Genomic DNA, 72,089 nt, shown 5'->3' on the forward strand with positions numbered 1-72,089 from the left:
CTGGAATCCGATGACTTTCTCTCTCCTCTCTCAAACCAATAGGGAAAAAAGAAGTTCTGGGCTATTTTTAAAAAAAAAAAAAAAAAAAACTTTAAAAATTAGAAGGATTCAATTGTTATAATTAGTAAAGAATGGGAACTAAAATGAACATTTTGCAAAAAAATATCCTAAAACACCACTCATCTTCCATGTGTGTTTCATTTTAATTATTTGTTTTTTAATTTTACCCTGTATTAAGTCAAATTAACATCCAATGAAGCTCTCATACAGAAAGATAAAAAAAAACAACTATATGGAATAAATAAAGATTGAATAAATGGATGCTTTAAATTAAAAAAACAATAGAAATTTACTTATGATGCATATATAATCCATAACCAATAAATATATCTATCTGTATTGGACATGACCTCAACCTTTTTCCTCAAACAATAAATATATGGGTAAATGTTGAAGCATAATAATAAATCGAATAAGGATAGAGGAAATATCATTTCAAATTTGCAGATTGTTTGGACGATATTCATTTCAAACTTCTCCATGTGTTGGGCATACAACTTGTTAGAGCATGTATCTCTAAAAAATTACTAATCTTTGTGAGTGCATTCCATGTTTTTTTTTGCAATAAATCCATATAAGCAATTGGAATGAGTATTTGCATAAATGCATGGTAATCATGACTCTTCATTGCATACAATTTGTTATCCTTTAAATTCACAAATCTACATACTTTCTAAGCATATTCATTAGAAAAGCACAAACTCTTAAAGCATTATTAGATAAGTGACTGTCCATTCTTGTCTAAGGCGAAACTAGCTTTAGGAGTTGCGACCTGTGGTCCATCATAAATCAACTCTATATTCTTACGGTGACAAAATAAAGGTATATCAATTCTAGCCTTTATGTTGTCCTTTATTTTTCCTTTCATGTCCATCACCATGCTAAAATATTTTCCAAACACATTCTTTTTTATATGCATGACATCCAAATTTCAACAAAAGAGATTAGTCTTTCAATAATGAAACTTTAAAAAAAAAAAAACTTCACTTTACCTAGTTGTGGATCACACCAAAACCAAGAAACTTCTGCATACCGAATTGAAAACCAAACACAATACTCTTGTACTAAGAGATCATATCATACAATCCATCACCTGACAGTACTAGCAGTGCAATATTTTTTTCAACTCTACCTATAAAGAAGTTATTTTTGTACTTATGATTAGTTGGAAAGAAACTTCAATAGCAAAAAAAAAAAAAAAGGACTCTTTACCACCATTTGTTAAAGTGAGGGACTTGTTATTTTCCATACAGTATGGTCAAACTAATTTTTCATGCGTGCTCTAACCATAAATCATTTCATACACAGAAAAATCAAAAAAATCTTCTTTTAAAAATTATATTTCCTCAAGACATTATAGTCTTTTAAAAAAAGCTATAAAACAAGTAAACACACAAACAAACTACATATACTACATAAAAATATCAGAACATTAACATTAAAAAAAATATGTTACAAACAAAAAAATAGGTAGGTTTGCTTACTTGATGTGGTGAATCTTAAAAAAAATGAACCAGGATAAGGATACTGACAGACTGAGTGTTAAGGTGGCCGGATTTGTGATGATGAGATTTAGATTTGTAACAAATTAAGGAGAATGATTTTTTTCTTTTTTTTTTGCAAAAAGGAAGAAGAAGAAGAAGAAATGAGGGGAAGAAAGGGGGTGATATTGTTGGCTATAAATTTAATATTTTCGATGGTTTTCCTAATGAAAATTAGTGACGGTGAATTATCATCAGTAATTTAATCACACGACAATATAATAATTTGATTAAATCAAACGACAATAGAAATAGACACATATGAAATTGATTAAATACAAAAACATATTATGTAAGGTTGCGCATATTAAATATATTAATATATATATATATATATATTTTTTTTTCTATCCATATAAAACATTAAAAAAATTATAGGTGAATTAGAATAATTTGTTCAAAAAATTAAATATTTCAAAATAATTAAAAAAATTACTGCTATTTAAAAAGTCTAAAAAAAAATAAAAGAGAGAATGATTATTAATTTAAATCTAAATGAAGAATTTATTTTAAAAAAAGACATATATAAAAAATAGAGAAAAGGGAAAAGGTCAAACCAACACTTATGGTCCATTTAGTAAGGGTCCACGAGTGCATGGGCCCTTATATATTTTTATTGGCAGATATCGTCCGCCCTATATATTTTTGAAAAAAAAAATAGGTGACATCATTTGATTATGCCTAGATTTTAACCACTATGGCGATTGGAAAATTGGGTCTGAAGTTTTTCTAAATCCAAACACTCATTCCCAACCTATTTTTTACCTAAACCACCTAAAAAAAAGCCTTGAAACATGAAATCAATCGAAAATAAAAATATTCTCAAGCTCATGTTTGTTACTTTGGCACTTTCAATGTAAAACAAAACCTAAGTGGAACTCCCATCATCGTATGAAACCATTAGATATAAAGATTGATTATTTTGGTGGCCAGAATCAATATCAATATTATTTTTATCTCTCTATTTTTGGAATTCAATGAATTTCTCTCTCTTCTCTCAAACTAGTGGAAAAAAAATGAAGTTTTGAGCCAATTGTTTTTTCTCTTTTGAAACTTCAAAAATTAGAGGGATTCAATTGTTATAATTAGTAAATAATAGGGACTAAGGTGAACATCCTAAAACACCACTCATCTTCCATGTGTTTTATTTTAATTTTTCCATGTGTTTTATTTTAATCATTTAATTTTTAATTTTATCTATTATTAAATAAAATTAACCTCGAATCAAACTCTCAAACAATAATAATAATAAAAAAACTTAAGGGCAGAATAAAAAAACCTTGTGATCCACAATATCCGGAAGAACTCCACCAGGGGGGACATTATTTCCCCACACTTTATAAAGTCTTTGTAATAATCAACTTGACTTGGACCCGCAATAATTGATCTCATAAAATTATTGCTATTTGTATTAATGTTTTCTAGAAATATATTTTGTCTTGAAGAAATATTAAATTTAATTTTTTTAAATATTTTTTAATAATTGTAATATGCTAACATCCAAAATAAAAAAAAATATTACATACCTAAATGTGTTAGCTTTCCAGCCACCCCCCCCCCCCCCACCCCAAAAGCTTTCTTTTATTATTCATATTATTCGAGTGGTGGTTTGTAGATGCTGCCTTTTTTGCGTTCCTTGATTTCTTCCGGTGCTCTCTAGTCTCTTCTTCCTTGCCTTCTTGTAGCTAATTACAAGTCAAGGCTAGAATACTGTCACGAGCTACGTTGTGCATAGGATTAATTTATTTTTTTAATGTACAAAAAACAATTTAGGCATTGCTAATATTATTTTCATAAAAATATAAATTTAAAACATGTGAAAATTGATTCAATGTAAAGTGATTGTTTTGACGAGTTTAAATATAACTCAAATGACCAATAAAAATATACTTTGATTAAAAATAAATATTTAAAATGAGATTGACAACATATTAAATAAATTCAGATCAATCTAAATTAACATGTTAATTCACATACCAAGATTATAGGATCATGATAATCATATAAAAAACAAATTAGAATAAATTATGAAATCCAATCTCCAATAAATTCAATGTTGAATGATAAAAGTGAAAAAAATCAATTAAAAAAAAAACCTATGTCAACCCGACTTGCCAAATTCGTGACGGGGTTATGAGACCAGAATAACCATGTAGAAAGAAAATTAAAACAAATTATGAAATTCAATTCTCAATTAATTTAATGTTGAAAGGTGAAATTAAAAAGAAATGATGATTAAAAAAATTCAAGTTAATTAGAGTTAACTTGTCAAATTTATGATCTAAGTTATGAGATGAAAATAACTTCATAGAAAATAGTCTGAAACACATTATAAAATCTAATTCTCAATCATACTAATATTGAAAAGCGAAATTGAAAAAAAATCAATAAATAAAAGAAAAAAAAAACTTGGTAGGGGTCCTTTAGTTTTTTTTTTTTTTTTGGTTAATAAGGTATTTTACGAATTATATATATACTGCCCACCCAAAAAACTTGAACAACAAATTAAGATCGGGTAGAGACTGAATTGATCTCGGTAAAAGCTAGTTTAAGAATTGGTGGATGTTCAGTATTGTGTAACTTTTTATAGTTATACTTTGAAAAGGTAAATTAAAAAAAAAAGTTATAAATTATAATTTTTTTCATAATAAAGAGATATAGAGTAGATACATTTATAATTTATATTAATTAATTAAATATTTTCAAATCTAATACAGTAATAAAAACACAATATAAAAAATAACTCAATACAATACTAACTAGAAATAAGCTATAAATTAATTTTAAGGATAACTTAATTAGTTAGATCTTGAATTTATTTTTTAATAATTATAAGTTTGAATTTTCTTAGAATCATTAAAAACTTATATAGTTATTAACTTCAAGAATTATAAAAATAATGCAAGTATACATAAATTAGTTTTAAAATTATTATATTAATAAAAAAAAAAAAAAAAAGAAGAAGAAGAAAAAAGTCCCAACGTCATGTTAATAAAAAAAGAGAGAGAAAAAGCTATAAAGCTAGCATCTCTACCTCCGGTCCCGCACAGTATTTAAATAATAATAGAAGAACACATCCCCGTTTCTCAAATATTCTTGCTCTGTTGTTTCTTATCTGAAATAATGGATTCGTCAAACTCCAACGAAATTGTTCATGAGTTCTCCCCCTTCTTTCGCATTTACAAAAATGGCAAGGTGGAGAGAATCACAGCTGACAGAGAAACTGTACCACCATCCAATGACCCTCTAACAGGAGTCCAAACCAAAGACACCGTAGTCTCACAAGAAAACAGCCTGTCTGTCCGTCTTTTTATCCCCAAAATCACAGATCCAACCCAGAAGCTTCCTCTCCTGATATACATCCATGGCGGTGCATTTTGCATTGAGTCTCCTTTCTCTTCTCTATACCATAACTACCTCACCGATTTAGTCCACAACGCTAATGTTATAGCCGTGTCCGTCCAATATAGAAGAGCCCCAGAGCACCCTCTCCCTGCAGCATATGATGATTCATGGGCTGCAATCCAGTGGGTTGCTTCACATGTAAATGGTGAAGGGTCTGAGTCCTGGCTTAATGAGCACGCAGATTTTGATAGAACCTTTTTGGCTGGTGATAGTGCTGGTGCTAATATTGCTCATAACATGGCTGTGAGAGCTGGATCTACGAAAGGCCTAAACGGGGTTAAAATTGTTGGTGTGGTTTTGGTGCACCCATTTTTTGTTAACAATGAACCGGATACTTTTAGTCCGGTGATAGAGTTTATCTTTCCTTCTGTTAGAATCTATGATGATCCCAGGATTAACCCGGCCGGCGCAGGTGGGGCGGAGCTGGCTAGCTTGGGGTGCGCTAGGGTGCTAATTTTTGTTGCTGGCAAGGATAGGCTAAGAGACAGGGGAGTCCGTTACTACGAGGCACTGAAGAGGAGTGGGTGGGGTGGCATGGTGGAAATTGTGGAGACGGAAGGAGAAGATCATGTTTTCCATCTGATGAACCCTAATTGTGCCAAGGCTAGGGTCATGATGGAGAAGGTTGTTTCCTTCATTAATCACGGTCGTTAGGTCCTTTCCTTTTCTTCCATGCTTTCCGTGCTGTATCTTTGAATTTTCTTCAGTAATTTGTATTTCATGTTAGAGTGCTATTGTTCCAGAGACATATTTGTGTAGATGATTAATCTACTGTACTAAGTCACCAATCAACTTTCTTTTTCTTTTTCTTTTTTCTTTTTTTAATGAAGCGTTAATTAATATTGATTTGAAGTTCTTAATATCTTATGATTAATCTAGTGGAATTAATTACATCGGGTTAAATTAGGTAATTAAGTTCTTACTGCATCCATTGGATTTGACTGAATTAATTACTTTATTAATTAAGTTTTTGCTGCATCCTTTGGAAATTGATGAAATGTAAAGAGTAGAGTAAAATACATTGTCTCATAAAATGAAATGACATAAATACAAGGCGAATTTTGAGGAATTTTTTTGTAATGTTTAATCTAGATGGAAATGGTAAAATAAGGAACTAAAACTAGAAGTAGAAACTAGAAATAGTGCTCATAATTTTTTTTAATTTTTTTAATTATGTGATTTTCAGATTAGTTTACATGTATCTTAAATAATCTCCTAAGATCTTGAAGTTAATAACTATATAAGTTTTTAATGACCCTAAGATTTATAACAAACACAAAACCTCAATAGCTAAATTATACCTTTTAAAAAAAAAATTTATTATTTGTTTTTATTAATATGGATATCCGAGCTAACTTGCATGTATCTCGATTAATTTCATGGGTCATGAAGTTAATGCAATCATAAAAAAAAAAAATTAATTTCAATTTTTTATCATTAGACCATTGTTATTATTTTTTTTCATTATTGATCTCACAAGAGAGTGATATTCGTCTTTTGACTAAACAATAAAAACAATAGGAAAGCAAAGCAACTGACAGTCCGATGCGAAGAAGAAAAATAACGATTGCTGGCGATGTTTTTTTCAAGATATTTTTTTAAAATATATATATTAAAATAATATTTTAAAAAAAATTTATTTAAAACACAAATATATTAAAAAAAAATTAAAAAAAAAATAAAACCTAGTCAATGATCGATAGCAGTCCGTCCAGGAGGGATTAGTAAATTGAAAAGGTAAGCGGTCTCATTCTACGTGAACGGTTGATCACATTCATAATTCTATGGATTGAAATAATAAAAATGTCAAAATAATCACAAAAAAATATATAAAAAAGACCTAGCGAGCGCGGTTCACTACTATTCCAATTCAAGAACACTTTGAAAAACGCACATACACACAGATTCAATTATAAACTAGTTATGTGAACTGATGCGGTGGGTCATTTTTTTTTATATAAAAAATATAAAAAAAATTAAAATTTAAAAGTGTTAGGTTTTTGTATAAAATTATACTAAAAAGTCTTGAGTTTGGCTGCAACGCCAGACCTAAGAGTAATATTTATAATATTAATAATAACATTAAACTTGCATGACCAAGTTTAAGTGAGCCTAGCTGCAACACCGGATCCAAGAATATTGGATGTAGATCTGGCTATAAGGTCGTGTTATAAAAATGTGATAATTAAAAAAAGAAAAAAAACAAAGAAAAAAAACCAACAGGAAGAAAAAAACTAATGAAGAAAAAGAAAAAGAAAAAGAAATATGAATTAATTGGGTTAACCCTTCAAACCAGGCTAACCCGTAAAACCTGAAATTCGCGTCATGAAAGTTTGATAACTAAATAGAAAAAAAAAATTTGACAGGTTTACCCAGAATTAACTGGGTTAATCCATCAAATCAAGTTAACCCGTCAAGCCTAGGATACGTATCATGAAAGTCTGATAATTAAATAGAAAGAAATTTAACATTAACAAATTAAACTAAACGAAAAAAAATTAATTAAAAAGAAAAAAAATACAGGTTAACTCATCAAACCAAGTTAAGTTGTCAAAACCTGGAATTCACGTCATGAAAGTTTGATAACTAAATAGAAAAAAAAAATTGACAAGTTTACCCAAAATTAACTGGGTTAATCCATCAAACCAAGTTAATCCGTCAAGTCTAGGATCCGTATCATGAAAATCTGATAACTAAATAAAAAAAAAATTAACATTAACAAACTAAATCAAACAAAAAAATTCATTAAAAAAAAGACACTTCTATAAATAATATATATAATTATAATTATAATATATATAATAATAATTATAATAATTATTATTATAATATAAATATATTAATAAGTGAAAGGCATGGTGAACCTACCGTGCTTTCTCCACTCTTTTTAAAATATTATTTAATAATTTAAATTGTTGACTTTGTAGCCATTGGATATTCATTCTTATGTGATTCAAATTATGTACCAAGAATGATTGTTTATGGGGAGGTTTTTAAAATATAGTAATGATTATTTTTTAAAATATATTAAAAATAATATATTTTTATTTTTTTTTAAAATTTATTTTTAATATGAGTATGAAAAAATATTAATTTAAAATAAAAAAAATAAAAAAGTTATCTCTCGGAAAAAAAACAAATAGATGAATTTAAGACACTGTTTCTCGTAATTTCAATTCCCGCCCTTCTATCGTTGTTTTCACCCTATAATTTTGTGCACGTACCAAAGTGACTCCTTTGATTTTCTTTTCGATCATAACCTCCATGCCATTGAATGTTGTAAAAAAAATATATAGATGTAAGAGAAAATAGAACAAAATAAATTCTGATAAAAAAAAAAAACAGACACCACGGTTTTTTATGTGAAGAGGAATTGAATTCGAGATGAGTTGCCGGTCAATTTATTATCAATTCTTTTGAATAAAATATTATTTTATTTAATACGTATTACAAGACGATACTCGTTACTTACATTATTATAAAGAACAAGTCAACAACAACCTACCCCAGCATTAAAAAAATCCAAAAATCAACCCAGCTGTATGCATTTTTGTAATGTTTAATCTAAATGAAAATTATAAAATAAGGAACTATAGAAGAATCGTCAACCGAGTAGAAAGTAGTGTATATAATTTTTTTCATTATTGTTTTTAGAGTTAGACTATATTATACTTTGATTAATTTTATGGGTCATAAAATTAATGATTATATAAGATTTTAGTGATGTTAAAAAAACTCAAACTTAAAATTATTAAAAAACAAACCCAAAATTTAACAAGTTTAAAATACTCTCTAAGGTTAATCTTTTTTATTAACGTAGATATTTGGATCAGTTTACATATATTTTAACTAATCTTTTTAAATTCTAAAAATTAACAATTATAATAAAACTTTAACTATAACTTTTTAAAAAATAAAATCTACAAATTAAACTGCACCATGTTTAAACTTTTCATTATTGATCTCAAAAGAGAGTGCCCATTCGTACTTTTGCTTGAACAATAGGAAAGCAACAGATGCAAGGAAAGCAACTCAACAGTCCGATGCAAAAAAGAAAAAATAACGATGCCTAGCGAGGTTTTTTTCCAAGATATTTTTTAAGAAATATATATTAAAATAATATTTTTTTATTTTTTAAAATTTATTTATAACACTAATATATTAAAATAATAAAAATAATAAAATAAAAATTAATTTCAAACCCTAGTCAATGATGATTAGCAGTCCGTCCAGGAGGGATTAGTAGATTGAAAAGGTAACAGGTCTCATTCCGCGTGAGCTGTTGATCACATTAAAAGGGTGTGTTTGTTTTCATAGCTGTTTACGTGTTTGAACCAAACCACAAAAAATAAATGTTTGGTAATATATAAATAATTGTTTATTGTTTGTGGATCCTAATTAAATTTTTGTTGAAAAGTGAAAACACAAGTAAAGAAAAAGCTACTTCCAGCTGCTTCTCAACTACTGTAGCGGGAATTGCAGAGTGAAATTTACTTTACATGTCCCGTGAATATTCTTCAATGTTAATAATCTGAACCTCAATGTATTAAACCGGTTTTGATCCAGAAAAAATAAATTTAATTTTTTTAATTATGTTTTTATTTTAAACAATAGTATTTTAATATTATAAAATATTATTTATTTCAAGATGTAATAGCAGTAATTAAATCTATAATATTTAAATTAAAAAGTTATCAAAATATATATATATATATATATAAATATTAGTTATTATAATCTCAGTTTGAAAAACATTTTTGACTAAATATATTAATTATTTTTTATTTAACATTAATTTTAACTATAATTTTAACTAAATATTAAACCAACCTTAACTAAAATTATTTTTTTTCAAATTATAACTACAAAAACTACTATAATACCAAACACACTTAAAAAATATTATTTTTATTTAACACGTATTACAAGACGATACTCATTACTTACATTATTAGAAAGAGCAAGTCAACAACAACTTACCTTACCCCAGCAAAAAAAAAAAAAAAAATCCAAAAATCAATCCAGCTGTATGAAATCAACGATTCTTTTCACGAGGGGCCTAGAATTCTCTGCCAGGACGGAATAAATGGAAGCAAAGGTCGTCTCCTTTAAACTCCGTTTATTGGCAGAAAAATGGTTTTTTTTTTTTAAAAGTTAATTTTAAAAAAAATAAATTTCAGGAAAATATTTTTTGATGTTTGGTAGTGTTATGGAAAATGAACTGGAAAATACTTTCCAGTGTTTAGTTGTGTTATGAAAAATGAACTGGAAAACAATTTATTAATGAATTAATTTTTTTTTCAAGTTTAACTAATATATATATAAAATATTTAATTACTTACAATAAAAAAAATGAAATCTAAAAAGTATAATGATGAATTTTTTTTATTATTTGGGGTTTTTTTTTAGTATAAAGAATTTTTTAAAAGATAAATACATACAAAAATATTTTTATGGGTTTTTTGGATAAATATTTTTTTTTGTACGGGTAAAGACAATTATCTCTTTAATATCCATTTAATATATATATATCAAATAAACATTAAGATATAAATATAAATATCTAACATCAAACATAATCCTGCATAAATATTACTTAAGTTTTTAATTTTTTTAATTTTTTCTTAAACTTGGCCGATTTTAATTCTAAGTCAGTCAAATTCAAAATCAGTCTGTTATTAATAGCACTTTAAAACAATATCTACGATTGTTTTGCTGGTGGGAGAATCAAAATCCATTGATTAATTTTTTTACTAACTTAACGAGTTTAGAGTAGCTGTAAGAAAAATACAATATAAACAAGAAACCATGTAAGGAAGACAAAATCTATAAATAAAAAAGAAAAAAATACCATGTAAAGAAAACAAAATTCATAAAGAGATTGTGAGAAACAACAATTAACTGACTTTTTTATTTTTTCTCCATGGCAACACTAATGGAAGAGAGTGAAAAATATCTTAAATAGAAAGATCAAAGGCACCTTTTATGGACTGATAAAATTGGTCTTAAAAGATTTGATGGACACAACACACCACCGAGAAGCTTAAATTAATATAATTTTGTAGAAGTGATGGAGAGAATAAGTATTTTCTTGACTTAAAATATTTTTTAATTTTTATTTAAATCTTGTATTAAATTTTTATTGTGTTAGATTTGAAGTCTATGATAAACTTTAGCTCTTTTATGTTTATAAAAAAGATAATTTTTTATAGATTTTTTAAAGATAAATATCACAAAATATATCTAGAAAATATCTAAAATATTTAATATAAATATTTTATAAATATGTACACATTTTTCATGTATCATCAAAATATACATACAAGGTTTGCCATTAAAAGAAAAAAACAGATTGACCCAAGAGAAATAAAAATATGTTTTTTGCATTTCTTTTTTCACACACACACCACTTATCTCTGTGAGAAAAATATCTTTCAGGAGAAAACAAGAGTCCATAGAGCTAAATCTGCAATTGAAAAGGATGTTTAACAAAATGTTCCCTAATTATTGTTCTCATCTCCCGCGAATTGATGATATATTCTTAAAGCTCGCCGCTATCCACAAAAACCACCAGCTGGTCCACCGTCCTCCAAGGCTCATCCAAGTAAAAGACTTGAAATCATCTTGATATCTGGTCCATCCAAAAAAAAAAACAGAGAGAGAGAGAGAAATAAAGCATTTCATGCAACAGCGACCACGGATACCCAATATTGCGTGGAAGATTTTGTGAAGAATTATCAATTTACTTTTAATTGCTGCTATATATTCCTTGATCCAATGATCCCAGAAAAAGCGAAAGACAGCTAAAATGAAATAAAGCAATTTGCATTCTAGCAAGAGTAATGAAGGCTGCTAGGAAGTCCATAGGAGCTCCCTTCACCCCAAGACCAAAAAGATCAAGGCAACCACATCTCCTAGCACATGCAGACCCATAGCCTGCGCAACTCACCATGGCTACGCGCACACCCATGGGTATTTATGAAGTAGCAAAAGTGGTTTAGTATCACCTCGTTTCAGATCTGGAGTGAGCAAGCTCCTATTTAATGGTACCCAAAAGTCTCTTATCTGAAAATGAGATGCTTGCAACTGCGTAACTTATTTGGGAGAGAAAGAGAATTTAGGGATTTGGTTTTTTGAGATAGACAGCAGTTTTTGTTAGTAAAGAAAAGGAAAGTGTTTTCCTTACCTCCTTTAAGGTTTTAATTTTTCTATTGACTGGAATTGAGTTTCCTTTGATCAATTTTCCAAATGCTTGCCAAACATGAGAAAGTGGAGAAAGTGGTTTCCAGGAAAATAAATTCCTAGAAACAAACAAGGCATTAGTTTCCTAAAATCCCACCGTGCCACTCCTCCCGCATTTCCTCGTAGTGTCATTGTAAGCCATCCTTGCCAATTACGTCATGTTTATTTTAGTATTTTAAAAATATTTTTAAAAAAAATTTAAGTTATTTATTTATTTAAAATTAATATATATTTTTTTCAGATTATTTTAATATGATGATGTCATAAATAATTTTTTAAAAATAAAAAAATATATTATTTTGATGTATTTTTGAGAAAAAAACACTTTAAAAAACAACTGCTACTATATTCTCAAACATTCCCAAGAAATTGGGTTCAATTTTAGGTCATCATATGGGCCTAAACTTGTTGGGCACTAATATTTATAGACAACATATATGTATCAACCTGCTTCAATTTAAATTAATCTTTCAAATCAGTAACCTAAGTCATAAGTGTTAATTTAATATGCTCTATAGCTAATCGGTTGGTTGCACATGACATAATTATATTTATGTAAATACATATTTATTATTAATAAATGCTTCATTCATCTTTAATATTCATATAATATTAGATTAATAAATCTAGAGTAAAGATAAAGTTCATGGGATAAAAATACTTTGTAAAGAAAATTATAAAGTTGTTATAATTATGAGATTTCTATTGCATCAAAGCATTGTTTCTAAAATGTTCATCTTCGATGCTCTTTATGAAAAGAAGGAGTTGTTCTCATAAGTTAAGAGGTATAAGAGATACTTAAAACTAATATGTAGGTATTTGTTATAAGATATATACATTGAACTAACCAGCATAAAAATCCCATATAGAATAAGGTAAATTATCAAACTTCAAGTCCAAGTTATTATGTTGATTAAAATTTTAAATTGCTAATTTATTTTTATTGTCTTTTATATAGTTATCAAAATCTTAGAAAGCATCTCATTCTCGAGGTTGGTACTAGTTTCATAAAAATAAGATTTGTTTTGATTGCTTGCTAGAAATTAAAAGTGAGGGAACTTTAATTGAAGGAAGTGAAAGGAAAAATACCTTTTCTTTTATTTTCTATGAAAAAAGAGTCAATTCTAGCCTTTTTTTTATTTTTTTGCAATCTTCAATTATTATTTTTTGTTTTTTCTCAATTCAATCCTTTAATGTTGTGTTCATTAGGACTAGGACTTGAAGTTTGATAATTTACATTATTCTATTTCTTATGGTAATCTCCATCACAAAAAATCATGTTGCTATTTTGTTTGTGCTCGGTTTCACAAAAAATAATCCATTTTTATTGTATGAAAATGATTGAAAGTGATATGACCCAAATTATATGAGTTAAAATTTAGAGGTCTTTCTTAAAAATAAAAATCAATGTGTTGGCACCTTTTTCAAATTTTTTGACTTCGAGTTTTGTCAAAAATTATTTTTGATCTCTTTAGTTTTGGAATTACATGGTTAGATTCAAAACTTCATTTTTCTTTTATTCGAGTCCTTGATTTTGAAAAACAAGAGAGCAAGTCATTGTATTATGATAAAGAAGAGAGAAAGTTAACAAACGCTCACTTTTCAACAACAAAACATGTTGTTCTTGGAGTCAATGAGCTCCATTTGCTTTAGAGAGTTCCATTTAAGTCTTTTTCCCGTTAATCTTGCCTAAAAAAATAGATTGAGTTGCAAAATTTTATTTTGATTCGGGTTAAATTTTTATTTTTTAACTGATAAAATTGTGATTTGTGACCAAAAATGATTTTTTTTCGAGGTCCCTAGGGTATATCTATTATGAACTTTGTAATTTAAGAAAAAAAATACTGGAATTTTATTATAGCTTTTCTTGAACCTAAGCTTACAGGTAAAAGTTGGGAAAATTGAAATAACAATTAAAGATAATTAACTTTAAAGAAACTGAATTGAAAGAACAATGCAATGTTGATAAACCCTAACTAATTTTCTGGGCAGTTTCAAGGTAGCTTAGGCCTCCTAGGTGAATGAGATTTGCTTTAAAGCAATTTCCTGCCTCTCTACAGCCCTTCCTCCTCTTTTTATTCTAATTCTCGGTTAGTTGAGATTTTTTATTAATATGATAGACTCGCCAGCTGTGTTATTAATCTGAATTGTATTTGGACTCTATCTCCTCTCTTAAAACGGTGTCGTTGCCTTTGAATTTAATCCCTTGCTAACTGTCAGCCGCAGGGGCTTCATTATCTCAGCCTTCCACGTAAGTACTTCTTGTCCAATCTTTGACCATACACGTCCTCACCTTCTCCCTTTACTACAGGTAAGTCTTTTCCAACCCGCCTCCTTCTTTTCTCCCCGACTTCAGTTTGAGAATGGTTCTTGTTGTGCTGCTGGACTGTTACAACTCCCTCTTCCTTAAAAAAACCTTGCCCTCAAGGTGAGGGTAAGAACCTTTTAACCATTCTTCTTCGACCCACACGACATCTTCTTTAGGTTGTCCTTCCCATCTTAACAGCACTTCTTCCCTCGTTTTCCTCCTTGAGATTTGACTTCTTTGGTCCAATATCTTTACCAGTTCTGGTTGTGAATTTAGCTTGGGTTCAAGAGTGGGTAGTTTCGGTTCAGGAACGGTTCCTTTTCCAACCCATTTCTTCAACAGCGAAACGTGGAACGTGCTGTGGATTCGAGCTTCCTTGGGAAGATCTAACTGGTAAGCCACTTCTCCCACCTTTTTTAAGATTTTGAACGGCCCGAAGTATTTATAAGCTAACTTTCCATTTTTATTTCTTGGCATGTTGGACTGTCTGAATGGCTGGAGCCGCAGGTAAACTCATTCCCCCTTTTGAACTGGATCTCTTTTCTGCCTTTTTCTACTTATTTCTTTTGTCTCTCCTAAGCTCGAGCTAAGTTGTGTTTAATTTCTGCAATCTATTCTGTCCTATGTTGTAATTGTTCCTCTGCTGCTTAATTTTTTGTTAACCCAGGAGTATTATCTATGAGGCTTGGGGGTGGGTAGCCGTAGGTTGCTTCAAATGGGGTAGTTTTGAGGGATGTGTGGTAGCTGATATTGTAACAATATTCGGCCATTGTCAGCCAATTAGACTAGCCCTTCGGGTTATCACCTACATAGCATCTCAAATACCCTTTCAATGTTTTCTTGGTTGCCTTTGTCTGACCATTGGTTTAGGGGTGGTATGCTATAGACATCAGCAGGTCAACCCCTTGAATTTGGAATAACTCTCCCCAAAACTTGTTAATAAAAGTAGGATTCTTGTTTGAATGAAATAAATGAAGAATGAATTAAAATTTGGGTTAAGGGCAACATAATTAATTTAATTAAAATAGCTTAAATTAATTAATTAATCCATCAAGAGTTTCTTGGAATTAATTTAATTTTAATCCAATTAAGGGTTTAATTGGAGAATTGATAAGTTTTGAGACTTAATTAAGCTTGGAATTAATTTAATTAATCCAATTAAGGGTTTAATTGGAGAATTGATAAGTTTTGAGACTTAATTGAACTTGGATTTAATTGAATTAATGAAATCAGGGACTTAATTGAAGAAATATTAACATTTGGGGTCCAAATTGCGAAATTAAAATCCAAGGATTACATTGAAAATGACGCGCAAATGCAGGGGCCAATTACAGTTTAAACCAAGGGCTTAATTACAAGATTTTTAAAACTACATGGGTCAAAACGTAAAATGGCCGATTTTTATCTCCAAACGGCGTCGTTTTGAAGACGCTATCGACTGTTCATCTTCTCCTTTAAGCAGTGACTGTTGCTGCAGTAATGGAGGAAGAAACATTGCAGCAGTAATCGTCGTCCGTTGGCCTCAGTTATGAGCTCCTTAATGGTGGCCGATCCTCAGCCTACCATCCGTTACCAACCCACCAAGTTCTATATAAACCGAGCTGCACCAAAGAGCAGGGGCTGGTTGGAGAGTCAGAGAGAGAGAGGGACGAACGAAAACCAGAAGAGAGAAACACACATATACCAGCCGAATTTTTAAGCTTTTTTAGAACCCCACACCACACACCAGAAGTAAACCTTTCCCTCACCAATATCAGCCTAAAACAGCAAACACAGTAGAGAGGGAACCAGTGGGGATTTTTGGACTGAAACCAGAGAAAAAAAAAAAGAAGAAAAACTGAGAAAAAAACCGAAACCAGGGGGACCGAGGTTGGAAAACAGAGACGAAAAAATAAGAAGAAGCAGGAGGAGCCCAGACAGACACAGACGGACAGGGGAAAAAGAGCGAAGACAGTGAAAAAACAAGAGGGTACGTTCTCGACCTCTTCTTCGGTGGCTCCAATTTCAGCAACCATTGTTGTTATTTCTTGAGAAGGAACGAACAAAAAACCACAAGAGCATACAGCAGAGACAAAAACAGAGAAGGAGAGAGGTTAGCTTTGGCCAATCAACACATCATTGTCTTCGTCATCAATCTCCAGCACCAGGCAGACATTGAGAGAGACAAGGAGAACAAGAGAAGCAAAAAAGACTGGAGGCAGGGAAAGCAAGAAAGAGGCAGGTTGATCAGCAGCCGCACGCGTTCGCCTCCAGCAGACCAGGTAAGTGGCTTCTCTCATCTTCATTTCGTTGCAGCTAATTAGCATTTACACTGTGCAAGTGAATTTTAATTCACTTGCACAGTGTAGCAACACGCGTGCGTTAACGCACGGTGTTGCTCAGGTCAGCCAGGCCACTGGCTTGGGCCAGTGGCCGGGCTGACTGGGCCCAGCCCAGCCCCTATGGGCTGAGCTCGGCCCAGCCCCAAAAAAATAAAAAAAATAAAAAACAGAAAATAAAAAAATAAAAAAATATGTATGCATGAATAAAAATAATGTAAATTTAGTGGTTTATTCACTAGCGCCAGAGTCAGGAATAAAAATACCGATTTAAATTTATATTATTTTTATTCGTTGTATTTTATTTTATTTAGCTAGAAAAATAGAAAATATTTGCATTCAATAAATAATAAATTTATTATTATTTATTTATTCACTTGCGCCAGAGTCAGGAATAAAATAAAATATTGATTTAATTTATTTTATAGCTACGTAATATTTACCAACGCCAGAGTTGGAAATATTCGTAGTTATGTATTCACTGGCGCCAGAGTCAGGAATATTATAAGCAAATTTTCATAGCATAAACTAATACATATTTAGCAATTTAAGACAAAACCAACAATGCAGTCTGCCTTAGGCAGAATGTTTAAGGGGTGATAATATCATTCCTTTTATGTAACCAATCCCGAGCCATAGAATCTATGTTGACCAGTTAGGGTTCCTAGTGACCATAATACTAGGTGACGACTCCTCAAACAAGACTTTTTTCCTAAAAGAACCGGATGCCAGAAATCTGTTCTTTTTCCATAAATAATTTAAGAGAAATTATTTTTAGGGTCGCCGCGATGTCGGGTGCGACAATCATAATTACCGAGTATTGATTAGATTTTAGTAGCCCCTTTATAAAATCCTAGATATGGATGACCATGGTCTGGTGGGTATAGGTAAAGGCTGTAAAAGTCCTGAGGGTTTTGTGTTTTCTCCTTTTGATCTTTGACAGACTTCACACTGTTTTATACAGGTTTATATATCTGATTTCATCTCTACCCAAAAGAAATCTCTCCTTGCCCTTTTTAGTGTTCTCTCAAAACCCGTGTGCCCTAAAGATAGGCTATCATGAATATAATTCCGGATGATAGTTTTTATAGGGCTAGATTGACTTATGTAGACTCTCTGTTTGTAGTATAGTATCCCTCCTCTAAGATGATATTTCAAGGAACCTATGTTTTCTTGGTCTAGTTGTTGCATGATAGCTTGAATTTCTGGATCAGTTGTATAACTATCTTTTAATTGATTAGCCCAGTTGACAATTGGGGAAGAGATAACCCATAGTGTACCTTTTTCTATGGTGTCCTCATGTCTTAAAAGTACATCAGCTACTAGGTTCTCCTTTCTTGCTCGAAACTTAACCACAAAGTCATATCCAATCAGTTTAGATAACCATTTTTGCTATGTGGATGTTCCAACCCGCTGCTCCAATAAATACTTGAGGCTCTATTGATCCGTCTTAACCTTAAAGGCTGGGCGCAAAAGGTAAGGCCTCTACTTCTGAACAACAGTGACTAGTGCCAAGAATTTCTTCTCATAAGTGGATAGTGATAGTTCCCTCCCCTTTAGACTTTTGATAAAATAAGAAATGGGTCTGCCTCCTTGTATTTGCACAACACCGAATCTTATACCTGAGGCATCACACTCCACTATAAAACTTTGGTTGAAATATGGTAGTGCTAGGACTGAAGGGGTTGATACGACCTATTTTAATTGTTTAAAGACTTGTTCTGCTTTCGAATCCCATTTGAAAGACCCCTTTTTCAATAGTCTAGTCAATGGGCCAACAATTACCGCATAACCTCTGATGAATCTACGGTAGTAGCCTGTTAACCCTAAAAAACCCCTTTAGTGATTTAAGTGTGTTTGGCTTAGGCCACTTGATCATTGACTCCACTTTGCTAGGGTCAACATGCACTCCCTGACCTGATACGATATGCCCCAAATATTCAATTTCACTACTTGTAGATTTATATTTAGACTATTTGGCAAATAACTTATGCCATACCAGAGTCTCAAATACCATCCTTAGATGTCTCTCATGCTCTTCCATATTATGATTGTAGAATAGAATGTCGTCGAAGAAAACCAGCATAAATTTTCTGAGATAGGGTTGAAAAATGTCATTCATCAAACCTTGAAAGGTGGAAGGGGCATTTGTAAGGCCGAAAAGCATCACCAAAAATTCATAATGCCCTTCATAAGTCCTAAAGGCTGTTTTGGGGACATCTTTTTCCTTCATTCTGATCTAGTGAAAGCCTGACCTAAGGTCTAGCTTGGAAAAAATCTGAGAACCACGAAGCTTATCTAGTAGTTCTTCCACAATTGGTATGGGAAATTTTTCTTTCATAGTTTCCTTGTTGAGGGCACGATAGTCATCACACATTCTTTATGACTCATCAGCCTTCCTAACTAGTAGGACTGTCGATGAAAAAGGGCTTTGACTGGTTTTTATGGTACCCATTGCCAACAACTCTTTAATAAGTTTTTCTATCTCAGATTTCTGGTAATAGGGGTACCTGTAAGGATGTACACTTATTGGGAAGATACCCTTCTTCAATACCATAGAGGTATCATGTGATCTACTGGGTGAAATTCCTTTTGGCTCTTAAAAAACTTCCACGAATTCTAGCAACAGATTCTCAATCTATTTCGAAACTTCATTCTAGACTAATCCCAACTTCCAGATTTGCAAAATCAGGCCTTCCTCAACTCTTCTCAATTCTTGTAAAAAGGTTGGGCTGCAATCTACTTTTGATTTCTCCACTCCCATTCCATAGATCAAAACCCTCTTCCCCTCCTTTTAGAATTCCATTTTTAAGGTTGATAAGTCCCAAAGAATGGGCCCTAGACTTTTAAGCCACTGAATTCCTAACACCATATCGCATCCTCCCAGCTGAATGACATAAGCCTAAGTGACAAACTGATCTTCTTGAATCATCAGTTTGATATCTGAGCAGCTCCCCTCACTCTACAGCCTGGAGCCATCTACAATATTGACCCCAATAGGCTTGTGTTTTAAAAATTTCATCCCTACCCTTCTTGTTGCCTTTGGATGTATGAAATTATACTTCCTGTATCAATTAAGGCCATGAAATTATGGCCACTTAGCTTAATTTCCACCCTCATAGTTTTAGGATTGGGACTCCCTATGATTGTATAAAGGGATATGTCGATTCCCTTCTTGCCTTCTTCCTGAGGTTCCCCCAATTCAATTAGATCTTTAGGGATAATTTTTCTCCTTCATCTCCTCCTCTGCTTCCTGTATCAAGAATATCTTTGGTCCTCTACATCTATGGCCAGGTCCCCACTTACTGTCACATTTAAAAGCAAAACCCTTGTCTCTTTTTTCCTTCATCTGTGCTGGAGTGAGTCTTTGTATCAGGACTGGTTTATTTTTAGCCCTGGGCTAAGTTGGTGTTTGGTTTCGTCCTTGAAACCTCATAGCACTAGGCCTCCAGGATTTTCTCATAATTGTTAGATTTTCCTCCTGCATCCTTGCTAGTCTATAAGTAGCCACTAAATTCTAGGGGTTTAGCATCCTGACTCCCATTTTTATCTCCTCCTTCAGTCCTCCTAAGAAACAGCTAAGCTTGTGAGAGTCAGACAACTCTCTGACCCGGTTTGAAAGCATCTTGAATTGGGTTTTGTAGAGCTCTACTTTTGATGTTTGTTTGATACTTATAAGGGCTTCCATGGGGTCATCATAAGATGATGTTCCAAAATGAATTTGAAAGGCCTTAACGAAAGCCTTCAACTGGTGAGAATTCCGGTCTCTTTTAGTTCTTGATACCATGTTATGGTCTTTCCTTCCATGCGAAAACTGGCTATAAACAACTTGTGTTGAGTTGGAGTGTTATGAAAGTTAAAGAATTGATTAGCCTTGTATACCAACCAATAGGATCATCTCCATTAAACCGGGGAAAATCTTACCGGATTGACTTGAGCTGAACCTGTTGAATTCCTTCTTGTGGTGCTACTTCATGCCTTTTCCCTTGGGCCTTAGTCATCTTATCTATCCTGGCAGACATTTTTCTCAATTGCTGCACTATTTCTTCTAATATTTGCTTTTGATTCTGTTGGTTTTGTTACTGTGTCTCATGTTGTTGTTTCATTCCTAACACAGTTTCTATCAACTGTGAAACTCTTGTTCCTTCAGCCATCTGAGAATTGAGACTCTAAAACCACTTGTAATGAACTTTGTAATTTAAGGGAAAACTACTGGAATTTTATTATAGTTTTTCTTGAACCCAAGCTTACAGGTAAAGTTGGGAAAATGAAATAACAATTAAAGATAAATAACTTTAAAGAAACTGAATTGAAAGAACAATACAATGTTGATAAACCCTAACTAATTTTCTGGACAGTTTCGAGGTAGCCCGAGCCTCCAGGGTGAATGAGATTTGCTTTACAGCAATTTTTTGCCTCTCTACAGCCCTTCCTCCCCCTTTTATTCTAATTCTTGGTTAGTTGAGATTTTTGATTAATTTGATAGACTTGCCAGCTGTGTTATTAATCTAAATTGTATTTGGACTCTATCTCCTCTCTTAAAACGGTGTCGTTGCCTTTGAATTTAATCCCTTGCCAGCTGTCAGCCGCAGGGGCTTCATTATCTCATCCTTCCACGTAAGTACTTCTTGTCCAATCTTTGACCATACACGTGCTCACCTTCTCCCTTTGCTGTAGGTAAGTCTTCTCTGAAATTTGTGACAATAGACGACAAGTCGCCTGCTATTTTTTAAAATGAGATGCAATGAATGATATGTCGTATGTCCCTACAAAAAAATAACAAGCCCAAGCTTTTGTGGTGACCATGCCTGCACCCTTAGGTTTTTAATTTTTTTTTTTTTGTTTTTTCATTTGGTTTTTTCCACCTTTGTTTATGTTTCTCACTTACTTTTTTTTCTTCTTCCCAATTACATCATTCAATAAAGTTTTTAAACAAAGTTAGGTCTATCACTCAACACGTGTACTATATAATTAAGGAAAAATAGTAAAAAAAAATAAACACATTGGGATCCATGACTTGGATTATGAGTTTGATAGGTTAAGCTATAAAACACAGGTCAATTCAGTATTTTATCGTCTCAGTATTAAAAAAATATATATAACATCTTTGGATGTTGGTTCAGTTTTTTAGATAATTTTTTTTTTATGCATATGGACATTCTTGTTTTTTGATGATTTTGTTTAATGAGACAGTCTATGAAACTCAACTAAACCTTTTATTTTAGTTAAAAAAAATATTTATTTTATTCTTAGCTTCAATTTTTTATGTGTTTTTTTTATATCATTTTAATATAATAATATCAAAAATAATTTTTAAAAAATAAAAAATTATTTCAATAATTTTTTTTTTAAAAAAACATCTATTTAAGAGTTTAACCAGCATGTATTATAAAATGCATTGGCGGAGTCAAGATATCTAATTTGTGTCTAAATTTTAATGCATGCTTAAACATCCTTTGAATAATTGGTTTTAGTAAATTTAAAATAAGAAATGCATTGTAAAAAATTACTAATAGAGTAATTATTAGTCTTTATTATTAATATTACATGTAGATCGGAAATGGAAAACTTACTTGTGAGAATTCACTTTTTAATTCCTGGATCAATTATTTCAGTACCACTTCAATTACTAGAACCAAAGTAATAATCCACAGTACGAATGTCTTTGTAAATCTTGTCAAGTTAATATAGAGAGTTGAGATGAGAGAAAAGAAAAAAAGAACTATGTTCTTTCAATAATGAAAAATTACTATTTTATATGGATTATGTCCCTTTATATATAATTAGAAAAGACGGTTACTTTTTTTAGCATTCTGACCAGAGAGCGGACAGCCCATCTTTTCCAATTTAATTATTTTTCTATAAATAAGTTATTGTTCTCGCGGGGAACATTTTTGTCACGAGATGAAAAACTCCACTGGCAAGTGTTCGAGTCAGTACCAATGACAAAAAAAAAATAAAAAAATTGTAAGAAACCAACTCCCAAACAAAGCATCAAATTGTAAATGCTTCAAGTGAAATAACATATACTTCCAGCAAGACATGTGAACGTGCAATAATTATTCAAAACGCTTGTATAAGAAACGGTTCCGTTTTGTAGGGCCATAAATTACTATTACTCACTCCACAGTCACGAAATCAACGACCTTCTTGTTTAGGGCATCTGTCTCTCCACACTGTTTGAACGCGTTAAAGCAATGATCCTCTCCTTTGGTCTCATAAAACTCCACTTTTCCAGGCCACCCACTCGTAGCCAAGGTCTTGTAATAAGCCTCCCCTCTATCCCTCAAGAAATCTTTCTCCGCCACACAAACGAGGGCTTTCTCGCATCCCATTTTTGACAAGTTGGGATCCACCGCTGGATTCAGTCTTGGGTCGTCATCGCCCCCGGAACTTGTAGGACACAAATATTTGTGCATTTCATCTACCTTTTTATACCCGAAGAACGGGTGCACGATGATCACACCGGCAAGTTTCAAGCCCGCCCAGCCATTAGCGCCTACTTGAACCGCTAAGTAATGAGCTATATTTGCCCCAGCACTCTCGCCCGTTAAGAAAACCTTCCCGAAATCCACATGGTTGTTGAGCCATGGCTCGGGTCCGAGCCCGTTAGAATGACCAGCAATCCACTCCAGCCCATCCCATGAATCATTGTAAGCAATCGGGAGGAGGTGTTCAGGGGCCAATCTGTAGTCGATAGAGATGGCAATAACGTTGCCTTGGCTCACTATTGGAGCGAGAACGTTTTTTGTTAGAATGTGAAACGCTGATCCAACACAAAAGCCACCACCATGATAGTGGACTAGGAGGGGCAACTTTTGATCTGACCCCACAATTTCTGGGATAAAAATTCTGGCCTTGACGCCACTGTCTGGTGAGATCACAACATCTTTGGAAAGGACCCCAGTTTCCGGGTCCCGGCCAGCAGGAAGATCGTCCAGGACCAGAGACCTCTCTATTCTGCCATCTTTGTAAACTTTGAAGAAGGGTGAAAAATCATGAGTTATTTCATTGCTGTTATCCATATCAAGTTTGAGAGAGAGAAAAGAGAGAGGAAGTTTTGACAAGTATTTTAGGTATGGCGGGGAGGAAGAGCAAAACTAAAAGTGCGGGCAGAGGCATATATGGTAAGATAAAATTTATCAAGCCACAAGTAAAGTGATTAATTAAGCTGGAACTGTAGGTAACAACTCAGGCATACAACATGTCAACCGATATTAGGTGGGGAGTGGATATGAAAATAATGTTTTTGGATACCTGCAGATGGATTTATTAGTCTATTTAAGATCCTATAAATTAAAATATAAGATTTTTTCATGTGTTCATTCCATCTGCTACAGCCATGGTTGGATGCAAAATATTTTTTTTCTTTATTGATGTGAGTGATGAGTCGGTGGCGAATTAAATGAATGATGATGACAGGTCAACGAGAAAAAAAAATCAATTATTCTGCAAAATAAGGTATTTTTTACGAAGGAAGAAGGACACCTACCGCCGACCGACCACCATCTTCTCTTCTTATTTTATTTTTTTTCATGTTTTTTGGTTTAGCTACATGCACCGATGCCCGGAATCCCATGCTCTGACCTAAAAAATATTCTGGTAGTAGATAAAAAATTTGCGAATTGTAATGGTCACTTTAAACTTCTATTTCATGAACTTGTGTTGTTGTATTTTTATAAAAATCAATATTGACCAAATTTTAGATGTTTTGGAATGTATTTCGCTATTGCCTAGAGCTTATTTGGTCCCTTCATAAAACTAAGGGATGATTACAAGCTCTAGGGCTGGCCATGAGAAACATGTAGGGGAAGTTATGAGTTGAGCTTAATTTTAAGAAATGGAAATTTATTTTGATGTGTATGTGTTGCATGAATGTTGTGGGAGAGATATTTGGTTTAGAATTGTAATGGGTGTTATATGATTTTTGTAAGGATGTTTTTCAAAGTTAATGGAGAAAGTGTTGAGTTGTGTAAAGGGTGAAATTACATAGAATAAAAGTAGTGGAATTGGATTAAAAATGGAAGAAAAATAATTATGAAATGTGTCATGCTGTGTAGAGCGTTGGATGGCGGGGAGGGGGTGTGCTCATGCTTTTTGGATTGAAGGAGTTTTGAATGTATTGGGATAAATCATAAAATTATGATTTGAAAAGATTCATGAATCGTCACCTAATATTATAGTCACAATAAAAGTTAATGGTCTACAAAAGTCTGAATAAATAGACTGGTTGTGCAAGAAAAAGACATATTACCCCCAGTGCACTTTATCTATGATAAGCTACATTGTTGAAGGTTCAAAGTCATGTTTTTATTTTTTAGTCAGTCTAAGGTTTTTTTAAAAAAATCCTTTTTGGTAAGGATATACTTATCTCATCAAGTTAAAACCTAATTATTCTAAAATCCAAAACAAAAATTGTGTAAGGTTAAAAAAAAAATCCTTCTTAGTGATGAGATTTTTTTTCTCATCAGGTTAAAACCTAACAATCCTAAAGCCTAAATAAATAATAAAAAAAGTTTTTTATTTGAAATTTTGGTCAAATTCTAATGCATAATCGCAAACTTGTTATGATACCTATTAAAGATTTTTTTTTTTTCAAAGTATGATCAAATGCAATTTATATATTTTTTATGAAATATGCATGGAAATTTTATAATTTGGCAACATGCACACAAAATAAAATATATTTTTGTATTTTTGAAATGATAATTTAAAAAAATGGATTTTTTTGAAATATTGGAGGAAAACATGTAGTTTTAATACTCAGTTAGTATCTTACAGTAAAAGTCTACGACCCCGATATTTAAGTGAAATGGTTGGAAAAAGATGCGAGAAACCCATAAATAATTTTAAAATGATCCCTGAATCTTTTTAGAACTTTTAGAAATTGTTTTACGGTTTGTTTGGCAAAAGCACAAAAAATAAGAATATAAGCATTGTTGGAAAATTAGTAAGGCGTGTTTAGCAAACACGCTCTTAACAAAAGAGTTAAAGGCTTTAAAAAATACTTTAAGACTGCGTTTGATAGATGCAATTTAAGGACAAAACATTGTGTTTTTTCTTTGATAAAAATTGGTCATGCCAAACATTGCTTTATTAAAAAATAGGTTAAGCCTAACCACATGGGTTGGGCTTCCTAGACCAAAGACCCAAGCCTATAAACACAACCTGAAACCAAAAAAAGAAGAAAACAAAGATCAAAGGAAAAAAAAACATTTGAATTTGCTCAAGAACAGTAAGAACTTGAACAAAGATTACAAAATAGGTTAGATCGAATCGAAATGAAGGCATAGAGACATGTAAACACACTATTCAAACAAAAATCTAAGGTTGAATCATCATGATAACCAAACAAATATCACGATTATTTGATTCTATGCAAAAAAAAAAAAGATAAAAAAACTTTTAAATCAGTATTTTTAAGTCATAAAAGTCTTAGATTAAAAATCAACATACATGGACACATACAAAAATTGTTAATCGATCAAAATGACTTAGAAAACAACGACCTAAGACAAAGTTCAATGGATGAATGGTAACCTAGAAAAGTTAGCAAACCCAAAAACCTAACAAAAGGTCTAAACCCATAAAAAAATAAAATAAAACTAAAAAAAGCAGCCTAAACCTAGCAACCTAAGCTTAAACATGCTTACTATGAATTGTTGGAATCATTAAAATAATAAGAAACAAAAGATTAAAGGAAAAAACAATAAGCAAGAACCATAATGACAATAAGCAAAAAAAGGCATCTCTCTATGCATAAATGTTACTCCATCAATCATAAATATTATATTGAATCTTAAACAACATGCTTATAACTTCAGCAAACTAAACCACAACATTATCGAAAACCTAAAATATATTGTCCTAACTTCAAAGCATGCAAAAACAACATTCTATACTAATATTTTTCATTCTATAATCATATTATAACACATCAAAATAAGGCAATATACAAAACTTAAGCATATACAAGCTATAATTAAAGCATGTTTAAACATTCCAAATAATAAGCATGGTCTTAAAGGTAATAAATGACTTTAAAGAATGCATAATAAACAATAATTTAAAAGACAAAAATAAAGAGGGAGGAGGTGTGCTCATTGAGTTCCACCCTCTTATCAAAGTTTGAAGGTTTACCTAGCAATGAGAAAGTTGATTCCTTCTTTGGATTATTTGCTTCTTTCCCTTGATTTTCAGCTTCTTTTCAATCTCAAATTGATCTAGATTTCCTCCTTCATTTTTAAAACACAATCTTTGTTATCTTTCTTTTCTTTATATTCTAAGTATTTTATTGAGTTTTTGTATTTTCTTTCTTTTTTTCTTTATGATTTTCTTTGTAATTTTTTTTTTCCAAATCTTTCCTTTTGGTATACTCAAGAACAACCTTTTATAAGCTGAACCAAGCCAAAAATGGCAAAACCATGGTGGTTTTTCCAAGAGTATGTTGGAGAAGATTCTTGTTTATTCTCTCCTTTAACCTCCATAAAAATATGTATTCTAGTTTATTTTTTCATTTAATGAGCTTAAACCTATGAAGAGAAGGTAGCCATGAAGTTTAAACAATCATGGTGGTTTTCTTCTTTAATCATGGCTAAATAAGATGGTACTTTGAAGAGATCATCATGACAAACTGGATGTAAACATGGGACAAAAGTGGTTGATCCTTAAAGAGAGAATGTATATCTACCATGAAAGGGAGCTCTCGATCAACTTAAAAGCTGATACTTATAGATGAGGTGTTTCTTACTTCATTGGTGGTGGTTTGAGTCTCTGAGGTGGTTGGAGATGTTATGTTATTTTGTTTGAAGGTGACAACCTGATTAGCCTTCTTGTTTGAAAGCAATGACAAACAAGGACTAGACCACATGTCACTCATTCTTTTTATTAAATATGAGTGACATGTCGTTTAGATTAAAACTTAGAAATTACAGTTTTCTAATTTGGATTTTGCAAACTTCAATTTGATTCCTATTGTTTTAATTCTGGCATATGCATCCTCATTAGCCCTGAAACTTCTTAATTGTTGCAATCACACCCCTGAAAACTTTGATTTCCCTCCTCTAATTTCAGTGTCTTTTTCAAATTTGTTCTTGGTTTTTAATTTGTTCAATTTGACCCCTATCAGTCATCAAACTTTTAATTTTTTTCAAATCAACCCCTGATTTTGATTGATTGAAGTTCCCAAACTTTCATGCTTTTTGCATCTTGGTCCCTTTTTTAGATTCTTTAATTTGGCTCTTAATTGACCCTTGAACTTTGATTTTATTGTAATCTCACCCTTGATTTCAATCAATTAAGCTTGTAAAAACTAAAACTAGTCCTCCAAAACTCCAATTTTATCAATTAAGCTTACAAACTTAATTTTTCACCAATTAACTCCTTGCACTTAATTAATTCTTTTAATTTTGGCCTAAACTAATTTATAAGCTTGATTAAACCTTTAATTAAAATTATCAGACTTAATTTTTATGCAAATTCATTCAATTTTTTAAGTTAAACTTTAATTTGCACTGCCTTTTATATTTAGGTCTTTCAATGGTGTAATCGAGTTTCTAAAAAAAGTTAAAGATCCAATTTGACCCCTACATCTCTTATTTATGCATGTAAATCATTCTTCAACCTAATCTTGCCAACCAAGTCCTTTATCTTAAAGCATTTTTTTAACCTTTTTCTTCTTTTCTATTTGTATTTAAAAGAAAAGGATAAATTCAGGGGAACTTGAAATTGGTTTAAGACAAAATGGTTACAAGGCTAAGGTTGATAATGCAATTGGACTTACGATAATGGATGATTTTGAGCAATCAAGTATAAGTCTATCACAATTAGATGAGGATTTACCATAGACAGATTGCATGGATGACCTAACATAGACCTCTATGGACCAATGAGACAAGTCCTGGTCCAAGAGGATGTTTGGTGGCACCAAACAAGATTAATAACTCAAATGCCATAAATTTTAATCCAATCGGTGGATCACGCTCAAATTTTTACACGAGTTTCTGGAGGCTATTTTTCTTGGAATTTCCATGGAATTACTATTCCGACCATCGGATCTTTAGATTTTGAGAATCTCACCATCGGATGTTATTTTCATATTTTATGCTTCCTTCATTTGTAATCTCAATTTTTTTGGTTTTCTAGTTGAGGTAGGGTTTCTAGTTTATTTAAGGCTTTGTAAACCTTCTAAAAAGGCAAACTTTATCATTGTTATTCTAAACAAAATAAAACCTGTGAACTTGGAGTTCATATTGGCAACCCTTTTTGCTCATTAAAATTCTTGTATTCTTTCTGTATTTTATTGTCTTCAACGTCCGTCTATATCAGCCGACCATGAGTAAATTAAAGGGAAATGAAAGAATTAAATGAGAATTTATATGATTGTGTTAGTTGATAAAGTTATGTTAGTTATCATTGTAAGATTTATGTATAGCAGAATATATGAATTATACCTCTTGACTTGCTGAAAAAACATGGTTTTATATTATGGAAGTGAAAGAAAGACTTCCAAATTTTATGAGTGAGTGAGAGTGTGTGCATGATTTTGTGTGTGACATTTATGAAAAGATGTATAAGATGTAAATGGTTAAATGCCTAGATAAAGTTATGAAAGTGGTTAATTTATAATTGTCTAAAAAGTAAGATTTTTAGTACTTGTGTTGGGTATAATAACTAGACCACATATACCACCTAGTCATGGAGGGGTTACCGAAATGCTTTGGGTGCCGCCTTCGTAGGAGGCATTCAACCAAAAACAATGCCATAGTCCACAACCCGCGGCTATTATTCACTTGTGTCCAACCCTTTTTTTTAACTTCCTGATATATTCCCTAGATCCATGTTTATGAATTTTTTCTTTTAAGGGCGATGGAGTATGCTAAATATAAATGTAAGGACCTTATTGCTCTCGTTGAATTCTGAAATGACTTTTTAAAAAATTACCCCCAATACAAAGCTTAATAATTTGGGATTGAAGAGCAAATTGCCACTTCACTATTGTAATTTATATTAAATACACTTACAATTCATAATGAAAACCTAATCATTTATAGTTTATTTTTAATAATTAAGATTATTAACTGGAAGACTAGTTTGGATTATAAATTCTATAATAACCAAATTGTTGTTATTACATATGGATAAGATAAGTATAATTAAAGAATACTTTTATGTTGTAAACATGTTTGGTTGTTGTTTTTAAGGTATTTTTGTATTAGGCCTGAGTTTAACTATAATAAATGGTAATAATTAAGGTTATAAATAGCTTCTTACCAAAGTTGTAGTTGTAGCTAACGAGTGATTATTTAAAATTGTTAAATTTATTTATTAATCTTGGTTACTTTCAAAATAAAATAAATAATTAATGACTAATTGGATGTATAATGCTAACAAATTTTAATGATCATGCCTTTTTAAAATTTTATAATTGTGGTTAGTGGTTAGGCTATGGCTATACCTCAAACCATAACAACCATAACCATTGCCATCATTGCAATATACTTGAAGGCATAATTTAGTCTGTAAATGAATTTGTTTTAAGTTATAAATGTCAAGAAATGTCATAAAAATAATTATTGTGAATAAATTAATTTGAATATGGATGATTTATGCAAAACATTGTATTTTATATTAAAAGAGATCAAACATTCATCGTGAATTCATTTTGTGAATGTCTGAATTTACCTTTGGTGGGCAGGCTTGAATTTAAAGGTAGGAAGGTGTTTTTAATGAGACCTATTAGTAATTACATTAAAGAAGAGGGTTATTTGATATTTTTAACATTTTTATCTACAATGTAATTACTAAATGACCCTTAGAAAAAAAATATTTTCTTAGTTTCAAGGGCTTTTCAAGTTTTTCATCTTTTTTTGTACAACTCAAATACTTAAATGCTTCTAAAAATAATAATCTTCCTTAAATATGGATGTAAGGGTAGTTTAGGTATTTTGCTATATATTTTTAAATTCTCATTGTCATTTTTTTTTTCACTTTTCTTTCTATTTGCTTATTTCGGGAGTGGGTTGATAAAGTTAATCTTGTTTGGCTTGGGGTTTTTTTTATGTTTTTTTTTTTTTTATTGAACTTTGGTTTTTTTTTTTACTAGGTTCTTCTTTTGATATATATATATATATATATATATATATATATATATATATATATATATATATATACCTAGTTTTATATTGCAGGTTGTGGGTTTGTCAAGCTACCCTAAGCTAACTTCGGTTTTTTTTCTCGGCGTTATATTTTTTTGAATTTTATTTTATTTTATTTTATTTTTATCTTTGATATCAGGTTATTAGGCCTTAATATTGTTTTTGTGGGTTTTTTCGTTCTCATATCCCAAGTCATGTTTTAGTTAATTTTACTTGAGTTGTTTCGGATTATTATCACTTGAATATCCATTTTTAATGTTGGAAAAACTTACCTAATAGCGTCAGGCGAGGGACTTGCTTTCCTAAGTTATTAGTTAAGAGGACAAGGGAATTATATTACCATAATAAGGATTGAATTGTACATCATAGCAAATCTAGAGACTACTTTAACTCATTAATAAAGGGAAAAGTGTCCCAAGTATCTATGCACTACTCCGTTTTATACTCTCTTTATTTATTTTTTTTAATTATTTTGAAAATTATAGAAAGCATCCTAAACTTTAAAAGTTTATAACATTTTACATGGCAAAAAAATGTCAATAAAAAAATTGAATTATTTACAAGATTATTATTATATTTAATTTAATGATTAAAAAACTCATTACTTTGAAAATAACAAAATTACCATTAAAAAAAAAACTCTCATTCTATATGACAAACATAAAACCCTAACCACCAACTTAAATTCAGTCGTATCAATTGTACCAATAAGCCTAGCTAATTTTTATTCCCTTGTATCCTTTAAACAATCTTAGATATGAGATAGCTCTTAGGATAAATTTTCTTCCCAACAATATTCTTGAGGTCAGTTTATATCAGTACATGCATGATAGGAAGTAACCCACAAAGCCAAGCGCAGTAACGTTAATTGAAGCCCCTTCGGTGAGTCAAGTGAGCCAACACGAGAACATTTATCAAATAGTGAGTCAAGTGAGCCACCACCATAACGTTCATCAAACTTAGTCATCCTACCTTGTAAATAATACACAAAGGTCTAATTCATTTCCAGAATCAAAACTTGTGTTATCAGAAGAAAAAAACTGATGCTAACCAAAATAAAGAAATAAAATTATTGGGTAGAATCGTGGAATACAAACCTATATATATATATATATTTTATTAACATTGGTGTCCGGATCAGCTTGCACGTATCTCGACTAATTTCACGGACCCTGAAGTTAACATTCATGTAAGCCTCTAGTAACCCTGAGGCTTGTGGGACTCAAACTTGTAATCTTTAGATAATAAATCTAGACCTGATCAATTAAACTACACCTATCGGGGTTAATAGAGACCTGCTCTTATTAAAAAACCATCAAAAACAAAATCTCTTGTAAAATCTTTGAGTCGCTAAAAATATGGACTAGGCTGCCTCATTTGTAAGCCAACTACTCCATTTGCTTTCATCTTCATTGTTGATCTCGACTATGCAAAAGTGTTTGATAAAAAGCCTAAAAGGGAGGGACTGCAGCACAATGTTTGTTTGAAAACAAGAATTTAAGGATACTATTCATACCTTATGGGTTAAATGGACTTGGTAAGACAAGTGAAACCTCTCTATCTTCGTAGAGTCAAATGATTTCTTCGGATTATTCAATTCAATTTTAGTGAGAGTTATAACAGAAGGCAAGTGACATTTGACAAAAGACAATGTTGATAAAATTAAATAGTAATCTTGTAATTTTGCTATTATATGTGATATTATTATTTGTATCATGGACAATACTACCACTATATTGATATAACATAAATATGTTATAATATATTCTGATAAAATTAAAAAAAAAACAAATTAAAATATTATCAATTTGATGTAATTGTAACTAAATTGCATTATCTTAGCACTAATTGGCAAAACTCATATCAAATACAATTAAATTTCTAAAATTTAATGTTAAAGTAAATTCATAAATTAAACATAATTCATGATTAAAAATCTAATTTATATTTCTATGCTCTATTACATTAATTCAAACCCAAGGTCATAACAAATTAATATAATTCAAAGAAAATATCAAATTCATCAAGTTATTAACAATTCAATGAAACATGTAATTTATCATAATTCTATAGAATTCATGCTTCCTTTCATAAATCATCAAGCGTAATTAATTACATTATTAGTTGATTCCAATAATACACACAAAATTCTTAATTCGAAAACTTAACATCAATTAAACACAACAGAATAACTAATTTATATAATTAATTCATAATTAATTTAATTTTTTTCTCATATTCAAATATATCAAATCAACTCTAATTGATGATATTCTTAACTGATTTAATATTAATTCAAAAAACTTTAAATTTACCATAAACCCTAAATTCAACCTAAGCAATTATTTCAATTCTTCCAACTCAAACACAAATTCATAGCAATGTAGCATGTATACCATGCTCTGTAGATTATAATTGTATATAAAAGCGTGGTAGCAGTTGTTTTTAAAAGTATTTTTCACTTAGAAATGCATCAAAATAATATTTTTTTTTATTTTTAAAAAAATATTTTTAATATTAGCATATCAAAATGATATGAAAAAATATATAAAAAATATTTTTTTAAAAAAATTAATTTTTTTTTAAAATATAAAAATAAACAATACAATGAAAGTTAACCCATGAAAATAAATGAGAAAAAAAACCCTTCACACGTAAGACATGCTGCAATTAAATAACATCCTTATATATCGATAGAATCAAAATGATTCTTAATATTTTCTGTTGTCTTTAAAACTTTTTTTTTTTTTTTGGTAAACCCGGGGTGTCCGGGCCAGCTTACGCGCACCACGACTATTTCCCGGGCCCACTGAACATCCTGCAAGTCCAGTAGGCAGGTAAGGCACCGCGGGGGTGACAGGCTGATACTCTTGAGGATTTCGTAAAGACAAGCTTTGTGGGCTAAACACTCAAGTGTTGTCTTTAAAACTTTGTTTGTATGGAAAGTGGATCGAGTAAAATAATAATAAAAAAAAAACGAAAAGATAAACAAAGAAGATTTCTCCTTCCAGATCTTCAGTTCCTTTTCTCCGGAATGATTGAAGTAAGATTCTTTACCGAATTATTTTCAAAGCAAAGGTCCACACTACACAAGTCAAAAAGCCTAATCCCACACCCACCTGTCTTGTTTAAATTAATCAACCCAGCAAATTTCATTATTTACGATGTGAGAAAAAAAATTAAAAAAATTAAATCATAAAAAAATTCATTAAATTAATTAAAAAATTTTTTTAAAAACTAACCAGTTCTATTTAGTTTTAATTTTATAAATTTAAAACTGAAAAAAATAAATTGAATTCAAATAAAAAAATAAAACAAAATTTAGCTAAACTAAAAAAAATCGAATTAAATTGGTTTAAATTGATTTTTTTAAAAAAAAACTGAACTAAAATTAATTAGTCGAAATCAATTTTAATTTAGTTTCAGTTTTTTATTTAAATTTAATTTAATTATTATTTTTTAATAAAAACTAAATCAAATCGAAAATGAGTCACCATTTCCTTAACAAAACTAGCTTCGTGAACATTTTGCCAATTTCAGTTAACAACAATCATCACGCTTGCATTTCAGATTACAGGAAAATCTTTGTTAAATCCAAATCCAAATCCGTAGAAATAATAAATAATAACTCCTTTTTAGATATAAAAAATAACATACAATGATCATTGTGTTCTTCACGAGAAAAAGCCCGTAATCCTTTCCTTTTCCTTTTCTTGCTCTAGCTGGATTTTGAAAAAAATTAAGAAGGAAGAAAGCTGCTGCCAAATACCTTTAGTTCCTCTTCTTCCCTTTTGATCTCTCAATAAAAAAAAAAGGCCTCATGGCTGACGATCTCTGCTTCTTCTTCTCCAAGGTTCTTTCTCTTCTCCTTTTTTTTTTTTTAAAAATTTTCTGTCGTATATTATATAAGTAATATAAAATGTGTTCTTGTGATGTTTTTAGGATCTGGGCTTTGTTTATTTAACATTATGATCTTCCTGTCTTTGTGGATTTTGCTTCTTTTTATTTGCCTTAGCATAGAAGCAAAGCAAGGCCCAGCTTTTATATAATTTCTTAATTAAATTGTAGAATGAGATAAAAAGGGTTACTTTCTTTCGATAGTAACTATAGCTTTACTAGATCAAAAAAAACAAAAGAAAAATCGCTCTCAAGCTTTTACTTTGACGTTTCCATTAATACCCATCTCTTGTTTTTTCTTTATTTATACCTTTACCCATGTTGGCATCAGTTATAGAGCTAAATCAGAGTTGGTTATTAAATTCTTGATGCAATAAACTGTGGTTTTTTAGTGAATTTCTAATGTGTAGGTAATTTGCGAATTAATCTATGAATGGCAGGATTCTTTTATTATAAAGGCTCCTAAGAAGTCGCCATTAGCGTTAAGGATGGTTGTTTTGGTGTTTGCGATGGTTTGTGGTGTGTATATGTGTTCAATTTGTCTTAAGCAAATTGGCATTCGAACAAATCCTGGATTTTTAAATGTTGAAGTGATTGAAAGGCCATGTCCGGAACCTAATATTGAACCTTGGGAAATCCCTTATGTGCACTACCCACGGCCAAAAACTTATAGCAGGTAAGACTTATATGCCAGCACGCTGAATTTGGGTTTTGCGTGGGCTTTATTAGTGATGGGATTTTTTTGGTGCGTTGTAGGGCTGAATGCAAGTGCAATCCTGTGCGGTATTTTGCTATTCTATCGATGCAGAGATCTGGGAGTGGATGGTTTGAGACATTGTTAAATAATCATACTAACATAAGCTCAAATGGAGAGATTTTCTCGGTTAAAGTTAGGAGGAGTAATGTTTCGACGATTACAGAGACTCTCGATAAAATTTATAATCTGGATTGGTCAAGCAGTGCTTCCAAGAATGAGTGTACTGCGGCAGTTGGCCTGAAGTGGATGCTTAATCAGGTGAAAGTGCTATCCTTGAAATGTTTGTTGGTTTCCTGCTATTTTTCATTACCGGTATGTGTTAGTTCCAGATGAGTGCGGAAAACATTCATTTCAGTACATGTGTGGGTAGAGCAGACACTTACATACAGTAGTAACATCTAGCATCATCTTAGCAGAGATGTACGAGAGCCCTCTCACAAAATTTGGAGTTATAATATGGGATTGCAAGTGGTAGTGACTACCTCCTAATTTCTCATCCATAATTTTCTCCGTGCATTAAGACCTAGAAAATGCATTTTGATAGCGATCCAGTATCTCATTGGTTTCAATCTAAAAGTTTTTTGATAAAATGTTGTTAATACATTGCACCCTTTGCTTGAATTTTTGCATTTCACTTGCTTTGAGATTTCCTTAAAATATCACCTATTTTGGAAGGAAATTTTTATGAACTTGATACATATGCTACAGTTTCCTTCAACTTCCACTTCCCTTCTTAGTTTTGAATGACAGAAAAGTTGAGGCAGCTTTAAGTTTCCCTTCTTGTCTCCCTCTTTCCCCCTTACTGAATGCAGGTTAAAGCTTCTGGAAGTATGCTATTATTATTTTACTGTATGAAGGCTGTTTTAAGTATTAGTTATTATAATTTTTTGAGGTGTAATGCCTCTTTTCAAAGGCAGTATGGGACCATTTATTGAAACAGCTTGTATTGCCTGAAAAAACCTCTCAATGTGGGAAATGGAAGCTTCTATTGATCTGTGAACTGATTCGATATTAAAACACAGGATCAACAATATAATTTGTAACACATTTTGGAGCAGTTCAGCCTGAACAACAGTTATCTGTTATCACGCTGTGTTCCAAATCCAAGTTCGTAACACGTTTTGAAGCAGATAAGATTGAACAGCATTGATCTGTTACTATGCTGCTTTCTAGGCTCTATCAAGGTGATGAGCAAAATAATAGGTTTCTTTACAGAGGTTTCACAAATTTATTAGCATATGTAATGTTACCAAAAGCTTGCACCTTGTAACTTCAAATTTTGCTACATGGGCATTTGGTATGCTAATAATGGGTTATCTACTCTTAGTTTTATTTTATCTCATGTTGCACTTCTCACGTTCTTCATCATAACAATTGATGTAGGGTGTGATGCGACACCATGAAGAAATAGTGGAGTACTTCAAAACCAGAGGTGTTTCAGCTATTTTTCTCTTCAGGAGAAATCTGTTACGCAGGATGATTTCGATACTTGCAAATTCTTATGATCGAGATGTGAAGCCACTGAATGGAACCCATAAGTCCCATGTTCATTCGCCTCGTGAGGTTATTCTCTCTCTCTGCCCCTTCCTCTCTCAAAGTTTCTTTATGTGTGCTATCTTACAACAACCGATGGTCTCAGGCAGAGATACTAGCGAAATACAAGTCCTTGATCAATACAACTTTGCTGATACCCAGTCTGAAGCAAGTAGAAGACACAACTGCCAAAGCCTTAGAGTACTTTAAGAGTGTAAGGCACATTATTCTTTACTATGAAGATGTAGTCAAGAACCGCACGGTAAGCTGAACTATTTGAACCTTTTGTTTACAACTCCTTTCTACTGGTCAGTGCCCTTAAATGTGGGTTCGGTTCTACCATGTGGCTAAAAACATTCAAAACAGAAAAAGTAACTAGTTTCTCTTTTACTCTGCAGAAATTACTAGATGTTCAAGATTTTCTAAAGGTTCCACGAAGAGAACTTAAGAGTCGTCAAGTAAAGATACACAAAGGATCCCTATTGAACTATGTTGAGAACTGGGACGAAGTCCAGAAGTCTCTGAAAGGAACGCACTATGAAAGCCTCCTAAGTGGAGACTACTGAAAGTAGAGCCACTGTAACGATGTGCATAGCATGCTCTACCATCTAACATCTCGTTCCTCTACTTCTTACAGGACCAGGGCCTGCTGGCTTTCCAATTTTGGCTGCAGCATGGGCATTACACTTCTCAATTTCTTATTCCAACATTTTTCTCACCAATTTAATATTCCATTTATTCTTTTTTATCTTTTCGCTTTGGGAGAACTCTTGTATTAAAGTCAAGCAATGTAAGTTGCAGTTTGACCTTACCTTTTCTTCTTGTCTGTGCATCAATGTGTTAATACGGACTAGAAAGACACCATAACCACCGGAAGATCTTCATGTAGAATCTCTTGGCAAGAGTATACATAAGGCTACCGATCTTCTGATTTGAGGAGAAGTTGGTATAGTTTGTACTACCTATGAAGGCAGACGGGTATAAGTAGAATGATCTATTAACAAGTATAATTTGATGCTCAATATTTTTTGTTCATTCCTTATGTTGTATGATCAGTTCAGTCAAGTGGTTTTTATTTGATTGCAGACAGAGGGGCACCGGGCACCTCTGTGGAGACGTTCAAGGTGATTGTAAATACTGAACATTTAGATGTTTGAGCTGTGTTTAATTTTCAAGCAGATTAAGGAACAAGGTAGGTGTTATATTTTCTGCCTGCCTTTTTTTCTACTACTTTCGTTTTCTTATAATGGCATGCATCATGCTGCAGAAGCAGGATCCTAAGGTGAAATGGTTCCCGCAGGTTGCTTAAGGAAGCAGATGTGTTGCTGCTTCCCACTGGCTGGATGAGCTATGACATTTTTCTTTCTTTTCTTTTCTCCTCTCTCCTTTTTTTTTTTTTTAAAAAAAAATAAAAAAATCCGGACTTTGACTTTGTTTTGAATTATTCTAGTTATCATCAGGTGAAAACTGATATATAAAAAAGAAAGGACCGAGAGAAAACGGGACTGGACGGCACAAGCTAGGGTAAGCCTCTAACGCAGGAGGAGGGTAGTAATTTTTGTTTTGTAATATATTAAAATATATATATTTTTATTTTTAAAAAAATTATTTTTAACATTATTATATTAAAATGATAAAAAATTTAAAATAGAAAAAATGAAAAATTCAATTTTTTATAAAAAAACAATTCAACCTTAATTCCTCAGGCGCACTTGCACATAAATTTGATAGCACAACTTACCTTGTCGTATGGCCTCTGCCAATTTCCGAATGTTACCTGGATTCTGTAGTTTATGAGCATGTGAGCATAAATTACGTCAAGCCATCACTTATAGGTCAATGTAACTGTTTATTTTTGCTTATCTTATAAAATTATAAAATTGATTTTTTTAATATTTTTAAATAATTTTAATGTGTTGATATTAAAAATAAAAAATAAAAAATATTTTAGTATATTTTCAAGTGAAAAATATTTTAAAAAAACACTTTGCACCAAGAGCTTGTTAGGTATTGTGATAGTGTTTTTTTTTTCAAAATATTTTTTCATGTTTCATGTAGAAATTCAAATGTATTGAAATAATATTTTTTTATTTTTTAAAGTTTATTCTTGATTTTGGTATATCAAAATAATTTTAAAATATATATATAAGAAATTAATTTAGGGAAAGAAAAAAAATTAATTTTTTTAAATTAAAATAAAGAAATAAATATGCCCTAAATAGAAACTCAAAAGGAAAATGAAATTTGCCTTGTACATTGGGCCATGCTTAGATTCTGTTAATAGCTTCTGTTCTAAGAAAGAACAAAGAACTCTTCAAAGTCACGCACTCGGGCCTGTTCAGGTTTGACCGAAAAGAAAGATAGAGCCCACACGGCCCCGTTTTGACCGGACTGCCATTTTAGAAAGTCAAAGGTTTCCAGTCCAGGAAGGAAAGCATAACAGAGACACGACAACTGTTCCGTTTGTTTCTTTTATGGTTTGTCCACCAACCATTTCGTACAATTATTAGCTCCTCTTAATTTCTCAAAATTTAAGAAGTTTCACTTAGGAGTTAATGCTTTTTAAAAATATTTTTTTAAAAAATTTTAATTTTAATTTTATTTTAAATTAATTTTTTTTAGTATTTTTAGATCATTTTAATATGCTAATATAAAAAATAATTTTTTAAAAATAAAAAAATATCACTTTGATGCATTTCGAATATGTTTTGACTTAGAAATATAGTGGTTTTTTTTTAAAGATACAATACTTTTTAAATATAAATCACATCTTTAAAAATTAAAAAAACATGTTTTTTATTCAAAAAAAAATACAAACTATTCTCATCTAAATATATATTAAATAAAAATTATTTTATAAAACAATCACATCTATATTTTTTTAAATTTGATATTCTCTCTCTCTTCTATCCATTTTATACTGATAAAAATTCATAAACAAATAAAAGACAGGTTCTAGACTGGGTTTATTTCTTTTTAATTTTTAGTTTCATTGTGCATCTCGATTTATTCATAAATTTTCCGAACATCGCAGCTCCTACTAGACTTAACATTGATTTCTCTTGTTAGTGATAATACAATGAAGCATTTGACCATGTCAATATCAAATATGGAGTGCATTGCAAGATTAAGTCAAATAGACTATCACAATATTTTGAAAAAAGAAGAAGAAATCAAATAGACCTTCGTATTTTTGTAAAAAAAAAAAAAAAAGATGTTTGCAAATAAATAGGGGTATTTGGCATAGCTTTTGTTTTTATTTGCTTTTTAAAAATATTTTTATCTTAAAAAATTATCGAGTTAATAGTTTTTAATATAAAAATAATAAAAATTAAAAATAAAATTATTTTAAAAAAAACATGATCCTTAAAGTGTTACAAGTTGCTCATTTTGGTTCAAGAGTTTCAGATCTATGAAAGAAAAATACATCCCTTTTACCTCACTTAAAAATTAAAATCGGCTCACCAAACTAATAGAATAAATTGCCACCATCTCACAAGCTGCATCTAACCGTCCATGTCAGCAAAACGCGCCCACCAGTGAATGGGTCCCACACGTCATGGACGGCGATCAATCGTTGCACCCGAGGCCTTAAACCCCTAACTCAACGAAAAGAAGGCAAACATCCGGCTATTATCAATCCCTAAACTAATTCAGTACCTCAATTGAGTCCCTCAATAGTTTTTATTCTCAAGGAAGTCCCAAAGACTCAAATTAATTGAAATTATTAGAATCTAATTTAAGGTGTTTTTATGAAGAGAGTGATGTGACAAGGAATGTAAGAGATTGAAAGTTCTTACGCTTTTATTTTATTTACATACGAAGTGTTTCTTTCAGGGACTCAATAAAAATTCTCTATATAATTGGGGGGCTAACTTGTAACATGAGGCTTTCCCAGAAGAGGGAAAGAAAACCCAACACGGACACAACACACGCTCGCACTGTTGCACTACAAAGCAGATAGATCCACGGAGCGCCTCCCTTTAAATCTAAACTTCGCAACCCTCTCTCTTCCTCTTTCAGCCTCCCTCGTCTCTCCTCTCCTCTCCTTTCACACGCAGACTGTCTCTCCAAAAGTAAACAAAAACAAGGTTACTTGCTTCGAGAGTAGTGGTAGTACTGGAAGAAGGAGGAGGAGGAGAGGGGGGAGATTGACTAATCATATTCAGATCAAGATGCAGCAAGGCAACGGTCCTGATCAGAACCCATCTCCACAACACCAACCTCAACATCCTCATCAACAACAACAGTGGGTCCCACACATGCAGCAGCAACAATGGATGGCAGCTATGCAGTATCCAGCAGCTGCTATGGCGATGATGCAGCAGCAGATGATGATGTACCCTCAACAACAACATCACCATTACATGGCTTACTATCAACAACAACAACACCAACACCAACAGTATCAAAATAAGCAGCAGCAGTATCATCAAAAGCAGCAAAAACAACTACAGCAACAGGGATCTAACGAGGAGGCTAAAACTATATGGGTTGGTGACTTGCTTCATTGGATGGACGAGGCTTACTTGCATAATTGCTTCTCTCATACCGGAGAGGTATACAGATTTAGACTTTTTGCTGTTTCAGTCTATTTTTCTTTTTATTTATATTTGGCTTGTGGGTGTATATGGGATTTATTCTTTGTTTTCTCTTTTTGAATGAATACGAGGTTTTAGATCTTATATGGGCTTAAAGTTAGTTACTTTCCAGGATTTCAGTGATAAAAAGATTGCCTTTTTTGTTTTAACTTCTTTTGTTTCTGGTGATTTAAGTTGAAGAGTAGCTTGTTTTGTTTTGAAATTATCAATTCATTAATGATGTGGGCTTGATTAGTATGACTTAAAGACCGGCTTCATTAAAAGCATAATTGAAATGTACTAAATTTATCAAATCATGTTGGAGATTGTTGATCTGATTTGGTTTTGTGATCTGACATTATATAAAAACGCTTTAAATTTTTAAAATGCTTTGTAATCTAAGTTGCATTAAAGTACGTCTACTTTATATTTTTAGAAATGGAGGGAATCCGCCTCAAATTGCATAAATCCAAATATGAAGATGCTAGTTGCAGATTTGTGCTGCACTAACTATTGCATTGTTGTTTTTACATGGAACCAGGAGTAGGAATTGAAATTTCCTCGGCTATTATAGAGGAAAGAATCTTTTCTTTTGTGAAAGAAGAATTAACTTTAAGAGATATGTTGTTATTCTCAGTTTGCACTCATCTTCTTGATCTCTTGTAATTATTGACATGCATCAACCATTCCCTGAGATGGATTTGCTCTGATGCTCAAGTGACTTAGATTTCAATTTGAACGCAGTGCACTCTACTCTCCCATGCAAAGCAGGGGTGAGATTATAACTTAGTTTGAATACTTCCATTGCTACTTTAAGACTGAAGTGTCTAGCATTCATCATGTTTTTTTGTGCATTGGTCTGTCTTTAACTGCATGATGAACACTCAGTTTCAATCGCTGAAGATGCTTCATCTAATAATCTGTTGTTTTTGCACAAGAAGATTCTATGCAGCCTTTTTTATCTGAACAAAAATTTATCTGAATAATCCATGATTGTATTCCTACTTTCTGATGCTGATGTCAATAAATCTGTAGGTTTCATCTGTAAAGATTATCCGCAATAAGCAAACTGGTCAACTGGAAGGGTATGGATTTGTTGAGTTTTATTCCCGTGCTGCAGCTGAGAAAGTCTTGCAGAGCTATAGTGGCTCTATGATGCCAAATACAGATCAACCTTTTCGTCTCAACTGGGCAAGTTTTGCTGGTGAAAGGCGAGCAGATCCTGGTTCTGATCTATCTATATTTGTTGGTGATTTGGCTGCAGATGTGACCGATTCAATGTTGCAAGAAACCTTTGCTGGAAAATATCCATCTGTCAAGGGAGCAAAGGTTGTCATTGATTCTAATACTGGCCGTTCAAAAGGTTATGGTTTTGTTAGGTTTGGTGATGAAAATGAGAAGACAAGGGCCATGATGGAGATGAATGGTGCCTTTTGCTCAAGTAGGCCTATGCGGATAGGAGTTGCGACCCCTAAAAAGCCATCTGCATATCAACAGCAGTATTCTTCACAAGGTATGATATGATGCTTCTAGCTTTAGGGACCTGAAATCTGATGGCTTTCACTTGTCTTCAATTCTGTCAAAAATTGGTGTGTGCTTATGCATGTGCCCATGCAATTTTCCAATTTGGTTGCTAATTTTGGTTGGTGTTTATCTAGTTTTGTTTAATTACCATGCTGTAAATTGTATTTCAATTGTTTGCGTAAGTGCAATTTTGTCCCTCAAAAGAAACTTTATTCTGAATGCTTGGGTGCATGTGAACATGTCGTGCTTGATGTTTATTGGTAGAATCCTTCGTCATCAGGGGCCATAAACGTGTTTGTGGTTAGAATAGAATTCCTCTAGGTGCAGGGGCCATAACCTAATATGTGCAGTCCCTGCTCTAATTTTGGTTGGGTTAGTTCAATTAGTGTTTGGAGTTTGGAGTTGAAATGGGATTTAAACAATTTCACTATGCCTTATCATCATCTTTCATTTCACTAGAAGTTTGATGGTTGTATTCCTTGCTCCTTTGTTTTTTACCTTCTGGTTAAACAGCCAGATACTCATGATGTGTTTCTTCTTCTAGTAGTTTTTAACATGCAATTTTCACTCGGCTGTTTCTTTCTTCGTTTCTTTCCTTTCCTTTTGTATTGTTTTAGGCTCTACATTTATTGCATCTTAAGATTTATTGCTTCCCTGCCCTGCTCATTGTACTAATTATTATGCTTAGAGTTCAATGTTTACAAACAATCTGTTAACAGCTGTTCCTTGTGCATGAGCCATATTCACAATGTCCCTTGCGAATCAATCTCATACCATTTAGTTTTGTTATTTTGTGTGTGTGTGTGTGTAGCTTGTTTCCCGAGGCACTTTGTAACAGTAGCGTCTTGCTTCCATCCTGAAATTTGTATCTCTTGGACATGACTAGACATTATGGTTTTCCAATGAATTTTGGGTTTCATGGTGCTGTCATTGAGAGGATGCAAAATACCAGATTGTTTTGAAACATAATGTTACGAATATTTTCTCCTTTTTTATTGGAAAATAGGTGGAACCATGCATGGAAGTGTTTCAAGTTTTAAGAATGATGGCCTTTGCAAAGATTGGGTTTTGGATGGGTAGCCTTTCTTGAAAATTTTCTTCTATCTTGAAGCTTTATGCATCACTTTGCCATAGACATGGGCTTCTAAGTTGGACCATGCTATTTTGTGTGCGCTGTTGGTGTTTGTTCTTTGAAGATATTACTCTTATTTCTCTGATTTTGTAGCTCTCTAATGATGAACTTTCTAGGCCAGTTTCCTTTAACTTTCTGACTATTTGATGAATGCGATGACTTCCATTTGTTTTATGCTCTGGGATTGGTTTATAATATGAAGTTATCTATATTTTTGTTTATTAGCTTTAGTTTTGGCTGGTGGACATGCATCAAATGGTGCGATGGCCCAAGGATCACAATCTGATGGTGACTCCAACAATACAACTGTGAGTTTAGTTCTATTGTGCTGCACACATTTTATCCAATCCTGTGAATTTCCTAATTCATGCAACATGGCAGATATTTGTGGGAGGAATCGACTCTGATGTCACTGATGAGGATCTCAGGCAGCCGTTTTCTCAATTCGGTGAAGTTGTTTCTGTGAAAATACCAGTTGGAAAAGGATGTGCATTTGTACAATTCGCTCAGAGGTAACCTTTTCTGAGTTTCCATGCTGGACTGATTTTTTGTTTACATTGTTGTCATCACCAGGAATGATGTTTCAAGTCTTTGTGATGGTAGATAACAATAGCAGATTATTTTGATTTCTGTAACTGCAATGATCCACTCTCCTATCTCTGATCACAGAAAGAATGCTGAGGATGCACTGCAGAGTTTGAATGGAACAACAATTGGCAAGCAAACAGTTCGCCTTTCCTGGGGTCGCACTCCAGCAAACAAGCAGGTAAGGTAAGGTTTTTTCAACATAAAATAGACTTGATCTGCTGTACAAAGGAGTTCTATCCTTGGCTGTCTAATTTTACTATTAGGACCTGACCAGTCCCTTCCACTCCCTTCTTTTTAAGGACATGTAACTTGATTTCTGCTATGAATGTGGTGATGAGCTGCTGCTTGAATGATGGTTTAGGTTGTTGATAGGATAGCATTAGATATATCCTTTCCCTGCATGGCATGTGCAAACCTGGAGAAATGCCTCCATGCTCCAACTCAAACCAATTTCTTATTTAAATTCCTTAAAGGACATTTGCATGGATGGTGTTACCTACCTCCAGCTTCCTATTCTCTTGTGTTATTACTTCAATTATATCTCTGAGTTGAGAATCGAATATTTTGTTGTCTTGTAATAGCTGTAATAAAAATCTCTCTCAACATCACATGTTGTTGTTGCTGTTGCTATTTACCGAGTTCACCAGCTACTGTTTTTTCCTTTACAAATTGATTTTTGAACAACAATTGTGGGTTTGACAGTGGAGAGGGGATCATGGTAATCAGTGGCATGGGGGGTATTTTGGAGGGCAGGGATATGCTGGATATGGATATGCTATGCCACCAAATCAGGACCCAGGCATGTACGTTGCAGCTGCAGCTTCCGGAGTGTCTTAACTTGGGTGTTGGGTATGACGACGACGGCGACGATGACAAACAGCTTGTAATCTGAATGAGCAGGACAGGCTTTAAATGCAGCATTATATATTTGTACTTTGCGAGAGTTTTGTAGCCTGATTGAATTTTTATTTGGATTTGCGTTAGGGTTTGTATTAATATTTACTAGAATTTTGAGATCTGCTTGGAAAGACTGATTATTTGGGCGGGAGAAATCTTATTTATCTGTTTAGACTTGAAACTCTAAACAAGAAATTATGAGAGGAACAAAGCTTTGAATATTTGTTAGTTCTGCCCAATAAATAAGCTGAAGCTTAAACTGAGGAGTTATCATCACTCCTGCCAGTTTCTTTATCTGTAAAGCTCATTTAGCTCTAGTCGAGCACCTCAGCTCATATCCCTTTTCTTGCTTCTGTAATCAAGTAGTTTATGCAGGCTCCTAGAGTAACTTAAACCATGATCATGTCTTCCTAGGATCCTTCATTTATTCTTAAAAACATGTTAGCAGTGCAACAGGATTCTGAAATGAATCTCTTGAAGGCTTGCTGCTTCATACATGAGTGTGTTGATGACATGAAACCCGGGGGACTTGTAGAAGCTTCACTCTGTTAATGTAATTCGTGTTCTATAGCATGTGCTGAAGAATAGAGATTACTAAATCAAACTCAATTGCTGTTGTGGCTCTCTCAGGTCTCTCAAGTATTCGTCCGATCTTATAATCCTTTACATTATACGCCTTGACGACAATTATTTGCTCTGTCAGAACAAAGATGGCGCAAGACCACGAAATCCACCATGCATGCACCCAATAGGCGATCCTAAGCAGATAAATATATATCTACCATGATCTGTTCTAGATAGATTAAATAAATATTTTAGCATATGTATATTTATTGACCATTAAGATAGGTTTATGCTCCAAAAAAGGTTTAATCATATCAAATTAAAATAATAACTTAAAAATATTGTAACTTCTTATTCAATTGTTGGATCGGGTTTAATTTTTTTCAGGAGTTCTCAAAAATCATTATCCCTGTAGAAGCCACTACATAAATAGTTAAATCTTTAGATATTCAAAATCTGACTCAGGCCCTGATTTTGACACTTTTATTCACTAGCACAAACTTATCAGTCAAGTAGTCATCTTTAGCCATAAAATAGTCGAAAAATTTTACTTTCTGCGTTTTGATAATATAGCCCTATTTAGCATTATGGTCCAATATCGTTTTTGAATTTTTTTTAATTTTAAATTATATTTTTATATGTTTTTAGATCATTTTAATATGCTAATATCAAATATTAAATAAAAACAAAATATTATTTTGATGTATTTTTTAAATAAAAATATTTTTAAAAAAATAAACCTTCATCAAAGTCTCAAACTGCCTTTATGCCATTCTTATCAGGTTCTATGCAGTTTGATAAACCGAACATAAACATAAATATTTTTTTGCGCATATGAAAAATATTGTTATTTTGCAACACTACCGTCCATCACCATTCATCAGCAAATAATATTCCTTTAATTAGGAGAACTCTTCGTCGTCGTTCTTGGAAGGAAATGAAACTCGTGGCAAAAACGTAACCTAACATCTAGAATAGTATAAAAAACACCCCCCTCTCTTATTGAATCATTAAGAGAAGTTTCACTTGACTTTCATAATTTAAACAAGTTTAAAGAAGAGTTTATTTCTTTTAATATATTAATATAACAATGAAGTGATTGTATTTTTAAAACCGACCGTTCAAAAATAAAAAATAAAATAGTCCATTAATTTTCTTGAAGTCTTGGCATATCATTATTTTAAGAGAAGGTTTGGTTAAAGTTTAGCATTTTAAATGATTTGTCAACTAATATAAGATATTAATTATCACCACCTTATTAATTTTACACTATAAAAAGTTCCCACGTAAGCACTTTTTTTATTAACTTCGGTACAAATTAATTCGGATACAAACATTAATAAAAATAATTTAATTAAAATACACACAAGCTCATCAAACATATATATATATATATATATATATATATATATATATATATATATATATATATATATATATATATATATACACTTCATCACAAGAAATTTCATGGAAAAAGCTCGATGAAAACTAATTTCATCACATGCTTCTGCATATTTTATCGATTTCTTTATAGTTTTCGTGGGTCAAATCTCAATTACATCATCTTATATTCGGTCACTAAAGTGTCATTAATGGGAAATTATGAAAACCATGCAGCTATATATATATATATATATATATATATATATATATATATATATATATATATATATATATATATTTCGCGAATTAATTACTTATTCTATTGCAGCCCACCTACCACTATATTATATATTTGTTAAGAAGTCAAATACTGCATACACTCCATTAATTACAAGGATAACATATTATAACGATTGCATGGAAAAGATTGCTTAATTTAGAATAATCTAGCATGCATTCGGAGAAATTATACGCTTTGAGTGGCCCCTCGATCGAGACTATTTTTCTTCCCTTTTTTTTTTGGTTAAAAAAATAGATATTTGCTCCACCATAAATCCCTCTTTAAAAATCTTAAATGCTCTTGTATGTTATTTTCAGGGGTGGTTATTTTTTTGTTCAATTTTTTTTTTATAAAAAAAATAATCAAATTAAAATTTTATTTTTTAAAAAAATCAAAACCGATTCAAACCGACCTGTTTCGGTTCGGGTTTTTTAGAACAAAAATATGTTCAAACCAGTTTGGCTTGGTTTTTTCGATTAGGCTTAGTTTTTTTTTTTTTTTTCTGGTTTGGGTTCGATTTGATTCAGTTCGGTTTTTTCAATTTCAGGCTTATGAAACTGAATCGAACCGATATGTTTTTTTAAAATTTTAACCGGTTTAAGCGGTTTTTTTTCACAATTCGATTTTTTCAGTTATTGTTTTTTTGTTTTTTTCGGTTTAGTCAATTTTTTTGTTTACCTCTATTTTTCTCATTCTCTCCATGAGAGAGAGACCTTACAAGCAAACCAATGCCAATTTGCTATTAGATTAATTGGCGTTAGATTACTTCAACATCATACATAGAATAAGAGCAAAGAAGAGGGAAACAACTGTGGTGTGGAATAATTATAATAACTACACCAAAAGAATTTTGAAAAAAAAAAAAAAAAAAAAGATTGAGGTTGGTAGACTGAAAACAAACGAGGAAAGGATTAGTTGGGAGGACGGACACAATTCAAGACTTCCAGCTCCAATTTGCCAGCCCACTTGCTTATGTATTACTATAAAAATCAAATACACCGGCAAGCAGCTTGATTGATTAAAATTCAAGATTTTTATTTATCAAAATGATATTAAAAACGCATTTTCATGACAAGATGCATTTGAAATAACGATTCTAAAATTCAAGTTTAATAAATAAAAGTAAATTATCGTTGTTGGCTGATTTTTTCTTTTCCAGTCGTGTGCCTGCCTATCCACGATTAATAACCAGCTCTAGCGGTGCGTATTGGTAGATTTTTCTAGGCAACATATTTAAGTTTTAATAACTCTAGTCAAGAATATTTTAAAAAATAAAATGATATTATTTTAAATAAAAAATAAAAATTTCTAGATTTGAAATAGTCGGATCTTATCTAGGTTTTGCTACATTTACCAATCCATTTTAAAATTAAACTTGGTTGATATAGGCTCCAAACCAAGCTGGTTTTATAACCATGGGTATAACAAGAAAAACCCAATTTGAGATTACCATAAAAAATGAAGCAAGAAAGCAACCAAGAGTCATTTTTGTTTTTTTGTTTTTGCATTTTAAAAGAATTAATTTTTTACTTTACTTTAAATTAATTTTTTATATATATATTTTCAGATCGTTTTGATGTACTGATGTTAAAAATAATTTTTAAAAAATAAAAAAATTATTTTAATATATTTTTAAATAAAAAATTCTTTAAAAAACATCATTACCACACATCCAAACACTCCTATCAAAAACAGAATTGAAACCAGTACCCAAAAGAATACAAGTGGTAATGAAAAGGAAAACAAACAAGGAGAAAAGGGAAAAGTTTCAGGCCTCCCAAAACCATCCATTAAAACGCAACCAAAAACTCAAATATTGGACCAGACGACCATGCTTCTGTTAATCCGATTTACCCATCGGCTTACAGGTGCTGATTGATGTTAATTCCTTGTCACTTCATGGGGAAGATTTGACATCAGATGACCAGACATAAAGCAATGTTCTGCATACTCCAAGGAAGTATGAGTAAATTGCAGTCGACAACTATCTCGGCTGTCGACGTCTATACCGATCAGATTAATCCAAATTAGTTAGGGTTGACAGAGATCCATCGCACAACAACCTTAAATCTTAACGCCGAATGAATTGAAGTGATTAAGATTCTTAAAAAACACAAGAAGAAGAAGAAGAAGAGGGTAATAAAAGAGCGAGCGTGTTGCATGCTACAAAACATGGTAGAGAAGAAGAGACAGGGAAAATGACAGGGACCGTCCAGCTTACGTTACAGTAATTCTAAAACAACGACACTGATGTTTCTTGTGCTACACATACACTGCCTTACGATCAAACACAGTAAAAAAAAAAAAAAAAAAACTTAACTTTAACTCTGCTTGCCAACCAGCTGTATTTTTTTATTATTATGATTAAAGTAGATGTCCGAATAATTTACGTGTATTTTAACTAATTTTATGAATTTAAAAATTAATGATCATATAAACCTCCAGTAGCTATAATATTAGTAATTATAAAATTCAAACTTAAAATTATAGGAAAAACAAACCCTTTTATTCCAAGTTTTTATCGGGTCAACTTGCACATATCTTGATTAATTTCATAAATCTTAAAATTAATAACTATATAAATCTCAAATAACTATCAAATTAACAACCATAAAATTTAAACTTCAAATGACAATAAAAACAAATCCTTTAATTCTAAATTTTTATCACTGCCACCTACTGTATGAATCCAACCAGCTGCATTTTGATAACAAGGGCCATAGATATTTGACCACTTTTTAACTTCAACATCGCTTTCAAGAGACCATTAATCATTCGATCCGGTCAAAATCAAGGATGGTATCCGTGGAGTGGGTAGTTTTATATTTATACTTTATTTATTATTTTATTATTATTTATGAGGTAAAAAGTATCTATTATTTATTAATCAATACAAAAAAAATTAATATATATATAAATATATATATTACATTATATTAAAAAACCTAAATGTTTTATAAATTTACATTTTATGTTAGATTCAATGAGTTTTGATTCAAATTTAACAATATTTATATTCTATTTATTATATTATTTATCAGATAAGATAAATGTATATGGATGTAAGATAACTATCTATCTATTCAGATAGAGTTAGGTCTGTATATAAGATTGGGCTAAAATTATCGTTTTGAAATCCGGTGTGACTTGATGTGTTGATCCAGACTTGGCTGATTTGGGACTGGAACTGGATCGAGTTAAAGAAAAAACAGGAAAAAAAAAAAACCTAATATGACTCAGCGACCCTGCTGACCTAACAAGATTCGGCTATAAACTCATTGATTTTTTTTTTTTTTTTCAAACAACATTATTTTAATTTAAAAAAAAAATTAACCCAACTGACCGATCAAAACCCGAAACTTGGACTCACCACCTAGCCAAGTCTTAAAATGGCTAAAATTATAGTCCTCAGTTAAAATCTGAAAAAAAAAAAATGAAAATTAAAAAAATGATATTATTGCTGCTGTCGTGGCAAGAGTTGTAGTTGAGGGCCAAGTATATAGTCCCAACAAACCAATCCCAGTAATGACGGACTTGTCACTCGGTCTCATGAGAAATACCCTGGAAACGATAATGAGAACACAAATTTTAGATGACCGGAACTTCTCTTTAGTGTAAAGACAACTATGCCCCCCTTCTTAAGCTTCATTTCTCCTTTTACTTTTATAAAGCCGCCTCCACACATTCCTCATGTCAAATCTCCCTCTCCTTCCCCTCCCCTTCCTTCCTTCTCTAATGTCTTTCTCACTCCCTTTATAAATCCACACAATTCAACCGACCTCAACCTTGGCAGCCCCCAAAACTCGCACAAACCAACCTTGGCACACAACCGGTAACCCCATCAATGGAAATGGAAGTTGTGATGCCAGTGCCACCTGTGGACTTCAACTTCGATAGCACTTGTTCTTCTCCTTACATGACAGCTCCTTCAAGTCCTCAAAGATTTGGAAACTTCTTCTTGAGTGCCCCAACAAGCCCCACTCGCACTTCTTCTTTCTACAGGGAGCTAAATGATATTACTCTTTCTACAGGTTCATCTTCTTCAATGATCCCTTTTGACTGGGAAGAGAAGCCTGGAACTCCCAAATCCAAGCACCAAAGAGAAGACAACAGCAGGAATGATAGTGATCACGATGGTTTTCATGAAGATTTTGAGTTCGATTTTAGTGGTCATTTAGAAAGAGCTTCTTTATCGGCTGAAGAACTCTTTGATGGTGGCAAGATCAAGCCCTTGAAGCCACCACCTGGCTATGATTCCTCAGTTTCTTCTCCAAGGTCTCCACGATCACCAATATCAAGAACCACAAAGGGATTTGACCCCTTTCAAGCTGCCATTGAAGAGACGCGTAAAAGAGAGGTTAAACTACAAGCTATTCAACAAGGCCAAGCACCCAATCAACGTGGAAGAGGCAGAAGAAACGGTGGCTCTTCATTTTCGGCTGGTTCTATACGTAAAGGAAGCAGATCTTTATCTCCTTTAAGAGTTTCAGACATCATGTTTGACCAAGAAGAGAATTCCCAGAATTCAAATTCTATTGCCTCAACAGCAAGCACCCCCAAATCATCTTACACATCTTCTATCTTATCCGCGATATCATTCACATCGAAAAGGTACAAGAAATGGAAGCTAAAGGACTTATTGCTATTCAGAAGTGCATCAGAAGGTAGCAGAACAACAAGTTGCAATGATGAGCTCACAAGATTTTCAGTTATGTCCAAAAAAGAAGGGACAGAGGATGTCAAGAATTCTAGCTTTCGATCCACAGATAGTGTAGGGAGTGCCAGGAGGAGATCAGGGCCTATATCAGCTCATGAGGTGCATTACACAGTGAACCGGGCAGTTTCAGAGGAAATGAGAAGGAAGACGTTCTTGCCTTACAAGCAAGGTCTCTTGGGGTGCCTAGGATTCAATGCTGTTGCAAGTGCGCATGCTTTGACACGTGGATGATTCAGATCACCTCGATGTTGTTTTGTGATTTGAGTTTTAATGGTTAGCTTTGGTATATTTTCTATTACATAATTATAGTGTCAATTACTTTGTGTCTGTATCCATGAAATGGACACAAATTGTATGAAAATACTGCATAGTTGAAAAAAAGGCATCTACAGGATTATAAATCGTGTAAAACTGCTTGTGGTTGGTTGGGTCTGAGATATTGTTGTTTACCAAGTCAATTAAATATTTAAAGAGGAATGTAGTTTTTATGCTTATCTGTAAATCTAGCATGTCATTTTCTGATGTTTTCAGGCAACAGTACTGTTTGATGCATACAAACTTGACCGAACACAAATATTATTTCTGCACTTTATTCTGTATTAACATATATTCTGGCATTGCCATTCCGGACCTCATTGTAACCTGTGGTGATACATGTTTTGTTGGGGAAATTCATACGTTTCAATCCTAAGAAATGTTGTAAATAAAATTCCACAAATTAAGAACATAAATAACATCAAACTTGAGGTGTATACACATATTGTTCTTAAGGATATTTCCTCATAACAAGGCTATTCTTCAAGATTCAACAAATTTCTTCTCTAAAACAAGGGTTACAGAAACAGCTAGACTAGAGCAAAAAAAAAATACCAACAAGTTTTGCAAATACAAGAAAATACAATGGTTTTTGATGCACTTTGATTGTAATAGTGTATATCAAGGTTGTTAAAATCACGATTTTAACACGGCACGGAAAGCCGTTCACAAACTCGGATTGTAAAAACGGATTATAAAATCATAAAGAATTTTAAAATACTGAAATGACATTAAATTCAGTCAAATTCAACAATTTTCAGTCCAATTTTCACCTCATTAATTCAGTCCTATAATACTGAAATGGCATTAAATTAAGTCAAATTTAACAATTTTTAGTCCAATTTTCACCCCATTAATTCAGTCCTATAATACTGAAATGACATTAAATCCAGTCCAATTCAACATTTTTCAGTCCAATATTGAGATGACAATTAAATTCAGTCCAATTCAACATTTTTCAGTCCAATTCTCACCCTATTAATATTCAACATTTTTTCAGCCTAATTTTCACCCCAATTCAATCAATTTAGTCCAATTTTCACCGAGTAATATTTTGCACAATTCAGTCATATATAGTATATACTGTGGCATTCAATTCAACAATTTTCACACCCGATCAATTCCATTCAATTCAACATTATACATATACAATTTACAGGACCGGACAAAATGAATTACAGGACTAACTAACAATTAACACTTAACAGGAAAACATACAAATCTATTACAGGGGCAAAAATAAAGAAACCTTGACTCCGGTGATGATGATGAAGGCAAAAAGAACTTACGGTGTCGTCGGCTGCTGTTGAAGAGGATGATGATGAGTTGAACGGCTGCTGGTGAAGACGCCTGACCGCCCGATGTCACCTGCTGTTGTTGAAGATGGGAAAGAAAAGAGAACGTTGTCGGCGTACCGCTGTTAATGAAGACTGCAGAGGAAGCCCAAAGCCGTGAGTTGTTGAGGAGATCGTTGTCGGCTCGTCGCGGTTAAAATCACGATAACCAGAAAAGGAAGCCGCGATCGTGAGCATTGAGGAAAGAGAAGGAGTGAAGACTGGAGTCACCAGACCGTGATCACTGTCGTTGGCCGTTTTTGTGGAGGATGGAGAATAGACCGTTGTCGCCGCCCGATTAGGGATTTGTTCTATTGGAATTGGAAAGAGTATTTGTGAATTGTGATTTGTGAAAGAGTTTTTCGCCTCAATTGGAAAAAGCAGAGTGTGAGTCCGTGACTGTGCAGGAAAAATCCAATAGGCATCTGACAATTGGACATGAGGGGGGGGATTTTGTTTCAGGGTCTCATTTTGTCAAAATCACAAAATCAGTCCTGAAATCGCGATTTTGCGCGATTTCATCCGATTTTTGCGATTTCACTCGATTTCAACCCGATTTTACCCATTTTTTATTTTTTCAAGCGATTCAACCCATAATGCATGTTTTGACTCCTAAAATCGTACGATTTTACGAGTAAAAACATGATTTTAACAACCTTGGTGTATATATATAGGCTGCTAAAATGTAATAACTAGGTATGAAATAAATTAGAGAATTAAAATGATGTTACAACAGTTCAAAAATAAAAGAGTTATTAGAAAATTAAAGAGTTGTAACTGTTAAAAAAGGTTTTAAAATAAAAAAGCTATTAGAATTTTGGACTATTAGAAAATTAATTTCTAGGTTCAAAAGGTATAAGTGTTGCCTCGCGCGTAGAGGGGCAATCAAATGTTTCTCTCTTACTCAACTTAACCTTATATGCGCGAGCCCACTATCATTTTCTTGTTAGTTATTATCCCATATCAAGTTCACTATCTCACTTGCATAAAATCTACAAATAAAAAAGAAATCACCAATTGATTTTTTTCGTCGGTATTTTGGGGTGATACTTACCGGCCAAATTTTTTCCATTGCTACCTCTGTTGTTATTTACAGATAGAAATATTCCATTGGTATATACTGAAGGAATCCCAGTCGAAACAGAAGGAATTCCAAACGAAAGGGAATTACTGTTCACAATCCACAACCGATGGAAACAACGATATTCGATTCTAGAGGTGAAGGGATTTATTCCCCTTCTCATATCAGTGATAGAAATTGAGTCGCTTGAGGGAATAATTGATGCATCTTTGATTATGTCTATTGTTTATATTTACCAATAGAATCACGAACAGACCTCGAAAAATCTAGAGGGTTTTTTGAAAAGTTTAGTGTAAAATGAAAATTTCAAAGTGAATTTATTGAGGGAATCACCAACGAAATAATTAAAAATAATAATATTTAATATTTCATCGATGATTCCCTCAGTAAAAACGTAGCATAAAACTCAACAAGACCACCTGAACTTCATTTTCTCTCATTCTCATAAACTCTCACTCTCAATTCTCTCCATTCTCACACTCTCAACGTAATATAAAACTCAACAAGACCACTATAACTTCATTTTTCTCTCATTCTCACACTCTCACTCTCTTAATCCTCTCCATTCTCACAGTCTCACTCTCTTAATCCTCTCTCATATCTCAAGTCCTCAAGTAGAATTTTAAGTTTTTTCTCTTAACATAATTAGCAGGTATATATGGTCAATCTTTTGATCTATTTTCTTCTATTCTTTAGTTTATTAACAATGTTTTTTTTTTTTTTGTATCACACGTAGATAAACTCTGAAAGTAAACATGCCATTAAGGTAAGCATTTGTCATTCCTAAAGTCTATGTTTGTTTTTGTATTATATTTTTTTTATCTATTTTATTGTCTACATTGCAATAATGTTTTATTGTTTTGTTGAATTCTAATTATTATTGTTAAATTTGTAGTATAAATGTTAATTGAATATATAGGATTAAATTTATTTATTTATTTATTTTATTTTCTACATTGCAATAATTTTTTATTGTTTTGTTGAATTTTAATTGGTATTGTCAAATTTGTAGTATAAATGTTAATTGAATATATAGGATTAAATTTAATTACAAAAAATTATAGTCAATTTAGGATTAAAAACATTATCACGTTGAAAATGAGATGAAATTGAAAAATCCAAAATTATTTGTAGAAATAAAATAAAATCAACTTGTTTGTGGCATATATTTTGTATATTTACATGATTAAAAATTATGGGTAGTTTCCAGTATAAGGGAGGTGCTGCTGAATTTTTTTTATAATCAAATGTAATTATACAAATATTCATCAAATTTGTGTAGATACATAGGGAAAATCAACTGCATGTCGTGAGCACATGATCACAACTAGTTTTTTTAGCAGCAATGATGATAATATGTCATTAGGTACCGATCAAGAAGAGACTCTTGTGTCGACTCACGACACTACCTCTTCGAGTGCAGTTCCACAACGAGAAGGGTTTGGGAGAATCACGCTGCAATGAGGTAGCATAAAAAACAATATGATAATTTTTTTTAATTTTATATATTAAAATTTCATTTGTCATTAACTCATATAGAATATGTTTGTATCATATAGGTTGCATGATTTTTGGTATGAGGCACAAAAAAAATCTAAAAAATATGTTAGAGAAAACACTCTAGCAAATTGGAATGATGTGACGGTTTTGAAGGATTTCAGGCTGCCATATATCCCCGAGAATATATGGATGGAATATATTCAGCACGTGATATCCAAGCTTTTCACACAACGCTCATAAGCCAGTATGGGGAACCGGAGCCAACAAATTCACGATTCAGTTACCATGTACACCGGTGGCTCCGTTCCTTTCGTTTTACATGCGAAGCGGATGGTAAAATTAATTTTAATCACATCTATCTTTAATTAATTTGTTTTTACTTATAAATATATTTAACTTGCAACATTTGTTTTCTTACACTTTTGGACGTGAGCCAAGCCCAATGAAGCTTTTTATGGAGACGTAAGTGCAAAATGAAGACCGTAAAAAAGGAGTGCAACAGTTCATTGGCAATTGCGCTCAACATTATGTGGTATGTTTATTCAACCATTTTCTTTTGTAAGTTATTATTTTCTTGAATTGAATTTGATGATTTTATTTTTTATTTCCAAGAGACATATAACAGCTGGTTAAAAGAGAGATACAAGGATGATCCTTTTTTACCTACCCGGATTTTGATCTAGATTTGTGGATGGAGGCAAATTCATCTAGTGGATTCAATAGAAATCAAGTGTACGAACTCTCCAACACTACGGCCAAGAACTTGCAGATGGCCCGTAGTGTCTCAACTGTTAGGAGCTCATAATCGATATCGAGCACCTAGTCTCAGGAGTTCACGGCCTTGCAACAACATACAATTCATCTCACTGAAAAATATGAACAACTCTCTGTGGATTATGAAGAACTCCGCTGAATGGTCATGGATATGAGATTATTGATGGGTGGTACGTGTGTGCCTTCTTTTTGGCCATATGATTTCGAGAACGACCAGCCTCCTCTTCCTTTTCCTTTAGCACCACCATTGTTCTAGTTTAATTTTATTTGAACATATAAATTTGTAATGAATATTTGGCTTTTATATTAAGATAATTTATTTTTACATGCTTGGATTTTATACAATTTTATTTTTTTAATTATTTTATTTTTTTGTTCAATAATTTTTTAAAAATATATATTTTTTTTCATTATTACAAACGGAGTTATCGATGGACAAAGTTCGTCGATATATTCCAAAGAGTTGGAAAAAAATTATTACATATGTTACTTCAATTGTTACATCACCAACGAAATAATGTCAGTATTTGGAATAAAATTACTCCAAATATTATTGCCAATCACCGATGAAATAATAGAAGGTTGGAATAAAATTACTCCAAATATCAGTGCCAGTCATCGATGAAATAATTATATTGGTATATTCCAGCGAATAATTTGTTTTTTGAGTGCATTTTCTATCTGTAAAACTATTGGATTTTTTTTACTGACAAAAATGAAATTACCGACAAGAGGTTTATCGACATATTTTTTTTTCCTTCTATTAATTAGTTGATAAAATCTGCGCCGATGGAGTGGTAAAGTAAATACCGATAGAAAATTTCATTGGTAAAATTATTAAATATAGTAGTGTGTAAATACTAGATGATGGTCTTATTTTTTTTTAATGTGGGATAAAAAAACCCTATATATACTTTATATTCATAAAAAAATAAATTATATTTTTTAAATGTTTCATAAAAACCTTTTAAAATAGTCCTATTATTTCCAACAATAAAACAGATATCTTGAACTAAAATCAGATTGTTTTTTTTAATCTTTTGGTGCAGAGGAAGGAAACCAAAACAGATAAAATGGGTATTAAACAACGCATCTCAATGTACTAGAAAAGAAAACACAAGTAGCAATTAAATTTGTAGTTTTTTAAATGAGATCTTGAGGTCATTTTTTAAAGAATCGACAAATTATTGCATGAAATCCCATCACGTGAAGCTGCATAATCAGGTCTCTCTCCAGAAGAAAATGGGAAGAAAAATACATTAATTCTGGTCCCTCTCTAAATGTAGATTACCAGCTAGATCTCCGGAAAGTTGAAATGTTGGAAAATGATAACACAACATGGGATATATAGCCGAAAATTAAAGGGCAGCTAGCAGTGCACCACACATGGGAAGGAAAAAGGGTTTTCCATAACGTAATCATTATGTTTGTGGAATCATTGCTCCCATGATGCTAAACAGTGTAAAGGTCTATGAATGGCATCAATCGTCAAACAGAAGGTTGAGGAATCAATGACATTTAAAAAAAAAAGAAAGAGGAAAAATAAAACTAACAAAACTTGCCTTTTCCTGCATTTTACGGCCATGATTTGATCATCACTACAACCTGCAATGATGAACAGCTGAGGAAGCAGCTTTTGTTTAACATGTCTTAGATTCTCAGATGTGTGCGTTGTCTTAAAAACGCAAAAACTATAGTGCTGCAGCTGAATGTTCTGTTGTACTAACACAAGAAAGGAAGAAAGAAGGATGCTAAAGCATACAACTAAGAGATTCCGCTATGCTCAGTGATGGCGATTTGTTCGAATTCTGCCATGAGTTGTGAGATGTTATTGCTTAATTCTATTACAAGTATTAAGCATCCATTCCTCCTCGTCTTCTTTCATGATCACTTGGAAGTAATATATGGCTTTTAAGCCTAGCAAGACTAATCAAACCCTAAATTTCAACCTAGAATCGATCAGTTTGGTTAAGCGGACAGTTTCCATTACTAATTCTGCAAAGTGTTTTGCTTTTGCAAGGCACTCCTGTAGGGAAAAGAGGGGCATTTCACCATGCACGCAGCGTAACTTTATTAAAAGGCTAGCACTGTGTATTATAAAGGAGACCCACATGAAAATTATGACCACCCTTCCTTCTCCTCTCTATTCTCTCTGCGATTTGTTAGCTAGCGAGGAACCTAAATATTCGAGGGAGGATAAGATGGCCATGACCTTGGATATATGCAATAATGAATGCAATTCTCCATGACCATGGAGAATAATAATTTCCTAAACAAAAAACTTGTCTCATTTAACGATGATAATTATAGGACGCCTCCTTGTATCCTTGATGATAGCTTCATCATGCATGGTTGTTGGTGACAATGATGGCAGCTCTGATTACCTTGAAGTGTTGATTTGCAGTTTCATGATATAATTTGGGGCTCTCAGAATTGTATCAAATGCAAGTCCGCTGTGATGATTGATCTCAGCAAAGTGCAGAGCTTCTTCTGCAATAACTCGTAAATCTTGGTTTCCTAAACAGCCAGACGTTTCTTTTCCTAGGCGCTGCTTGATTTCTCCACAACTGTCCTCTTTTACATTTTCAAGGCTCTGTGTTAACTTTCTCCAAAACATGCATGCTGCAGCTTTTTTCCATGGCTCGTGCCTTTGAAGAAGACAACTCATCAACTTTTCTGGGTTTTCTTGCACAGTCGTTGTCATCACTATTACCGGCAGGATTGTTATTTTCACTTGATATGTACTATCTTGCTGCATGGAAATTCACTGCATTCATAAACTTTTTCCTCTTTATATTGAATTCATGATTATTTTGATAGCAGATGTAAAAAATATAAAAAATTAAAATAATATTATATTAATGTATTTTTTTTTTATTAAAAAGCGTTTTTACAAAAAGCGTTTTGCTTAAACTTACACTTAAAAAATGTCAAATCAGCAATGAGAAAAATTGATGCCTTAAGCAAAAGTTATCACATCTTTTGGCCCACTTGCAACATGATTCGATACTCCTAAACATTAAAAAAAAAAAAAAAAAAAGCAATGTAATGAAATATTTTATAATTAAGAGTAATCATGTAAGGAGTTAATTGCAAAAAGTTTTTCATCATTAAACTAAGCTGAATCTTTTATTAATGACATCTTTGGTAGTATGGTTATGATTTTTTTTTTTAAAAAATATTATTCATGTCAAACTATATTAAAATAATATTTTTTTTATTTTTTAAAATTATTTTTGAGATCAACGCATTAAAACGATCTATAACATAAAAAAAAAAAATTAATTTTTTTGAAAATATAAGTACAACCGCGTTTCCAAATGCTCACATACAATAACAAAAAAAAACTCCAAAATAAAAATAAAAAATGTAACTAAAATAATTTTTTAAAAAAAAAAACTACAATAGCTAAAATAAAAATTAATCAAGATCCCCGCTACATTAGAGAAAGTTTTTCATGAAGCATTTAATCCTATTACATTATGAATTTAAATATCACTATATTTTTTATACAATTACTCATAATTAACATTCTATGCACGCATCACTTTGTTGCTTGACAAAGAAAGACAATCTCATTTTGTCTCAGGTGAGTTCACTCGATTACCTCTCTCTTGATCAATTTCCCTTTTTGGCTCTGGTATTTCTAGCTTGGTCCAAACTTTTTGACTGGCTTTCCTTGAAGAATATTTATGATCCTCATATATAGAGAAGCACTTGAATTCCAAAGCTTAGGTAATACTCCAGTGAAAGCATTCCCAAGCAACAATGATTTTGAAAGTTGAAGAAGACAAGTCAAGAAATGTTTATGTGTAGTGTGTGATTGTTTTTTAGGTAGATTTTGAGGCTATGGTTTTTTAAAAAAAATAAGTTTAAAAAAGTGTGTGCTTAATTGTATTTAAATACGTGTTTGATAAAAAATTATAGTTGAGGTTTTTATGCAGTAAAAAATATGTATAAAATGTTTAGTAGTTGTGGTTGCTTTTTACTTGAAAATGTATTAAAATAATATATCATTAATTTTTAAAAAATTATTTTTGATATTAGCGTATCAAAATAATCTAAAATACCAAAAAAAATATTAATTTGAAGCAAAAAAAATATAAAAATTATTAAATTTTTTCAAAAGCTATTTTGAAAAGCAAAAATAAACAATGTTTTATGAAACGCTGTTAAAAAAACATGTAAAAACTGCTTCACGAAAATTACATTTTAAATTCAGTATTTTAGTGGGCCTCTCATTACAAAACGCAGTTTTTACAGTTATCAAACACCTTACTGTATTTTTTGTACCGCAAACACAAAAGTAGGTGGAAAACAAACACACTCAAAAATCAAAATAAAAATAACAAAGTAGTGTTTGAGATTAAGATAAATTATTTATTAAAATATTTTTTAATTAAAATATAATTTATTCACAAGCGAATGTTGTTTGAGCTCGTAAAATCATTCAGCATCATATCATGCAATTTGAAATCGAATCTCATTTTAAAAAATATTGTAAAATAAGAACATTAGAATCAATGTATTTTTCAAGGACTGGTCATATTTAATAAATCGTGAAATTTGGTTGGTGTATGAAAGTTCTGACACCGAAGATGTTAGTGGTGCGCCATATGGTCAACAACGACACGAGCCCACAGTGTTGACTGACCGGCATTTACTATTCTTCTTTTCTCTATACATTCTGACAGCCGATTTCCATGACTTGTTGAATCCAAGCGCCGACCAAGTCAACCGCCGATGGGTCCGTGCTTAAAACTTTTTTTTTTTTTTTTTTGGAGGGGGACAAGTGTTAGATGTAAGATAAATTATACTACTGGGTCCTAAAAAGAACACCAAAAGACGCTTGAAGATTACAAAATCCCTTTTTTTTAATCAAAATGTCCTTGGTAACTTAAAATTACCCTTCTGTTAAAAGGGTAATTTTAAAAATACAAAGAGCATTTACGTTTAAAATAAAAGTTTCTGTAATATCTTTTTAAAAAAAATTAAAGAGAGTAATTACCTAGTAAGTGATTTAGTAATAAAAATGTAAGATTAAAAAATTTATTTTTTTTATAATTTTAGATTTAAGTTTTATAATTGTTAATATTAATGACCATCAAAAGCTTATTTAATTATTAATTTTAGAATTTGTAAAAAATAATTGAAGCATATATAAATTGATCCGAATAAAAAAAATAAAAAAATTTATGTCAAATCTTCAAACTTTTAGATGGCAAATAGAATTTCACAATTTTTAGGAAGTTCTTTTGATTTACAATTACATGTAATCCTTTAGTGTTTTTGCATTAAACAGCCACATTCAACACAGAATAATCCTCCCGTTTAATTCAGGTTTGGTAAACACAGTTGAAATCATCATGTTTTTTAAAAATTCAAAATTATTTTTCGTTTTTTCTTTACTTAAACCATTGCTTTGAATGTAGTAATAGCCTGAGGTGATGTGCTATACTCCCACCCTGTCATCATTCAAAGCTGTATCAATCTGAACACTAAAACAATCAAGACAACGAAATTTCAAAAGCTGGTATATATTGGGACGATGGCTGATTGAAACATCAGCAACCACAAGAAAGCATACTGCTAGTATATTGCAGAAAAAATACGAGAACCTCACACAACCAAACATTGGAAATATCCTCAAAAAAAAAAAAAAATTAAAATGCTCACTGCAAATTGCACACAATTCTCGCCAGCTCCTAAGGCGTTCTTTATCTCCTCTGACCAGCCATTTAACACATTCAAGGAAGTAGTGTAGAAAAATGAGTCACTGTTTCTTTCTATACCAGTGCATAGGTGGTCACAGATGTCACTTCTCTTAGGTCCATTTGCAGGTAACAGCTGGATGTGAGAATATTCTACTGGTTTATAGTCACATATATGGATTCCAATTCTCTTAGGTCCACTTCTCTTGGTTTCTTGCTGGCTTGGCAGCAGAAATGGCTCAGCAACTAGCTTTATAACAAGTCGAATCAGTTTTTGCTCGGGAGTTGACTCTCAACACTCCCTCTCAACGTCAATTCTCTAGTGATGTTAACTATATATGTTTGTGATCACGACATCACAGATCAACTACAGTATGTCTCCAACAATACTGGTTCAGAAGTAGTCTCCCAGTGTAGCAAGAGACAACCAATTGTTAACCATTGAAGCTGGATATGTAGTAGCAGTAATGGCAGCACAAGAAAGTCTGGTTGATTCAATTGTTGACAGATCTTTACTACTGATTATTCACTACTGGAATCAATAGATTAAAATTTGCAGAGTTTCAGTCGAAACTCGTTTGGCCAACAAGAAAGTTGTTGTCCAGGGAAATATTGGGAGTGTTAGAGAGTAATATAAATCATATTTTAGAACTTTACTTAACAGTTTAATTTATTGGGTTGAGATGATTCTTTAAAATGGTATCAGAGCCTTATGACCAAGCGGTCATGAATTCGAATCTCACTATCCTCGAGTACATGGTAATGTGGGTTTGTGTAAGTTTCAAGCCTAAATAGCTTTAACTTGAAGAGAGGTGTTAGAGAATAATATAAATCATATCTTAGAACCAACACAACCTTTATACTAATCATATCAACTCACACTAAAGAAAGAGCACGTATATGGAAGTATTTTGTGTACGATCTTTGTGCTGCGCTCCGATACACACATTATATTACCTGAAAAAATGAAGCACCTGGTGGCCAATTTCCTTTAGAAAGAAAGAATCTGCGCAGAGGGATGGATAAGAAATTATGAAAATATTCTGCTGGGCTCTATGAATTACAGAGGTCAGACATTTATGGCTATGGCAGTCTATGGAATCTGCCGGTGATATCAAATCAAAACTCTGTAACACTCTAACAAAGCTGGATGTGCAAAGACTCAGGCTTGAGTCCCAAACCATTTGTTAAATAACACAATGCTGCTAAACTCACTAAACTACAGTAAACTAGAATATGGTGTATAATACTGATGCAGTTCCATTTCTAACTTGTCATTAAGTTGCATATTCTTTATTCTTTCTACTTACTCTCTTCTTGAAAATCCTATCCTATCCAACGCACCAAGACTACTCGCCTCCTTGAGACTCGCCGCATCCTTTTGATAACTCCGATTAGCTTTCTTTGTATCAAACAATATTCCAAAGAAAACAAACATTAATCACAATCATCTCATCTAATTATTTATTTAATATATTATATAGCTAATCAGTTGGTTACACATTATATTATTATAGTCATGTAAATACATATTTATTATTAATAAAAAATTAATTTATATTTAATATTATATTAATAAATCGAGAGTAAATATAAAGTCCATAAGATAAAAATACTTTTCAAAAAAAATTATAAAGTTGTTATAATTATGAAATTTTTATTGCATCAAAACATTGTTTCTAAAATGTTCTTGGTTGATACTCTCTTAAATACTAGATATTTAGTAGAGCCATAAAAACTTATACATATTATGTTCTTTTCTTTATAAAAGGAAGCAATTGTTATTATAAGCTAATGTGTAAGTAATACTTGGAATTAATATGTAAGTGCTTGTCATAAAACATATACACTAAATTGACCCGCATGAGAATTTCGTATGCAGAGATCACCTATATTTATGGAAAGGCTCACGTGATGGTAAATGATCCTTAGACTTAAGATTATTAAGTTATCTTATATAAAAAAATGTTATGCTTTGATCTTTTACTATTATTTAATCGAGGTAATGAAATGACAGACATTGAATATATCACGAACTATATGAAAGTACTTGAGTGATCAAGAAATGTTTCATCATCCTAAGTAAATTAGGAAAAATATTTCATCTATTCTCAAATACTATTGACCAAAAAATCATTGGTCAAGGTGGAATGAAATTTGAAAGAGTTTCAAATCGTATTCAAACAATCATTGTCTATTATGTAGAGAACAAACAGGAGTTAACATGGCAGACATACTCTATATTTTATGTTAAATTAAAATATTATTGATAAGAGGATATTAATTACATTGAGAAACAGGTCACTGAAAGGTTAAGTCAAACAACTAATGATTTTTCTAATATTTAGGGGATCATGACATGTTATTAGACGATGCACCTAATTTTTAATTATAAATTAATCAATTGTTAAATTGATAATAAATTAAATTATTTAATTTATTTAATTAGAATTAGAATTTATATTTGCGCCAGCAAATTAGAAACTTGATGGATCACACACATTAAGAATCATTAGTCATAAATTAAACTAGGATGATTTAATTAAATATGACTTGATTAAAAATATATTTTAGAACTTAAGGACTAGACTATAATTAAAACATAGGATTATATTTCTAGACCTAGAAAAATCAAGTAAAGACTTGATATTGAGTTAAATTCTAAAATTATCTTAAATTAATAAATGAATATTATTTAGTGAGCAAATTGATATTTTGCCAATTTATATGGTTTTTTAGATTTCTCTATAAATAGTAAGTTATGCATCTTATTTTAATAGTGAAGAGTGGTTGTCTGTTAGACAAAAAAATTACGTAAACACAATATTAGAGCTAGCACTTTATGTATAACAACCCCTCTCTCCTAAATACCTCTTAAATAGGGATTTGGGAGATTTCTCACAGGTAGTTCGTGAGGATTATTGTTGGAGGCTAGAAAATTAGATGGCTTATGATTTATGACAACCTAGCCTTTAAGAAATTATTCAAAGTCAAAGACAATTAGATCTTCAGGTAATAAATCTCTGAACAACTCTAGATCTATCTAACGGGATCCTAAAGACTCTTGAATAATTTTGTTTCATAGTTTCTGTTATGTGTATGATATTTGGAAACCCAACAATTGTATCAGAGTCATCATTAGACTATTAGGGTTGTTAATTGTATGTTTTAATTGTTATTGGTGCTACTTTCAAATTAATTTTATATGCAAAAATTAATTTTTCCAAAAGTAATTTTTCTCTTAAGATTCCTTTTCTTTTAAAAAATAATCTAGTTATTGTTTCGGTCAGCACTGGCTGAAATTTTTCCAGATCTAGTTGGAAATTCAAAAAAAAAAAAGTTGTAATGCCTCCTCCAGCAGTGGCGCAAAATATGTCAGTGCACGCTGTTAAGTGAGAGGCACAGTGCCAGTTGTGCTCCACCTGGTGTAGAGGCAGACTTGGCTGCCGTTGCTATGCATGCTACCGGCGATGACAATATATCTTTACCAACAACTCCAGCAAGAAGAAGAAGGGGCAGAATTTATTATTCTGCATCTGTAACCTTTTAGGGTTTTTTGGGGTAGAATTATGATTCTACCATTGCAACTAATATCTAATTATTTTTAGGTATTTTGGGGTTGCAATTATGATTTTAGCCCTTCATATATAAAATAATAATTTATATTAAAATTGAAACCCAAAATTAAATTAATTATAGAATTAATTTTTCTAATTAGATTAGGATTGAATTAAAATGTTTAATTCAATTTTTTTAGTTTTATGATATCCAAATAGGATTAGGATTTATTTGAATTAAATAATATTTTGAAAAATAGTTTTTCTAAAAGAATAAAAAAAAAATTAAGATGGAAAATTTTATTTAATTAATCCAAAAATAGTTTAGGATATTAATAAGAATTTTAAAGTGATTAATTTTCTTATTAAATTTTGAAAATTATTTTTTAAAGAAAATTTATGTTAAATAAAATTTATTATGTTTGGGAAACTATCAAATTGGATTTGATTTAATATTTCTAAATGTTAGAAATATTAATATGTTATTATGCATGATGGATGGTTATGGACATTAAAGGCCAATGTGATTGTGCTTTTATTTGATGGTTGAATGGTTATAATTTTGTTAAATAAGGCATGTGTGTCCAATTTTATCTCTATTTCTTATTCTAAGTTGTAATATTTTTCTCATCTAATTTTCCTCAAATATAACTTGAGATTTCTTAATTAATTATGTAAATTCTATGTAATTTAGAAATGTAGAAATTTAGATAGGAAATCATTATGTAATCAAAGATAAAAAAAGAAATGACAATGAAGGCTACAATCGAAGTGCTTGCAATGGACTTGTAAGGACTTGCTATAACTACCTAGGATTTGACCATCTAATTCCCTTCAATGGCTCGAGAAAATTAACTTAGATATGTCTATAATCATCCAATTAGAATGGCATGATATGGGTGTATATATAAATTGTTATATATGAAATGTATATTTGTTATTACAAGTTATATATGAAACATAATTAATTGATAATAAATCCTTCATTAATATATTAAGTACATGTTGAGAATATGAATAGTTGTCTTTTAATTTTATATTCATAAAACCAAAGTTCTATTCATGGGTAATTTGTTGAGTCATTCAAGGTTACTATTAATTGAATATGTTTAATGCTATAAAATTAGGTTCTACTTAACTAACCTATATAATTTGGATGAGTCACTCATGACTATATAAGATTAGAGGCATGAGTTAGGTGAAACATATATGATGTGTTTAGACAAAGAGTTGTCACCTAACTAATTTAAGAGTCAAATAGAGATATGATTGATAAACTATGTATCTACCTAATTTAATTTATTTTGATTTGTTGAGTCACTCAATGTCAAATAAATTAAATAGTATCTTAGCCCATTAGAAAAATCTAAGCGAAATTTCCTGAATTAATAGAGGTGTTATTAATTTGCAAGAAAATAGTGGAAGACTAAATTAGAATTAAAGACCTTATCTAAATTTGGAATTAAAATATGTATACATGAAAATAATACTCTTTATCTTTATATAAATAGGTTTGTAGATCAAAATAAATAGTAACATATCCCTACGAAGCATACTTGATACTAACAAATTGACTAGATTAAATTTATTGGATTCGCATCGAAATGTGAGAATTGTTCTCAAGCAAGAAAAGAGATTGAATGTTCTTGAAAATCCAATTCTAAATGCCCTTACTGAGGAAACAGAAGAAGAAGTTAGGAATGAACATCAATATTATGTTGATGATGATGAACATGATGCATGTGTGATGTTAGCCTGTATGTCATTTGAACTTCAAAGGCAACATGAAAATATGGATGCCCATACGAGAAGACCGAGACTCAAAAAATGATTGATGGAGATAACCACATTTATAGTTTGGATATATTGTGGTGTTGGCTCATTTGGAGAGTTGGAGTATGATATCTACTTGACATGTTGTTTTGTGTTGTTTCTTCTTGAAATAGAAGTTGTCTTTGTAATCCTAGCATTGTGGGTTGGCTTTGTTTATGTTTGTATTGAAGAGAATAACGTTGTTTATGTATGGCTAAAATAATGTTGTAGAGTACTTTTAGTGTTTGAAGAGTTGTTTGATACCTAGGGGAGCTAGAGTCCATGTTGTAGAGAGATTAGTCATACTCTCGTGTATTAGAGTTTTATCAGTCATAAAAAAAGTTTTTGTAGAAATTGAAAATGAATAAAAAATCTTTTGATATAGGTTTCCACAAATGATGCTATTAATGAAGTCAAGGAAAAACTTTACTAGAAAATGTTGACTTTTCCTGGCTAATGAGATCTAAGCCTATGTTATACTTGTAAAAACAAGTCATTCATGAAAATAAGAGACACTCTGATGCTTAAGTCATTATTTAATTTTGTTTTATCAAGTGAGAAGCGATTAAAAATTCAAAAAGATGAAAAATATTAGGTTTTGGCAAGAGTAAAGGATGCTCTCTCAAGATAAGACACAAAAAAGTATTAAACTGTCTCTCTATTCACTTTTTTCTATGATCAACCTACAATCCTAAACTAATTTTAGCATCGAAGGGTTTTTTATAGGTAACAATTGGCATCCATATAACAATTATTCTTAAAAGAAGCTTAGATTCAATACAGTGAGTTCCAAGCTTCATCATCTTTCCGGGAGCAACTAAAACACCATCTATTGAAAGATGCCTCTCCTGTAACAACACTTCGCCAATTCTCGAGGATGCAAAGTGTTATATATTTTTTTAAAGTTCAGGATGAAAAGTGTAATATTTAAAAAATCGGTTGCAAAGTGAAATAAAAAAATTAAACTATAGGATGATTAGAGTATTTTTCCTTCAAATAATTGAAATAACCATATATATATATATATATATATATAATATAATATATATATATATATATATATATATGTTTAGTCTACTACATGTCAAATGAGAATCCTATCTAATTCTTTTATTATTATTTAACATGTCATCGTGTTTGTTAAATTAATGGATCAAGTACTCAAATATTATTGATTTTCATGATGGGGAGTAAATTATAAATTAAATTTTTTAATTTTATAAAATGAGTTAAATATTGTTTTAGTTTTAAGAATAAATAATTAATGTTTAATTAGTGTTAACCACAATTGATTTTTTTAAAAAAAAAATAGAAGATATCTTCTTTTCTCATAATCTTTCCATACTTTCTTCTATTTTTTTAAAATAAAAAAATCATGAAATGAATGAAAATATAAAATATAGAAACTAAATAACAACTTAGTTGATTAGTATTAGAATGTATATTTAACTCTTACCCAAGAGATTTCTTGATTATTAAATCCCATCCCTCATATTCCTCAATTTTTAAATTTTATTTAAAATATAATTATGGTTGTTTTTTTAAAATATTTATAATTATAAATATATTAAAATAATATTTTTTATTTTTTAAAAATTAACGCATCAAAATGATTTAAAAACACTAAAAAATATTAATTTGAAGTAAAGAAAAAAAATAAATATTTTTAAAAATAATTTAAAATTCAAAAACAAACAATGCCTTACAGCTTCTATTTACAAGAAAAGCATCTATTTTACCTTATTAAAAAATAAAAAATAAAAATAGTAGTTGGTTTGAAAGTTCTTTTTATTAAAAACCTATATGCTTATATTTGTTTTTATTTGATAATAAAGAATATCTACTAGTATATTAATAAAGATTAAAACTCTTTCTCGAAGATCTTAGAACAAAGAAATTTCACGTTAGTCAGGTGCATTCAAATTAATTAAATAAATCATCGATGATATTTTTAAAATTAATTAAGAAACTGAACAAATTTCTTTACTTTTAAAATATAATTTCACACGCAAAAATAAACTGTGATCAATCAAACTTTGTACCAAAATTAGTATAGTTTCCTTCCTTGCACAAAAAAATAACAAGCCATGGTGGGTCCATGCAGAGGAACCAGTTTCGCTTTCGCTTAACCAAGCCAATCCCATGGGACTGGTCTGAGTTTCTGACCAACGAGGGGTGACTTCACCGGAACCACTCCTAAAGGAAACGTTTCCGGAACTGAAGACCCCACTTCATAGCCAAACTAGTCCTAATTTCCAACCTAAATCGTCACCTTCTCTTTCCTCCTCTGCCGCCTCCACCACTTCCACCTGAAATAGATCCCTCCCTCTGACGAAACCCTAAATCTAACCACAATCCCATGGATGAATCCTTCATGTTAATGCTCTCAAACCTCCTCCACCTCCACAACGCCCTGGACCCATCAACCCCTCTCCTCTCCTCCCCCTCATCCTCCTCTGCCTCCTCCCCTTCCTCCCTCCTCTCCTCCTCCTCCCCTACCCCTCTCCTCTTCTTCACTCTCGCTTCCCTCCTCTCCTACCTCGCCTCCCAAAAAAAACCGGCCTCCACTAAACCCCCCTCTTCCACCTCCACCACCGCTACAAACCCAGAATCCTCCTCCTTCTCCGTCTCCGCTTTCCGGGCACTCTCCACCGAACACATCTGGTCATTAGAAGCTCCTCTTCGCGACGCGCAGTGGAGGACACTGTACGGATTATCTTATCCTGTTTTTACTACTGTTGTTGATAAATTAAAACCCCATATTACTGCTTCTAATCTTTCTTTACCTTCTGATTATGCTGTTAGTATGGTTCTCTCTAGATTAGCACATGGGTTTTCTGCTAAAACACTTGCTTCGCGGTATTCTTTAGAGCCTTATTTGATTTCTAAGATTACTAATATGGTTACTAGATTGCTGGCTACTAAGCTTTACCCTGAATTTATTAAGATTCCTGTTAGTAGACGTAGGTTGATTGAGACTACCCAGGCATTTGAGGAGTTGACGTCTTTGCCTAACATGTGTGGCGCTATTGATGGGAGTCCAATTAAGGTGAAATGTGGGGATAATGAGGGGAATGTGTATAAATGCCGATATGGATATTCCTCAGTTTTGTTGCAGGT

General features: G+C 31.7%; 6 protein-coding genes across 13 annotated transcripts in view; 5 read left to right on the forward strand and 1 right to left on the reverse strand.

The window, feature by feature from the left end:
• Nucleotides 1-4,638: 4,638 nt before the first annotated feature.
• Nucleotides 4,639-5,811, forward strand: LOC118050698 (probable carboxylesterase 5). The gene has a single exon (XM_035061120.2). The coding sequence runs from the start codon at nucleotides 4,725-4,727 to the stop codon at nucleotides 5,658-5,660; it is 936 nt and encodes a 311-aa protein (XP_034917011.1). The 5' UTR covers nucleotides 4,639-4,724; the 3' UTR covers nucleotides 5,661-5,811.
• Nucleotides 5,812-22,828: 17,017 nt separating this feature from the next.
• LOC118050829 (2-hydroxyisoflavanone dehydratase) lies at nucleotides 22,829-25,211 on the reverse strand. The gene has a single exon (XM_073408536.1). The coding sequence runs from the start codon at nucleotides 23,897-23,899 to the stop codon at nucleotides 22,994-22,996; it is 906 nt and encodes a 301-aa protein (XP_073264637.1). The 5' UTR covers nucleotides 23,900-25,211; the 3' UTR covers nucleotides 22,829-22,993.
• A 9,342-nt stretch (nucleotides 25,212-34,553) lies between these two features.
• On the forward strand, nucleotides 34,554-38,613 carry LOC118050699 (uncharacterized). 8 transcript variants are annotated; one of them, XR_012169606.1, is made up of 9 exons: nucleotides 34,554-34,883; nucleotides 35,368-35,603; nucleotides 35,684-35,942; nucleotides 37,068-37,247; nucleotides 37,324-37,479; nucleotides 37,616-38,007; nucleotides 38,107-38,195; nucleotides 38,304-38,409; nucleotides 38,485-38,613. XR_012169606.1 is itself a non-coding variant. In XM_073408537.1 (6 exons), the coding sequence occupies exons 1-6, from the start codon at nucleotides 34,851-34,853 to the stop codon at nucleotides 37,781-37,783; spliced, it is 1,032 nt and encodes a 343-aa protein (XP_073264638.1). In that variant the 5' UTR covers nucleotides 34,554-34,850; the 3' UTR covers nucleotides 37,784-38,613. The 8 variants fall into 8 exon arrangements, 1 of the variants encoding a protein (XP_073264638.1); XR_012169602.1 differs by having other exon boundaries at nucleotides 37,616-38,195; XR_012169604.1 differs by having other exon boundaries at nucleotides 37,616-38,195; nucleotides 38,518-38,613.
• A 2,584-nt stretch (nucleotides 38,614-41,197) lies between these two features.
• LOC118050700 (polyadenylate-binding protein RBP47) lies at nucleotides 41,198-46,232 on the forward strand. Its single transcript, XM_035061125.2, has 6 exons — nucleotides 41,198-41,776; nucleotides 42,833-43,310; nucleotides 44,679-44,761; nucleotides 44,835-44,965; nucleotides 45,123-45,219; nucleotides 45,744-46,232. Exons 1-6 carry the CDS (start codon nucleotides 41,393-41,395, stop codon nucleotides 45,876-45,878), a joined length of 1,308 nt encoding a protein of 435 aa, XP_034917016.1. The 5' UTR covers nucleotides 41,198-41,392; the 3' UTR covers nucleotides 45,879-46,232.
• A 5,613-nt stretch (nucleotides 46,233-51,845) lies between these two features.
• LOC118050701 (uncharacterized) lies at nucleotides 51,846-53,420 on the forward strand. Its single transcript, XM_035061126.2, has one exon. The coding sequence runs from the start codon at nucleotides 52,013-52,015 to the stop codon at nucleotides 53,114-53,116; it is 1,104 nt and encodes a 367-aa protein (XP_034917017.1). The 5' UTR covers nucleotides 51,846-52,012; the 3' UTR covers nucleotides 53,117-53,420.
• A 17,594-nt stretch (nucleotides 53,421-71,014) lies between these two features.
• LOC118050702 (protein ANTAGONIST OF LIKE HETEROCHROMATIN PROTEIN 1) overlaps nucleotides 71,015-72,089 on the forward strand; it is a 1,953-nt gene continuing 878 nt past the window's right edge. The window contains exon 1 of the mRNA XM_035061127.2: nucleotides 71,015-72,089. This exon is cut by the window's right edge and continues 878 nt beyond it. Within this exon, the coding sequence (XP_034917018.1) occupies nucleotides 71,329-72,089 (761 nt within the window). The 5' untranslated portion in view covers nucleotides 71,015-71,328.

This window comes from Populus alba, chromosome 4, assembly GCF_005239225.2.
Source record: "Populus alba chromosome 4, ASM523922v2, whole genome shotgun sequence".
Lineage (NCBI taxonomy): Eukaryota > Viridiplantae > Streptophyta > Magnoliopsida > Malpighiales > Salicaceae > Populus > Populus alba.

Bases quoted from the DNA above. Each gene is read 5' to 3' on its own strand.
- LOC118050700 (XM_035061125.2), top strand. From the start codon at position 41,393: ATGCAGCAAGGCAACGGTCCTGATCAGAACCCATCTCCACAACACCAA. The intron at 41,777-42,832 runs GTATACAGATTT...ATAAATCTGTAG, and splicing joins GCTTCTCTCATACCGGAGAG to GTTTCATCTGTAAAGATTAT. The intron at 44,966-45,122 runs GTAACCTTTTCT...CTCTGATCACAG, and splicing joins TTTGTACAATTCGCTCAGAG to AAAGAATGCTGAGGATGCAC.
- LOC118050698 (XM_035061120.2), top strand. From the start codon at position 4,725: ATGGATTCGTCAAACTCCAACGAAATTGTTCATGAGTTCTCCCCCTTC.
- LOC118050701 (XM_035061126.2), top strand. From the start codon at position 52,013: ATGGAAATGGAAGTTGTGATGCCAGTGCCACCTGTGGACTTCAACTTC.
- LOC118050699 (XM_073408537.1), top strand. From the start codon at position 34,851: ATGGCTGACGATCTCTGCTTCTTCTTCTCCAAG. The intron at 34,884-35,367 runs GTTCTTTCTCTT...TATGAATGGCAG, and splicing joins TCTGCTTCTTCTTCTCCAAG to GATTCTTTTATTATAAAGGC. The intron at 35,604-35,683 runs GTAAGACTTATA...GGTGCGTTGTAG, and splicing joins CGGCCAAAAACTTATAGCAG to GGCTGAATGCAAGTGCAATC.
- LOC118050829 (XM_073408536.1), bottom strand. From the start codon at position 23,899: ATGGATAACAGCAATGAAATAACTCATGATTTTTCACCCTTCTTCAAA.